General features: G+C 35.2%; 6 protein-coding genes and 1 pseudogene across 11 annotated transcripts in view; 3 read left to right on the forward strand and 4 right to left on the reverse strand.

Annotated features, from left to right (window-relative positions):
• Positions 1–3,831: 3,831 nt before the first annotated feature.
• LOC132170888 (transcription factor MYB102) lies at positions 3,832–5,343 on the forward strand. The gene is made up of 3 exons (XM_059582028.1): positions 3,832–4,081; positions 4,190–4,319; positions 4,425–5,343. Exons 1-3 carry the CDS (start codon positions 3,949–3,951, stop codon positions 5,209–5,211), a joined length of 1,050 nt encoding a protein of 349 aa, XP_059438011.1. The 5' UTR covers positions 3,832–3,948; the 3' UTR covers positions 5,212–5,343.
• A 10,717-nt stretch (positions 5,344–16,060) lies between these two features.
• Positions 16,061–16,983, forward strand: LOC132172702 (protein MOTHER of FT and TFL1-like). The gene is made up of 4 exons (XM_059584254.1): positions 16,061–16,300; positions 16,386–16,447; positions 16,527–16,567; positions 16,657–16,983. Exons 1-4 carry the CDS (start codon positions 16,097–16,099, stop codon positions 16,881–16,883), a joined length of 534 nt encoding a protein of 177 aa, XP_059440237.1. The 5' UTR covers positions 16,061–16,096; the 3' UTR covers positions 16,884–16,983.
• A 2,827-nt stretch (positions 16,984–19,810) lies between these two features.
• On the reverse strand, positions 19,811–26,567 carry LOC132170562 (lysine-specific demethylase JMJ28). 3 transcript variants are annotated; one of them, XM_059581582.1, is made up of 13 exons: positions 25,705–26,567; positions 25,476–25,621; positions 24,617–24,719; positions 24,392–24,524; positions 24,238–24,301; positions 23,398–24,139; positions 22,841–23,170; positions 21,518–22,060; positions 21,371–21,443; positions 21,206–21,291; positions 20,567–20,686; positions 20,409–20,476; positions 19,811–20,140 (listed from the first exon to the last, which is right to left on the reverse strand). In XM_059581582.1, the coding sequence occupies exons 1-13, from the start codon at positions 26,404–26,406 to the stop codon at positions 20,137–20,139; spliced, it is 3,114 nt and encodes a 1,037-aa protein (XP_059437565.1). In that variant the 5' UTR covers positions 26,407–26,567; the 3' UTR covers positions 19,811–20,136. The 3 variants fall into 3 exon arrangements, with proteins under 3 accessions (XP_059437565.1, XP_059437564.1, XP_059437563.1); XM_059581581.1 differs by having other exon boundaries at positions 19,811–20,161; XM_059581580.1 differs by lacking the exon at positions 19,811–20,140 and having other exon boundaries at positions 20,185–20,476.
• Positions 26,568–33,386: 6,819 nt separating this feature from the next.
• Positions 33,387–36,491, reverse strand: LOC132170564 (equilibrative nucleotide transporter 3-like). 3 transcript variants are annotated; one of them, XM_059581584.1, is made up of 10 exons: positions 36,450–36,491; positions 35,903–35,977; positions 35,699–35,803; positions 35,328–35,486; positions 35,094–35,237; positions 34,906–35,011; positions 34,335–34,510; positions 34,084–34,244; positions 33,715–33,973; positions 33,387–33,623 (listed from the first exon to the last, which is right to left on the reverse strand). In XM_059581584.1, the coding sequence occupies exons 2-10, from the start codon at positions 35,942–35,944 to the stop codon at positions 33,510–33,512; spliced, it is 1,266 nt and encodes a 421-aa protein (XP_059437567.1). In that variant the 5' UTR covers positions 35,945–35,977; positions 36,450–36,491; the 3' UTR covers positions 33,387–33,509. The 3 variants fall into 3 exon arrangements, with proteins under 3 accessions (XP_059437567.1, XP_059437568.1, XP_059437566.1); XM_059581585.1 differs by having other exon boundaries at positions 35,328–35,483; positions 36,371–36,480; XM_059581583.1 differs by having other exon boundaries at positions 36,371–36,480.
• A 2,974-nt stretch (positions 36,492–39,465) lies between these two features.
• LOC132169923 (equilibrative nucleotide transporter 3-like) lies at positions 39,466–41,779 on the reverse strand (annotated as a pseudogene).
• A 4,845-nt stretch (positions 41,780–46,624) lies between these two features.
• On the forward strand, positions 46,625–49,863 carry LOC132172004 (uncharacterized). Of its 2 annotated transcripts, none has more exons than XM_059583423.1 (3): positions 46,625–46,742; positions 48,201–48,458; positions 48,621–49,863. In XM_059583423.1, the coding sequence occupies exons 2-3, from the start codon at positions 48,227–48,229 to the stop codon at positions 49,643–49,645; spliced, it is 1,257 nt and encodes a 418-aa protein (XP_059439406.1). In that variant the 5' UTR covers positions 46,625–46,742; positions 48,201–48,226; the 3' UTR covers positions 49,646–49,863. The 2 variants fall into 2 exon arrangements, with proteins under 2 accessions (XP_059439406.1, XP_059439405.1); XM_059583422.1 differs by having other exon boundaries at positions 46,625–46,738.
• A 10,070-nt stretch (positions 49,864–59,933) lies between these two features.
• The window catches only part of LOC132169924 (G-type lectin S-receptor-like serine/threonine-protein kinase RKS1), a 44,231-nt gene continuing 33,246 nt past the window's right edge, over positions 59,934–70,918 (reverse strand). Inside the window, exons 2-8 of the mRNA XM_059580863.1 lie at positions 63,980–64,784; positions 62,981–63,127; positions 62,540–62,739; positions 60,948–61,158; positions 60,576–60,813; positions 60,330–60,480; positions 59,934–60,248 (exon numbers count right to left, since the gene is read on the reverse strand). Of these exons, the coding sequence (XP_059436846.1) occupies positions 59,934–60,248; positions 60,330–60,480; positions 60,576–60,813; positions 60,948–61,158; positions 62,540–62,739; positions 62,981–63,127; positions 63,980–64,784 (2,067 nt within the window). The remainder of the gene's footprint in view (positions 60,249–60,329; positions 60,481–60,575; positions 60,814–60,947; positions 61,159–62,539; positions 62,740–62,980; positions 63,128–63,979; positions 64,785–70,918) is intronic.

Raw genomic sequence — 70,918 nt, forward strand, 5'->3', positions numbered from 1 at the left:
ATGTGGCAGTAACTTCCTCACTTGATTCTTTGATGCACCTCTATTTCAAGCAAAACCCATCAAAAAATTTGTCAAAAACCAATACAAAACCCACCAGAAAAATCAAGCATAGAAATAAACATTAAAAAAAAAATCAATTATTTATTTATTTTATGAATCCTTACCTCTTTGATACACCTATTTCAAACAAAACCTACAAAAAAAAAAGTGACAAAAACCCATACAAAACCCACAAGAAAAATCAAGTACATAAATAAACATTACCAAAAAAAAAAAAAAATCAATTTTTTATTTTTATTTCTTATTTTTTATGAATCCTTACCCCATTGATATACCTGTTTCTCTCTCTCTCGCCCAGCCTCTCTCTCTCTCTCTCAAGTTCTATTTTGAGTGAAACTAAGGAAAGAGAAAAAAGAAGATAAGAGGGGAGGTTGTCGACAGTGGAGAATAAAAGAGAAAAAGAAAAATAAATGAAAGAAAGTGGATTGTTAGGTATGGTTAAAATGATCTTTCAATATCAAATAATTTCGGATGCATAAGTAGATAGGTTCTTTTCAAGTATAAAGATATTTGCTTTTCTAAGTTAATTGATCTTATTTTACCATGGATTTATTATATTGGGGCCCTATTAAATTGAAGTCTATTTTAAATTACTTACTTATCATGATTAGAGGCCTTAAATTTTGATGAAAAAAAAAAAAATTAGGCCTAATTAAAAAAAAAAAAAAGGGCCTTAAATTAAAATAATTTTTTTTTTTTTTTGGGGGCCTTATTAATCCGGAGACCCTAGGCGAGTGCCTCACTCGCCTAGTGATCTAGCCGGCCCTGGCTGCATGTGTAGAGATCGATCACTTTGAGCCGATGAGTACGGCTTACAACCAATTTGTTTCTTTTTCTTTTTTTCTTTTTTAATTATTATATAGAAATTGGGTATTTTGATAACAACGGAATTAGGTAATTTAAAGAAATTAAAAATTTGATACTTTAATTGAAAGTATTTAAACTTTGAAACAGAGTTTTCTGAAAATTTCCTTAAATTTTGTTTGTCACTAAGATGTATATTGTCATGTGAATTATAAGAGAATTGTAATAAAAGTTGTAATACCCCGAGTTTTTTTATTTGTATTTTTGTCTCTTATAATTTGGTATTAGTGATAGAAATTTTCAATTGTTTTTATGTAGGGGGTTGTCCCATTGTCAACCTCTTAAATCTCTTTCACATTGCTATTATTATTTTTAAGTCTATCTTAATGTTCACCATAGCTTTGTTGAAAAGAAATGCCAAGGTTTTGGGCCCATAAAAATATGGCTATCATTGGCCTGAGTTGAGACCAAGTTCAAGAGTCTTAAAAAGTAGGAAACTTTTCCATTTGTTTAATCTTTTCCCCCACTTCATCACCCTGCCCCCTCTGACAGAATTCATGTTACTTTTGTGGGTAGTCTTGTAATTTGGGATCAAACAAGTAAACTATTTTATTTTTCTTCCCAAGCTAGTAAAAAGAATATTTTTATGGAAAAAAAAAAAAATTCTAGATTTTACATGGTGTGTCTTACGACCAACGTTGTCCCACAGAAATAATGTATACTGCGGGCCTTCACTAGATTGGTCTAGTTAATTATGAGATCCTCTTGCTGACCACATGATATCACGTTCTTCTTATCATAAGTTATAATGTATGTGGAGATATCATAGATTAGGATCAAGTGGTTAGAATTGTTATGTCAAAGGTATGAGCCCTTTGAAATAGGGGAATATGATCCTCCCAATTTCTGTTGAAATTTTCTTTTGTTGCATTTAACATTTTAACTGTATATATGGTGATGAATAGTAAAAGGTGGTTGAGGGTAAAATTAATTTATTATGGATTTTTACGTCTGTTTGATATAGTATATGGCTGTGTTTGGCAAAGGGCCGGACTGAACTAGACTCAAAAACTCAAAAAATTCTTATCAAAATCAACACCAACATTTTTATTTTTTATATCATATCAATAATTTTTTATTACTATTTAAATAAAAAAATTACTACCAAACAAATTTTTTCATTTTTTAATACAAAACATTTTTACTTTTTTTCTCTCTTATATCAATCAAATTTGCTACAGTACCGTTTCCCTTCCTTTTTTCCATTCCATTACCAAAACCATTACGAGAAGACCTTATTTGATGGGGCAAAATTCAAAGGCAAGCCCACATATCAATAAAACTTTTCAGAAGTCAATCAAGTGGTATTATTGACATTTTTCTTGACAACAAATCAAATTTCAACTTCCAAATGTAGGTGAGAGAGAGACAGAAAACAACATGCTTTCCCGCGGCTACTTGTTGATAAACTGCTTGAACTTTTGTTCACAAAATTATGTCAGAATTGAAGGACTAATAGATTGAGTTTGGCTTGGTTCACTTTCACTTAAAACTAGATCCCTTAGGATTGTGAAACACGTTTTTCGCAACCTATAATGAGACATGCTTAAAAATCTTGCTAGCAATATATATGAAAACACAGATTTTTTTACGTTTTCAAATTGCAATGTTTTAAAATGCACTTTCTGACATATTTTATGGTTAAAATCGTATTTTTGATCTGCAGAATTACAGTGTCAAACGCACTCTCAAGAAAATAGATCACATATTTTTTCCTTGATATCATTGTTTGTTATATTAACAATTTTTATGTCAAAAGGTTAATAACAAAAAAAAAAAAAAGAAAAGAAAATACAAACCATTTTTTGTCATTTCCCTCTTCTAAAAAGCACTTTTTGAGTTCAAACATGTATAGTTACTAAAAAGCTAATAAATAGTAGAGCTTTTTGTCTATAAGCTCAATAGACAAAAACTCTGTTACCCTAAAAACTCTGTTCTAATTTACCAAATTAATGAATGAGCCTCTTGTTATTTTTATTTTTTTTATATGTCTGCACAAGAAAATCGAGAAATGAGAAATAGGAATTTGAATTAATGACGTTCACTTAATGAGACGTCGTCTCCCGCCAATTGAGTTACAGATCGAAAACAAATGGACATCCATCATCGGGGCTTAATTTTATGATAAGTAGAATGGCGTATACAAAAATATATAGCAATAAGCCTAAAACACCACATAGTAAGAACATCTAAAAATTCAAAAACCTTATCTTGAAATTTATTGGAGAGCCCATCTTTGTCGCCATTTGCATGTCTTATAGATATTCATATTTTTCGGCAAACGCTGAACTCCATTATTTGCATCTCGCATTAATGAGATTTTCTGCACGACCGTACAACTAATCATAAAGAAAATACTAAAACTGCCCTTCTTGAACAAACATAATCCCTCCCCAATATAATGGGCACTCCCGTCTTTTCACAAAACAAAAATTCAAAGAAAAAAAAAAAAAATCTAGGAGCTAGCTAGCTTGTAGCTAGCATAAAGCCATGCATGGAAGAAGGAACGCCGTGGAATCCCTGTAACATGGTCTTGGAAAGCGTCAGCTTAAGAGAGAGAGAGAGAGAGAGAGGGGGGGGGTACGTGGCACTTGTATGTTGATGACAGCTATTGTGAATCCAGAAAGATAGGAGTCACAGTCCCGCAGGAAAATGATAGTTAATAAGAGAGAGAGAGAGAGAGAGAGAGGGAGGAAAATGATAATTGATTTTTATTTTTATTTTTTTGTGTAATAATAAATAATGAAGGATTTTGATGACAAATTTTCTTCAAAGAGGGTGGACACGTTGCCATTGAGATAAACAGAGGACGGCACCGAATCCGTTTGACTTCTCTCATGATGTCCTCCCCTTTGCTATTTATACAAGTACGAGCCCATACGGACCTACATCCCTTTGTATTCGTTTTCTGCTCCTCTCTAGTTCTCTTTTGTCATTTTAAACCATCGGAAAAAGAAAAAAAGAAAGTAGCGTAAAAAAGGCTATTAAAACCTTGTTGCAGAGGACAAGTACTCGTCGGAAACCATGGGAAGAGCTCCATGTTGCGAGAAAAACGGGCTTAAGAAAGGGCCGTGGACGCCGGAGGAGGACAAGAAACTGGTCGATTATATTCAGGAGCATGGGTATGGGAATTGGAGGACTCTGCCAAAGAATGCCGGTATATATATTTATATATATATATATATATAATAATATTCAACTTCAATTTCTTTGCTGCAGCTATTGATATTTATGCTGATTAATTTTATGATTTTGAATTGTGTAGGGCTTCAAAGGTGTGGAAAGAGCTGCCGCCTTCGATGGACTAACTATTTGAGACCCGATATCAAGAGAGGCAGATTTTCTTTCGAAGAGGAGGAGACAATTATCCAGCTACATAGTATTTTGGGCAACAAGTAAGTTTTCAATATAGTTTCTGCAATTGTACTAATGCTTAGGATTTTGCCATTTTTGGGTCATCCTTATTCCTTAAACTCTATCTTTGCTTATTTTTGTCATAGGTGGTCTGCCATTGCTGCTCGCTTGCCTGGAAGGACAGACAACGAAATCAAAAACTACTGGAACACACACATTCGAAAGAGGCTCCTCCGAATGGGAATTGATCCGGTGACACACAGTCCACGCCTCGATCTCCTAGACCTCTCCTCAATTCTGTACAATTCATCTCAAATGAATTTGTCAAGGTTTCTTGGGGTCCAAAGCTTAGTAAATCCGGAGCTATTAAAGATAGCCACATCTTTCATGTCATCCCAAAGGGAAAACCAAGACTTGCTTCTGCAAAATCTTCAACAAAACCAGCTTTGCGATTCCCAAATACAAAACCAGAATATTCCACAGCTTCTCCAGCATAATGAACTTCAGGAAATTCCATTGACTACCCCTTGTGTTTCATTCCCTAGTGAAGCACAAATCGTGGAGCCCAATGTAGAGCAATTCGCACCAGATTTTACCCAACCAGCGGAGTGGCAATTAAGCAATGGGATGCCTTTGAATTTTACTGAAGAACAACACTATGTTCCTGAACTACAAGGTTATAGTTATTATGGGTCTGATCATCAAACTATGATGGATCCTTCCCCTGAAAACTCTGCTTTCTACTCCAACAACAGCAACCAGAATTTCAGCTTCGCGTCGGTTTTATCGACGCCATCATCAAGCCCGACGCCATTGAATTCAAATTCAACATATATCAACAGCAGCACCGAGGATGAGAGGGAAAGCTACTGCAGCAACAACATGTTGAAATTTGAAATCCCAGATATCCTGTGCGTTAATGAATTCATGTAATGTCAGAAACTGATTGGATGTAAGGATTTCATGATGTAATGTCAGAAACCGATTGGAAGGGTTGTTAAAATTTTCTGGGATTTGAAATTTAGTGCTGTTCATAAGTGTAAACTTCTCTTAATAATTAATTTGGTGCGGTTCTGTTAAGCTTACTTTATCAGGAATCAAAACTTAAGTCTTTTTGTTTTTTTACTCAACCAGAAGTTTCCATTATTGATATGTACAATACTCTTTTGGTTTTCTTTAATCGTATTTGGTTACATTATTCGACAAAACCCTGTCCAGCTAGCATTGAAATTAAGTCAACTGCATAAACAAACACCATTAGATTATATGAGCGACAATAATAATGTTCTTCAGCTACAATCTTAAAAGCAGAATAGTTTTTTTTTTTTTTTCCAAAAAAAAAAAAAAAAAAAAAAAAAAAACTTGAACATAATTGGGAACACAAGATCTCTATATGTTATTAGCTTTTGTTATTGCCTTTCCCCAAATGGGCTGTAATCACCTAGAAGAGAAAGGTGAAAGAAAATCTAAGTGAGTACAATATCATAGATTCATGTAAGTTAATCATAACATGCAAAAGCAAAGAACGGTTTCAATGATCCCGACAGCGAGTCCAAAATTCCGGCAACAGGACCAGGGGGAGAGGCCGGAGCTTGTGGGGGTGACACCTGTCCATGCCACCTGTAAGGCTAACTGTCTTTTCACGTACTAATAAAGTAATGTTTTGCATGGGGATTATGGTAATAGAAGTTTGACTAAAAAGGGCACGTGTCCACGTCCGATCGGTGTTGAAAAACCCCGGTGGGCACTACAAATAAAGGGCTTTGCTTTATTGACAATCATGGCGTGGTTCTTGTGCTGGTTTTTGTCACTTTTATCATCGCCATTTATTGCTTCAGTGTCAAACCAAAACCTAATATTAATTGCGTCAGCATTTGGGACACGTAGGCTCAATAATACAAAAGGTAGGTCCCGTTTATGGGCTTCGGGGATTGGTGGGGATACCGGTTGACCCGGTGGGGAGGAAGCTCTTATCCAGTTAGAAGGCATGCTGAGCTCCAACTCGCAGATAATTTTCATTGTCTCGACTCTTGAGCTCTGTGCAATGATACCTTAACAATGGAGTCAGTGCATAATTATCAGGACAATCATTGAGTGGAAGAACACTGTAGAATGAAAATGGCAGGGCTAGTGGGCCCGATTTATTGTTTTGACTCTTTCGGCTTTTTGGTACAATTCTTTAATTGCAACAATTTTCCTCGCAATCTTTGAACTTTGTTGTGTTATGGCCACTTTGTTACTCCATCGATGCCTCAAGGGACAATTACTGTAATACATTAAAGTATATATTCTAGAAATCTGAAATATATAATAGATGAATATTATGTGTAAACACACGATCTATTAAATATATAGCAATTGATCCGTATCAAAAAAAACATCTGAGAATGAGACTTGTTAAAGTTTGTGAATGAAATATTTGATTTAAAAATCTTTGGTATAAATATGAAGTTTGTAAAAAATATTTGAATATGATGCTTATAAAAATAAAAAAAAAATAAAAAAATTATTTTTTTCCTAAAAATATGCGTTTTTAGGAAGAAAAATAAGTGTTGATCATCCAAGTTGAAATCTTATTAACAGTTTTTTATTTTTATTTTTTATGTAGTTGATGTTGTTAAAAGTAACGGTTAAGTGATTAAATTTACTTTTTCCTATCAGCTTAAGCTTTTCGGATAACTGGTAATTTAACATGGTATCAGAGCCAAAGGTCATGGGATCGAACCTTGACTCCGTTAATTCACCTCTCATTTAATTAAATATTCCACCTGTTGGGCTTCACCTATTAAAAGAGAGTTTGAATCCACACGTGAGGGAGAGTGTTAAAAGTAATGGTTAAGTAATTAAATTTATCTCTTTCTATCAGTTTAAGCTTTTGGGATAACTGGTAATTTAATAGATATTATGTTCTCTTTATATATACCTTCTCAAAATTGATTTAACTATTAAAATTACCATTATATTTTCAAAATAGAGACTATATATGTTTTAAAGTTAGTTCAATGCTTGAAGAGTTTGAATATTGTGCTGTTATAAATACATGTAAGAATTCAAAATACAAGTGAAAATCATATGTATTTTGAGCATGTGTGAATTTAATAGAGAGAAAAAATCAACCAATTTGAAATAAATTAAACTTAATTTGTTAATTTCAAAATATTTGAACCCCGTGCCAGTTGAACATATATATATCACGTAAAAGCGCAGGGTGAGAAAAAAACAAATAAAAACAAAAGCTACGCTCGCTTTTGTTTCCTTAATCAGCTCTTGACAGCTCAAGCTCGGCTTTCTGACCGATCAATGGATGGCGCTCTCTCTTTCCCGTGGGCGGTTTTTTCTCCAGCTGACTGTCGACGGCTCAGGACACTACTGTCCGCGTCCCTTTGTGCAATTGGGACATATATGCATTCTCCACACGTCTCTAATATATTCCTACCACATTAAAATCGTGGTCATATATATATATATATATACAGACAAGATCATTTGTCTCTTCCTAATGATTTTTTTTGATTTTTGGACACATGGGACAACATCAATGCAACTGATGAGTTGCTCATTGAGGCACGTCTGTTACTGGGGGTCGGTTGTAAAATGCGACTCTGGCTAGTTTCTTTGATTTTCCAATGCACAGTCCCAAACACTGATCAAATTACTATTACTTCGCTAAAGTCAATTTGAGATTTGTAACTTCCTTTTCTAAATAATTTTAAAAAGCTAGCTTCAATTATAACTATGATTATTCTTTTTGAAGATAACATTGATATGATTTGGTGGGATTAAGTTATTTCAAATAATTGTCCATCTCAGTGAGAGGCCCTAATTAAGGATTTTGTCTTTATAGGATAATAATTAATACTGACAGCTGTCACAGCTCATATCAACTGTGGTGAGCAAAAACCTAAGACTGGCATATATTTTGGAGACTTTGTTTCACAAGCATTAACGCTAGCCATTCAAATATATATGATATTGATATTATTTATGTAACTCAAACCAACCAACTGAAAATCCCCACGCCATCTTAATACGCTCCATCGAATTGTGGCCTCTCAATCATGTAGGGTTTTGTGTACAAAGCAAATAGTCAACCCTACATAATATATACAATTATATAAACCCAAGAACAGCCAACTGATCTTCTTCTCTGTCTTCTACTCGTACGATTCGAAGGTATATCTCGTCACCGATTTTCTCCGTAAAAGCCCCACCATGCATGTAAGCCATACGATATCTCTACGTAAAAAAAAAAAAAAAATTGTTTATTTATTGTGTACAAATTTATATATAGTGTGTACAAATATATATATCAGGCGCCAAAACTCTCTCTCTCTCTCTTTTGTTTAAGTCTCTCTCTCTCTCTTTTGTTTAAGTCTTTTTGTAGGGTTAGGTTGTGCCATCAAGTCGAAGTAGGCCTCTCTCTCTCTCTGTGTATGTCGTATAAGTCTTTTTGTAGGGTTAGGTTGTTCCATCGTGTTGAATAAAGACCGGCTGATTTTGCCTAGTTTAACTCTTTTCGTACGGTTATTTTGTCATCATGTACAATTAGGGCCGGCTGAATGTCATCCTGTACAATTAGGGCCGGCTGAAACCCTGGGCAAATTAGGCAATTGCTTTGAGCACTAGCAGCAGTTTTCATTTGATTTTATCTAAATTTAGGGCACAAAATTACTTTTTGCTTCTATATGAAAATATATTTCACAATAGTTTTCCTTACCTTTTTCTATACCATTAAAATATTATTTCTTTACAAAATATAAATTTTCTACTTACTCACTTTTTTTTTCACAAAATTCCAATACAATTCCCAATTAAAGACAAAAAGATAAAAGAGGAAAAATAAATGTATTTATTAAAATAATGTATACGGAACCAAAAGTAGTTTCCTACACATTGAGAAACACTGTAACAACCCTTGGGGATTGGTTAAATGTAGGGAATCTGATGTTAGTAGATTTTGTGGTTTTTTAAAAATTTTTCATAAACATAAGGAAGTGATTAGCATATAGGGCATCTGCTGCTAGTGCTCGAAGACCCCCAATAAAATAAGGGGAATGTTAGGTGCTTTTATGGTGTTCTTAGTGTCCTCTTAGTTATAAAAAGTTTTCCTTATTTCTCTCATTTGAATTTTAGAAATTAATATCCACCTAAGAGTAAGAGAACACCAAAAGAATACCTAGTATTTTTTCTAAAATAATGACTCAAATAATAATAGTATATTTAAGTTACTTTTATTAAAAAAACAATTAAGGCCACAACCATGACAAAAAAGTTAGTGAATGTCAGAGCATCTACTCTTGCACGTTCTTCTCCCATCCTTTAAGTCTCCTATTTTTTTTTAAAAAAAATCTTGCATTAATGACAACCCTAAAGTAGTAACTAAACTCATAAAAATTATATGAACTTAAAATAAAACAACATGTCTAATTCATTAAAATAATTTTTAGAATAAAGTAAATTTTGTTTTCCGTGAATTAAATTCTATATAAAAATTAAGAACTATATGTAGTTTAACACATGTTATACGATGAAATTAATTTTGTTTTTCTCAAATTATATGTAGCAGAAATGAATTTTGCATCTCTTTTGGAAAAAATAAAGAAAAAAAGCGCGAGAAATGATTTTAAATTAAATATTTAAATACAAAAAAAGCCCCACCTAAATTTATCGCCTATGACTCAAAATTAATGGAGCCTTCATGTAGAACACACCAGTTTTGAGAGATTAATACATGACGTACGTGTGGAAAAATAGAGACAAGATTGTGGTATTATATATAAAAGGTACGACGGCTCGTCTTTGACTGGCCGACCATGAACAAAGAGAGAGACCCATCGTTTTGTCTTCACCGATCGATCCCTTTCCATCTACCGCCCAAAGAAAAAGCTCTTCAATGGTTTGAATAAGTAAACCCTTAAAGTGGGTTTATGTCGTCTTAGCCTGGTCGAGTTTCGATCTTTTCTTTTTGGTCTCGACTTTCTTGCAATTATGTACTGTTTTTGTTTGAGATGACAATGCACTTTCTGTATGGAAAACGTTCACAAAGAAGACATTGAGAAATGGGTGCATCATGCATGTGACAATATTTCTTTTGAGGGGTGACAGCCTCATTGACTACGAATTGTTCTTTGGAGGCTTCTGCAGATTAAGAAATGATCAATTTTTCCAAGTAATAAGAAAGCTGGACTTGTTGGTGTCTCTTTTTGGAAGCAAAATACTTAATTTGCCAGTGTTTTTGAGACAGCTGTGTGGGTGAAAGTAGGCAGGACGTATCCGAAAAGGGTAACCTTAAATTGAGATATTCCTTATTTGGTTAGACTGTAAAACTTTGAGCATCCATTATATTTATTTAACTCATGGTATATGTATATGTATATATATATATGATGCCCATTCCATTGTTTACAAGTGGCACATATTTGGTATCAAAAGGAAGATTATTTTAAACAGATTTCCTAATCAGGAAAACGACCTTAATGAGTGACAGAGCATTGATGTAAATCGATTTGAAAAATGTTTCTGAAAGGATTGTGCGTATCATATGATAATACAGGAATGACATTTTGATCAAATGGAATTGAAATCTAACAAATTGTTCAACATGGTAATCATTACCATTTCCTCTCAAACTCATACAACCACCTAAGTTTCATGATTATGATACCCCAGATCTTGTTGAATATATTTAATTTTCTAAAACTCTGTCTCTAATGACTGGATAATGCATCATACTATATTCTCATCTCACAATGGATGATCTGGGAGTTGGATTAGCTCTTAAAAACAATAAAATTCAAGGGCTTATGGACAAACTAATAAGATAGCGTTGGACAAACTATATATATATATATATATATATATATATATATATATATATATATATATATAACATTACTCTGAATAAAGTAACCCATTTTGTTTCGCGGAGCATCATCACAAAATCTGGTAATTGAACCTATTTGGGATTAACTTCATGGCTGGACGATTAATATCCCATTTATTTGCCTAGTGGAGGCAGCAAAAGTGCCGACAAAGGCGACCTCTTGCGTCAGTTTGACTTCTCTATAGGTCAAACAAAAACACTTGAAAAACATATCAGTGTTTTCACATTGCAAAATCTTCCATTGTCAACCTTCAAATATACTTAGCTAGTGGTCCAGAGGAGATCATGAACTCGATCTGTTTCAAATCGATATACTCTTCAACCTATTGACATAATTACTACAGCCTAATGATAGCTTAGGAACTCCTACTCGAAGAAAACAAGAGTCATCCCACAAAAATAGAAGAAAATAAGAGTCATTAAAGTACTAGTACCAGTGCGTATCTGATGATATTTAATAGTATGACTAATAATTTTTTATACAACTTGCGAATTTGACACCAACTCAACACAAATTAAATTAACAAATTATGGGTATAATATTCTTATATTTATAGCTCGGCATGCAAACATAAATTACTATCTCTAATTTATAAGTCTAGTGGGTCATAGATGGTGAGGCGAACGTGAGATTTTATCCAAAGTCCTCGTGTAAAAGCTATGAATAAAATTTGAATGACCATATTTTAGCATGCATATAGTATAAACAATACCTGCAGCCAGACATGTTTATCATGTTTATCTGCAGACATGTCCAATTTTTCTTGTCACCATGTTCTGCCTCTGACTCGTGCGAATTAAACCCATTGGGCCGACGGTCTGCTAGCTGTACGTCGACGAGAACACAACCAAACTTTTTTCGGCGGAAGATGAAGTTCGGTTTCTGACCATCTGTTGTCACAATCAAGCGTCACCACAAGACCAACTAAGTCAAAATATATATGATTAGAAAAAAAAAAAAAAAAAAAAAAAAAAAAGTCAAAATATAATTAGGACATAATTAAATTGATTGTAAATATTGTTTATGGTTAAACCTAAAAATAGCAGCAAGATATGTACACCTGTCAATTCACGAAATTAGCCCTGATCCTATCGATGGATTAATACGTCTGTGGTTCAATGTACATGTCTTGATATTATTATTTGGAAAATGACTTCGGTTACTCACAGCATGGCCCATTGAACAGGCAAAGCAATGAAATAAATTAATGGAACATGGAAAAATAGACCATTTTCATGTGATATTATCGTGCCCACTCTTTTTTGTTTTTTGTTTTTTTCCTGGGACCATCAATACCATGTTTGGTAGGACTGTGATTTTACGAGTCAAAAGCGTATTTTTAAACAAAATCAAGTTGTAAGTTGAAAAATAATAGTTTGAAGAAAAAAAAATTGCAGTAAAAAGATTAAATCGCAATTTTACGTCAAGCATTTTTAAAAGTTATGTTTTCATTAACTGCGGTTTGAAATCTTTATTTTCTCAAATCGCATATTTTGAAATTACTAAATTAAACGGACACTTTAGTAAATGTTAAAATTGCAATCCATCCTAATAAATTAATAATGTCCAAGACAGTAAGAAATGTCATTTTTTTTTTGAACGAAAATCATAGGATTTCATTAATTAAAGATCACGAGCATCGAGCAGAGCAAAAAACTCTTACAACACAAAGTATAAAGTTCTACAAAAATCATAGCCATATATGCTATAAGGTTACAAAGCCATAGATACAAACAAGAATTTTTACAGGTGCTATCTATAACTTCAATATTCTGCTAACCCATATACAAATACAGTTAAAGAGACAGGTCGTGAGAGATAACCCCTCACACTTAATTATTCAGGCCGTGAAAAATAACCATTCACACCTAATTATTCCTCTTTACGCATGAGGGCAGATTTATAGAAAAAAAAAAAAAACCTCTTATTCAAAACAAAAAAAACACAAACAAACAACTAGCAAACAGAAGCAGGGGCCGGAGAGGAGATGAACGACACAATACGGTGGAAGGTGGACAGACGCACAGCAGAGAGGCCGAAGTTCTTGATCTAGTTGAAGAACACCTAAAAATAAAAGAAGGGGAGGGAGGGTAAGAGCGGGGAGTAGAAGGGGAATGAGAGAGGAGGAAGGAGCAAAGATCCACTCCCTCCTCCTCTAAAAACTATTCTTTGAGGAGAAGAGCAGAGAGACGGCTTCGGTAAGAAATGTCATTTAAGTATTCTTGTGATGCTTATTGCTTTGAAAATAAAATAAAGTGCTATGATTTTACTCTCGAGAGCTCTTATTGCTAGTTGAAATCAACATCCGAAACAGGGGATTATGATGATATTACTGGGCCATTTGCAAGGTTATTTTTGAAAGTCCATTAACAAAACATTCTATATATTTAGGCCCAAAAGTGAATACTAAAGCCTGGTGATAAGACATGTAAATTTCATTCACTAATCACCAGTAGCACGAAACGTGCCTGATCACTTCAAAAAAAAAAAGGGGGGGGGGGGACATGCTTGGCACATAGAGCATTTTGAGTGATAGTTTACCACGCTACCAAAAAAAATAAATAAATAAATAATAGGTTAAATTTGTACAATAAATTGTACTTTGTTTATGGCTAAAAACGCGTGATAAGGTAGTAAAAAGCATTTATAATAAATAATAATAATAATAATAAACATACGGGCCGGGGTGACCATGAGCCATCCTTCTATTGGGGGTGATCATTGAGCCACCCCATTCCCCCCGCAAAGGAGATGGACCGTGGTTCGCAGCCACCCCTACACGACTAGTCTGTTTATTTTTTTTGAAAAAAAAAAAATAATAATGTGAATGACATATTAGTATTTTTATTTTATTTTTTATTTGGAGAAAAAAAAAATTAGGGAAATAAAGGGAAGTCTTAGATTTGAAATCTTCGAAAACTTGGATCTTAAATTTGCCAAATTACAAAATTGAGAAAAACGAATGAGGGATCTGGATTTTTTTTTTTTCAAAAAAGTAAGTCTCTTATTAAGTATATGTCACAAATTTAATTGATTAATTATATTAATAGAATCTAGTTCAAATCCATAAGGTTAAACACGTTATATTATGTTCTTAATGTTTCAATATTAGTCGTATATCCCCCCCAAGTGGTATAAAACATAAAGGTGGTGTGAGGCATGATGGATGAAAATGATCTTTTATGGATGTTATGCACGCATAGATGATAGGTCTCTTTTGTAGTTGGAAATAGGGACAATGCATGAGCGCGAAAAAAAAAAAAAAAACTTGAAAATTTTGTTTTGGATAATGAGGAGAAATTTCATATGCACCATTACCATAGGATGACATGTCATCCTATTTAATTACCCGTACATTAACCTATAATATTTGTACGGGTAAATTCAAAATATTTGAGTTGTCCCACATTCAAAACACTAGATCAATCAAAAGATTTAGAAAACCTCAATCAATAAACGTAGGAGCTTATTCTCTTGCTAGTTGAAGTGATCACGAACGCGTATTCAAGTTGTCAAGACAAAAGATAAACATATATTTTAACTAATGTCTAATGGTTCCATAAACTCTTGCCCACCCACATACATCCATACAGGAGTGGGCAGTTTTACCCTTTACTGCTTATTGACCACTACTAACTAGGGATGATTGGTAGGTAGAAGAACAATATGATTATAACGATGTCAGGTCAAAAGGCGGAAGGGGATAAGGAGTGTTGAGTTTCCGACACACGACTCAATTTTGATATAAAAAAAAAAATATAACCCTTTCAAAATGTTGTTCATTTGAATTACTAAAATGGACACCATTTTGGTAGTGACATCGCAAATTGATGCTCTTCTAGATGTAACTGTAATCCTTGAAAAACATACGTACATTTACACTTTAAAGACTCTTCGTCTATAGATTTTAGAGATAAAGACGTCTTCAACTTCGGAGACCAATAACACAAAGACGTTGTTCTTTGTCTTTGAAGAACAATGTCATCGTTGTTCATATCTAGAGAACAACATCGTTGTTGTTTTGTCTTCTGAAATTTGAAGAAAGAGTTGAAAATACCCATCGATATATATAGAACAAAGTCGACAGTATCTTAGACTCTTTCAACCAACTCGGTGGCAAAAAAAAAAAAATCTTTTTGCCACAGACTACATTGACACCCAACCCCACATATTACCACCTATCATTTTTTTAATCTTACAATATGAGAGAATTTTAAAATCAAATAAGATATAGTTTTTTAGTTGATTAGAGAGAGAGAGAGTGATCAGCATTGGCCTATCAAATAATTAACCTTAAAATGAAGCCACTTAACTTGAGTGGGAGCAGGTTAATTAAAAGAAATGAAAGAGAATGTTAGAATATATTACTTTCTTTGTTTTTATTATCCCAAGTTTCTTGCTGGAGTTTGCTAGTGGTGGAAATGACTACTTAATTTCCTCTAGTCTTATTTGATTTTACTTTTCTGTTTGTTTATTTTTCTTCTTCCCTTTAGAGCTTTCGAAGTCGTGATGAAATCAATAGAAATATATTAATTCTGAAATCGTGTTTTTTCTTACATTATCTGGCCTTGTAAAAAGCAAGAAAATAATTGGCATTACAGTTTTCAACACATGCCCCCCATTAATCTGAACATAATTAATAAGGTCATTTCGGTCCATTTACGATTCCGGCGTCGATGTTGCACATCAACGTCAAAAAGTCCACCAGATGAAGACATCCACAACCGACGGTCATTGGCAATACAAACACGTGTCTCTTTGGCACTATGATTGTGGGCAAACATTGGTGATTGGTGCCCCCATTCATCAGGAACTCTTGCTACGTGTCACGCTCCCACATTCAATTTCGAAACGCTTGGATTGACTCGAATAATCCTGAGCAAAGAGTCAAAGACACACACCAGCTCGCTCCCCACGGTCTACAGCCTGCGTTCATGGCTCGGTCGTCCATAGAGCCACTGGTGGTCGAGAAAGTGATCGGAGATGTTCTCGACATGTTCACTCCGGCTGCCAATTTTACAGTCCATTACGCGTCCAGACAGGTCGCTAATGGCTGCGAAATCAAGCCCTCTGCCGCCGTCGATAGGCCCAGCGTCCAAATTCTTGGTCCTCGAGTCTCAACCACCTTCTATACTCTTGTACGTAGCCTTTCTTTCTTCTAGTTTCTTCACTTTTGCATGTTATATACATATGAAATCTATAATGATTAATGTTTAATAATAGGTTATGGTCGATCCTGATGCTCCTAGCCCAAGTGAACCAACATTGAGAGAGTGGCTCCATTGGTGATTTTTCTTTGAACCCTTTCTTTAATAGAGCTAAATATTGCAAGGATATAATTTAAATGTTGCTTAATTCATTCAGGATCGTTGTAGATATCCCAGAAGGGTCAGATGCCACCAAAGGTTTGCTCAGTACCCCACTAGGTTTTGGATTGTAGGGAAAGATACGTCACACGTGTAATATGATCATATTGTTATGTTTTGGATTGTAGGGAAAGAGTTGGTAGCGTACATGGGGCCTCGGCCACCGACAGGAATTCATCGGTACATATTTGTGCTGTTAAAGCAGAAGCATGCTGCAATGATGGTGGGGTGTCGAGCTCCAGACGGGCGTGGGAATTTTAGCACCCGAGAGTTTGCTGCTCAGTACGAGCTTGGCCCTCCGGTTGCGGCGGTGTATTTTAATTCACAGAAGGAACCCGCTACTAAAAAACGCTGATCATTCTGTTCGGTGTTTCATGTTGTTGTTTGATCATTCTGGTTTGGTTTGTGTAAGTTTCTTATTCGTATTGAGTTCTAATTTTTGGGTTGGATTACTATAAAATAGGCTATTATGTTCGAACCTAAATCCTCTCTATTTCATTTGAACGAGATATTATCCAATTAATTATAGTGGAGAGGTATTTTTGTCTTTTCTAATTCATTATGTTCTGAGTTCTTATGGTGGTAGCAAATTAACAATTGAATTATCTGAGGCTAAAATGAGCATAAGTTTTAGTAATCTTTTGTCGGTTGTGTTTGCAATTTTAAAGTGTTATTTAAAAGTGCACGTTTTGAAATATGATTTTAAAAACGCATTTAAGGAATTTATAAAATTATAATTTAGTCTTTAAAATTACAATTTAACCTTTAAAATTATGTTTAAAAAACAAGGCGCATCCAAATTTTTTGAAAACATATTTGTAAACAGTATATTATTTATAATTTAGTCTTAAAATCACACTTTTAATATAATAAATCATAGCTGCCAAATGCAATCTCGAACATGTTGAAACTTCCTGGTTCCTGCACTAATGCTCAAGCATTATTCTTTATATTAATTGCGTAGTTGGGCTGAATTCCAAAGCTCATCAAATGGAGTTGGTGTCCAACCTTCGGCTGTGGCCTAAACTGGCGGAACCAAACTAGATCGGGTCTAAATTTTGGGCTGGGCTGAGGCTGAGCCCCATGAAGTTAGCAACCCTGGATTCGCCTAGAACTTGAAGCAATGGGCTCTTTCGTAGCTACCAATTACTAACATAAAACGTTCCAAAAAGGTAGCTCAATCGACTATGAACTATGCCTCATGTAGTTTACGTTACGAATCACACTCCTCTTGTGAGATATCACAAAAAAAAAAAAAAATTACTAACATAAAACGTGAGGAATTGATTGAAAAAAGAAAACAAGTGATCGGCAACCTTGCAACAGCGGTGGTTATTTGTGTTTGTGTGTAAGATTTGAGTCATGTTTGATTGGCAACCTTGCGATAGGGATAATTATTTGTATTTACGTGTTAGATTTGGGTTGTATTAAGACATGGATATAAGATTATATAAGTTAACCGTAATTATTTGTAGTTTGAAACCGATCAAACCCTTCGATCCTAAACAAAGCCCATTGCTTAATTCATTGGTGGTTTGAAAATACTGCTAATAAGATTGGTGAAGCATTGGGCTGGGCTTAAAGTGAGACTGAATTTGCTTGAACGAGTCCAACAGATCCTGCTCACAACCCAGTTAAAGTCCACTTGCCTAATAGTTGCATGTGGGTCCAAGCCCAGCCTTAAATGACTCTCTATGACTTGTAGTTGTAAGACAAGTATACAACCATCCAATTATAGTTTTGTACACCCCGGTTGTCTCCAACACTTTGAAGTCCATCTCTAATGTCATCTGGACGCATCTCCAACCTTGGAAAGCTTCTTCATTTGGTCAATCTAATTGGCTTCCTTCTCCTACAGGTTCTATGAAGATTAACTTTGATGTTGCTACTAATGCTTATTTTTTAGTCACTGCTGCTGTCCTAAGCAACTCTTTGGGTGATATCATCTCAGCATTCACCAAAAAATTGCTTTACACTGACGTGAATAAGGGAGAATCCATGGCTGCTCTTATAGGGATTGATCTTGCTATCTTACAACGCTGCAACAATTTGTTGAGTGAGGGTGATTCTTTGGTTTCCATCTTAACTATTAACAATCAGAATCTCTTCACCGAATGGACCATTGCTACAATTATTACCGACATTCAATTGAAACTTCAGCATTTTCAAGTTTGAAATGCTACAAAAGTTTTTAGAAGTGCAAACTTTTGTGCGCACCATCTCGCCAAGTGGGCCGCTACCAACCTTGTGTTTGATAGCATTTCCAATTCCTTTTTCATCTTATCTTCGATTAGAATTAATAGTGGGAAAGATCCCATATGTAACCCTTCCCTTTTGTTTGTCTTTGCTTAAAAAAAAAAAAAAAAAAAAAAAATTATAGTTTTGTACACAATTGGTTTTCTTTGTAGTACATCTTATCTCCTAATTGACTTGTAGTTCTCTAGTACTCTTTTATTTGAACACCATTCAGCACAACACAGTAGTAGTGGAGACGGAAAGGATAATAGGTCTCAATAATTTGCCATAAACAGCCCATCGGGTTCCAAATATAACAGATTAGGATGGGCTTTATCGGGTAATACTCAGGTCCAACCTACTAAATTTCAGACCACCCGGTCGAAACAGGTAAAACTTTCTCGAATTGAATGTTTTAAAGCATGGATTCATATCTTAGAACGAAGTTCAACTTGTGAGTAAACTCGTTGAAGGATTAGCATTTAATATTGGGCATTTCCTCCGAATTGAAAAAATTGCCATGTGTTTAACATGTAAGAAACAAGTAATTTTTTAATAGCATGTGAAAAACACTTCATATATATATATATTAGAATTAAACATACACACATATATATAATTCTATTAAGCACGTAAAAAAGGTCATGACTTTTTTTATTGATTGTGTTGGAGTTGCTTTAAAGGTCAATATTCTAGGCATGCAAGAGCGGTGTTGCCATCTCTTGCTCCATCCAAAGATGCAAGAGTGGATTCCTCAACTAACCAAGTCTCCCATTGATCGAGTTGCTTCCCAGGCATACTGGGTTTCTCGCCGTCCAATACAACTGATGACGTTTTAGTTGTATAAGCTTCTGCTCCTAGACATACCCGTATGCATGCATTGTAAGACATTCTTGATGATGGGATCAATTTGCCTACTTAACCATGTTGCGAGTCTAGGATGGCGTATATAACGAAGAAAAGAAAAAAAAAAAATGCAAAATCAGTTTGTGTTTTCATCCATTTGCAATTAACTCTATGGAGTATAATAATTAGATGAACTGGTATTGCATTTTTCTCAAATAAGAATCAAGAAGTTGCCTTCCACAATTATCCTTATTATGTTAAGCGCTAAAACTTGTATGATCACCAGGAGGACAGCCTCTGCTTCTCTTCAACAGTAGGGTTGCCTGGAGGGGTTTTTGTCTGTCCACCCATGGAGAACCACATCTAAGTTTATCTTCAAAGAGATTCTTCTGGCTCTATGTTATTTAACCCCTCTTCCAGATTTGAACCCATCCCACGATTTTATTAAGGGTTTTTACTAGAAGAGAAATTATGGATATGCTAGACCTCCGGCAGCTTCAACCTCAAGCAAATATGAAGCTCTCTCTCTACCTGTTATGTTTTCCATATTATCTACGACAAACAACACATCACAATTGTAACGCAAACCAGTAAATGGTAATTACAAATTTCAAAAAGGCACCTAAAATTCAAAGAATACCACATTTACAAACATGAAGTGGATACTCCATATTTTTATTTTATTTTGACAAATCTTGCTAATTTTGATGCGCTCGAGGCAAAATCAACCAATTGATACAAATGGATGCCGTGGAGATGAACATAGAAGCAGAGGAGGCATAATAGTAGAGGCACTTACGTGGTGCATGTAAGCTCACGGATTTCTTTGATAGCAGCACTAATACTATGAAGGGCCATTTTCTTCACCTGTTTTCAGAACAAAGTTAAGGCCATTTTTCTATCATTGATCGAGATAAAGGGAAATGTATGAGTAATTTAGATTCTAAGGAAGTCTACCTCTAGCTTGTCTACTTTTGCTTTATGGTCATCCGGAAGCAGCCGGAATTCATCACTCAACTGGATGCACTCAGCAACATTTTCAGGGGAGACAAAGTCCAATACCACATGGACGCAAGACTGCAGATGAAAATAAATGTAATATACGAGATTATGGTGGGGCATCATAAATAATCTCTCTTTCTAAATTCAACCAAGAAACTGAAAAATATTGAAGTTTCAGATCAACTAATCAGTTATCACAATATGCCAAAGGCCTAAAAGTCGAGAATCAAAATCAGAATAAACAGACATCATTTATCAATCAGATATTTACTCAAATGTGAGACTATTAATAATGTTTCTTCATTTTAGCAGGTTCCTGTTAAAAATGAAAGAACAAAATAAGCATACAGAGAAGATTTCATATTTTTGTAGCCGAAAAAATAAGGAAAAAGGAAAAGGAGTGCTAAAATCATCCTGAAGTTTTCCTCAATATTAAAAACTGATGTAATATCACACACAAGTTTGTCAATTATATGCATAAAAATGGTGATTTATGCTTAGTAAGAAGGTTTCTAGTTATTCAAACCCTAAAGAATGATCACAATTCAAAAGATAATTGTAAATAGTAGATTTCAAAATTGTAGAATATCTAACCTTAGGATTCCTTATCTGGTATGGACATCCAGCAGGAATGATGACAGCTTCCCCAACACGTTGCTCAAAAGTCCATGGTTCAATTTCTGATAGTAGTGAGAGAGGTGGTTTATTCAGCTATTCTTCATTGAAAGAAATGATGAAACCAAAGGAAATAATACTTACCAAACTCCTCCTTAAGTCTCATTTTATGGGTCGTGTCAAGAAAGACACACTGATCAAGAATTGGATGAACCACCTGCAAAAGAGCACAAGTGAATGAGCATCAACTCTGATCTGCTAATACAATATTTTTTCTTTTACTGGACTTACATGATTATGAAAGCCATACATATGGCTGAACTCAATAGAATGCCTCTGGAGATACTCTATAAGCTTTGGAACATCTTGTCTACGAAAGACATCCCATTGGGCACCAGAGGACTCAGAGAGTACTCTCTTTGCATAAGAATTGGAGCTTTGAATGTGATCCACAGAATTTCTATGATCTGATGCATGGGAGCTCGGTACAGGTCCATGGCGAGGTAAAGAGGCTTCAGAATCAGAATCATATCTCCCATCATGGGACATGTTACTATTTTTAGGACTCCTTGCAGCAGAATAGCAAGATATTCTAGCAACTCTCTTGCGTATGTGCATTTCTTCTCCTGTCACATTCCGCAATCCTGCATCTTCATTGTTTTCACCATTTAATGATGATTTTCCATTTACTTTATTTGCTGCTGTTTGATCAGTAGTAATCTTGGAAGACTCACTACTTTGGCATTGAGCCTTGTGCTTTTTCAGTAACTTTCTTATTTTTGTAAGCTGTTCTGTAGAGATAGGGGCATCTGTTGTATGTGCCAAAATATTCACCTGGGATAAACAAGTAAATGGCACAGATCACTTACACGCTGGCCTATCTCTATATACCATAATAGATGAAAGAATGACCATCAATGCATATATTCAGAAGGTGTGCTAAAAGGGTGCTGAATAAAAATTGAAGGGACAAGAGATGAAGATGCTTCCATTCTAGAATAACACCAGCCGATTGCTAAAGAGTTTGATGCCTTTGTTTCAAAAGAACACATACTAACAGAAATTTGGATGCTTTTATGAAGGATTGGCTAAGTGGGTTTTAATGAGTACCCTTCTAAGAACTTTAGGGATTACACATGAATAAAAAATTTAGGGATTCTTGAACAATTGATTACATGTCCTTTAGGATAATGATAATGCCATCACTGAACACTTCATGGCTTGATTACATAACGCATTGGGCATGGTTGCATATACATATCGCGGGGAGCATACAGAAGGAATAAGGGAGTTCATAACAAGGAGCATGCATGTTTTAGATGATGCTTTTTCTCAAAAGGATGAGAATTTTGAACTAAAATACTTTGATCACCATCTACATACCACACATTCATATATTTGCTAAATTGCATCATTCTACCTGATATCACCAAAATGTGATTATCAAAAAATTACTTTTTTCTTTTGGGGGAAGGGTCGTAAGTGTTGATTTAGTTATAACAAAGCATTTCTTTTTTCAAATAGGTAATAGGATGTTTTTGACAAAAAACAAAGTGCTTGAATACGAACTTTAAGAGATATTCAAATTGAAATGGGAGAAAGAACTAGGCATACCACATCATAGGAGTCATAACATAGTTTTGTCACAGAATCAGCCCATACAAGTTCATCCTTACAGCCGTATGATATATAGACACAAGGACCTAGGTCAGGCTTCGGGATTTCCTCTGGCAACTTTGCAGCTAAATTTAGAAGACCAGACCTGGGATTCATGTATTCTTGAAGTGGTAGAGAGTGGATTAGTTCAGCATAATGAGCCGGAAACTGTTCTTGGAACAATTGGGAAGACAGCCAACCCTTCAATTTAAACATCTCATTACACGTATTTGTTTGTGTCCGCCCATTCAGAGAACCCATAAAATACTGCCTGATACCAATTTCTACCTGACATAGTAGAATCAGGATACGCAAAGCATAAGATTACAAAAACCGTGGATAAGAGTTAAGAGAAATGGACTGTGATATGATACTATAATATTAAAGTAATTCAAAACAACACTTTGAACAAGAGTGAACAGAAAATGACTGTTATGAACCTATAACATTAAAATAAATGCAAGAAAGCATATCACATGGTAACTTGGCACATGTTATAGTGGAAATAGACCAACCTCACACCAATCCAAGCAATTGGTAGCTTCAAGTAAATCCTTTTTATTCTCATATCTTGCAATGCTCCTCTCAAGATAAGTGCAGAACATGACTACTGGATCCCAACTCAAATTTGGTGTAGTCTGAAGCACACTTCGAACTACTACAGGATGGCCTTTACCCCAATGCTTCTGAAAGTGTTCAAGCTTATCACCATGAACATCCCAAAGTTTGGGGTAGTACAAATAGTTATCATTTGAATCTTCTCTTATGGCCGCTTCTTGCAAATGCTCAATTCCATCAGCTTTATGATCCAGGTCAAGGCATAGTGAGCAGCATGAAGATGTATCAAAAACTTCTGGAAACTCATAGCTGCAAACTATTTCTTCTGCACTTACTTCCAACTCTTTAATCCAACTCAAGGGAAAAACACATCTCAAATCAAGGAGACTATCACCACACCCACCAAATTCCGAGGGTGGACAATATATCCTGCCAATATCATTACAAGCTTTCCAGTCAGATAGTGATGCAGGTGAGGCAAGGTATGTGCCAGAATTTTTCTTAGGCAACTTCTTTTGTAAACGTTGCTTGTCACCAGATTTACAAGGTTTCCTCCTATTTGAGTACTTTGAGATAGATGTGTCAGTACTTCCAGGGAAGCTCCCTGGACAAAAATCCCGACAGCAACTTAAGCAAAGAATATATGAACAATGTGGACAGCTTCTATGGAGATCCACAATTGAAGTTCTGCAGTTATTGCTGTGCCAAGAGTCATGTCATGCAAAAGACAGGCAACAAAAGACAATTAATTAAATATTATTAATGTCACCAAAAGTTACAAGCAGAACATAACATACCAGCAATGTTTCTCATTGCAACCAAATTCAGCCTGCTTGATGTGAACTTCAGATGGTTTCTTCCCTGTTACACAGAGAGACATCAAAAACTCGCCCACTATAAACCACAGGGTGATGCACAAACCAACAATAAGAGGAGAATCATCACCACTACCTTTTGTTATTGCCTCTGTTTCAAGTTCCACACTTTGGTCTTGGTTTATTCTCTTTAATACAGGAAGAAGCATACAGATCATATAATGGAAACGTAATATTTTTTCAACTTTATTGTTCTCGCCCAAAGAATCCTGAAACAAGGCACATGCATAAATTGAAGCATCAGATTCAATATTATGTCAAGCGTGCTTAATAGAAATATCATTCAACTTTGATGTCAGACCTTACTTTCACTGTCTTTAGATTGATTAGCCGAACAGTCCTTACAGGTGCAAGTTCCACGACAGACTGGACAGTCCATCTTAACTTCTTGCGTATCAAAATACCTAAGTGAAATCAAAAGGTTCAATACTCTAAAAATAAGTTTAGATAATGGAGCTAAGGAGCAGAAAGATGTTTCACTCTTGTATCAACGAAGAACTATAGTAGTTTGAAAGAAAGCACAGGAGGAACTCCGGTGCATGGATGGTAAATGAAATTGCCACTCCATTTTGTTATTAGTCTAGGTTATTATGTTCTGTACAACAGATTTTTAGATATTCACTCCTCTTAGCTTAGTTTTGAATAGGGGGCTGTTCTAAAAAGTTCTTCCTCTTGGCTTATGAGTTGGTATAGGCTGATGTCTCATGCTGCATTCACAAGCGAAAATGCATCATGACTTTCCTTGAGAAACAATGTTATGAGAAAATCGTTTCAAGCTTCATAGGGAAAAGAAATAAAAGAGAAGTTTCATCTATAGGAAACAAAATTATCTCACAAAACCATGTTTGTTAGAACTGTGACATATACCAGTGGATAAGGAAATAGGAGACTGTTTTTTTCAGTGAGTGATAGGATGATGTATTACTCTAGTGGCTAGCATAAATTCTTTATGCCTTATCATTAGAACATGCTTCTCAATTCTGATCTCAACACTGCACTACTTATTAAACTTTCGTTTTCAACATACACTAGCAAAATTGACTTGCTTCTGAAAAGGTATTCAATAAACATGCACATTATTCAACACACAATCATATTGACGGAAGGAGACAGCAATGTAGCAAGAAATTCAACATTAAAAAAGAGTGAATCGAACAAACCGTTCTTTGACACAATCCGAGCAGAAAAACTCTTTCTGACAACTTGAACACTTGATAAGACTCAAAGAACCACTTCTTTGACACCAATGGCATCTCTTCCTCCTTCCCCTCCTCAATTTAGTCACATTCCGCCCGCACGGCACAAGCTATATCACACAAGCAATAAATCAAACAGAAACAAATCAATCGTTCAATAAAGCGTCAAAACACACAGAACCGCATTTAGCACCTGCATTGTGCCAATTGGTAGTGGCTCGATGTTCTTTGACCGAAAACGCCGCCGCCTAACCATGCCTGCATCTACCCCGACTTTCACATGGCAATTAGCACCTACATTGCCGAAATTCCGTGGTGAAGGTGACTGTGCCGGTGATATCGCCATCACACCATTAGGCAACTGTCTCGTCAACTCCTCTTCTTCACTATTCTCCTCCTCCTCCTCTTCCTCCATATCCATCTCATCGTTCCTGGTCTTCCTTTTCTTCTTCTTCGCTGCCGAAGCCGAATCGCTCGTCTTCTTTTTTGTCTCCTTCTTCTTCTTCTCCAAGTCTCTCGTGAGCACCATTCTGATCAGCTCCAACTGTAAATTCCCTTTCTTCAGCTTCATCTTCCGCAATGCATCGTCCACCGCTTCCGTGGAAAACCTCGTCGATTTCTTCCGCTTCATCGGCTTCGACAACAGATTCTTCTTCGTACCTGCTTTCTGTGCCCTAATTTCGAGCTCCGCCTCTTTGTTCAGCGCTTTCTTGCTCGGCTTCCTCTGGAGTTTCAGCGATTCCGGGACCTTCTCCTTGAACTGCCGGTGACGGCCCTGGAGATAGTGAATCTCGCAAAGCTTCATGTCGTCCATGACTCTCCGCTTGCACCGCCATTGCCGACCGTCCGTACGGCTGCACCGTAGATGGTCCGGCAGAGCCTCCTCTGCCTCCATTGCGAAAATTCCCCTTCCCTTAATTTCCCGGAAAATTGAATTTTCCCCAGAAAATTTGCTGAGAGTGAGACCCGAGACGTGGCTGTGATGTTTAGACAAAGAAAAAGGGTTTTTCTTTTTTCCTTTATTTTCCCCCTTTTCCTCTGTTTCTTCAGAGAGTATTTATTGGGAGTAAGTAGATGGCATATTCCGTAATTAAAGGGAAAGGGAGAGTCCAATTAGGTCTCGAACTCTTCGATTTGGTCACAAGTGGGATCAAGATAATTGCCAAGAATCAGTGACTGTTCGATTTTGTAGCAGATTTTTAATTCTGACAGCAATTGGATTGGTCTCTTGAATGAAAGCACACCTTTGTGTGCAGACAATTCTATCAAATTTCATTGGTGACTTGTAATCACAGCAATTATACGGCAAATTTTTCTTCATTATTGTTTATATTTGATGGTCCCCTTTCGGTTCATTTTCATGTGGGGAATGAAAGCAAATGGCGTATGCACTAAATTTTTTTTGACAATTCTTCTTCACATTGCTCACTGTTTATCTGCATTATTGTACTAAAGTTATTTGTGCAGAATTTCCAATAAGAGGAAGAGGATTTTGCTGCATATTTCTTGCCAAAGCCATTAGAAGTACTGTCCAACTTTAGTGTTCTGAAAGCTTGTCATTTCCATGTATTGTGCATGGTGAAAGAAAATTATTCGTCAATGGGTGCATGCTACCCTACCCGAGATTTGTTGTATCGGGTTGTTACGATCTTAAGGGTTAAGGGTTTGCTGCTCGTTTGAGCGTAGCCAAATTAATTGTGATGTTGGGCTGTATTGTTATAAAATTTACTCAATTTAGTAGATTACTTTTGCAGGCCTGTGAACATAGTAAAGGGCTTGGCTAGTTGGCTGCAATGCAGCAGTCCATGAATAGTAGTTCTTCTGTGAGATCCCTTATCAGTTGACCTTTTAACAATTTGTTTTCTTGTTTGTCCAACTGACATTACACGTAAACTGACATTTTTAAGGTGTACAGTTTAATGTTGGACCTGTTGTTTGAACATTTTTCTACTTGACACGAAAGTTATCTAGATAAAAGGCCCATGAGTTGCATGCGGCTGTCGATAATAGGGTTGGCTTTGAATGAGATGTGCTGCATTGGGTTCAAAGTTTTGTGTCAATCTCAATTGAATATTACTGCTGCTTAATAATTTATTGCAAATTAAAGTTATGATATTATATATGTTTATGAGTGAAATGCTATAGATTTCTTCCAATTCCATTTATTTAAAAGAAAAAAAAATCATTAATTGTAGTATATTTTGATAATATGAAATTACTGCTTTGACACAAAACAAAGTGACAGTGAGCAGAGCAATAAATAGAAAGGATTGTACTGTGTTTTAGCAAATCTGTTTCTCGAGAAGCTCAATCAACTCATATAGCATTGTAAATATCATTTATTTCTCATGATAAATTCAATATGGTCAAACACCCGTTCCTTAATTTAGGGGAATAAGATTCTCATCTCATAGATGAGATTTTATTTTGTTGCATTTAATGGTATATATGATGCCACGTCGTGTTCGAATGAGGACAATTTTGTAGCTCCAGACTTCTTGGTTCATGACCAATTCATCATCTTCTGAGAAATGAATAGACATTCTTGAAAACTTGCTTGTTTGTGTCTATTTCCTGCAAAATGGGATATTGAAAATGCTACAAGGAAGCCAATCAACAACTTAATTCTTCAAGATTTGTTCTTCCCAAACAAGTAATGGGGCATCAAAAACCAAACAATTAGTGAAAGAAACAGATCTAGAAAGAACCTGTCTTGTTACGTTCTGTTCTCCGGTGGCAATGTCCCATATAGAAACATGATTGGGTGCAGCGCTAACGAAGCTGTCCCATAAACGACACTAGGATTGACAGGACCTTTCATCAACGCTGCACTCAATGATGTTTCTCAATCTGGGAGTCTCCCATACTTCCTCCAGGCTCCAATTGCATTGGATCCAAGCATCTTGGCCCAATATATATATGTAAATAAGCCGGTAGATCGTGTTTATAGTACACGGAGTTGTCTCGATTTGTACTACCATTTTACTTTTGCCAGATTCAGAGCTTGTGATGCTGTCCATAAAGGCTGCTGGACGAAAATATATTAAAATGCTTTATTGAGATGAGATTTGTACTTGTTAATTGTACTGGAAAATATATATATCTTGTACTACCTTTCTTCCCAAACCCTCCAAAGTCCAACCATCTCTTTCTTTTCTGGTATACCAAAATATTTTATTCCTTTTCTTTTTCTTTTTTTTTTTTCCTGTCAATTTGCCTAGCTAGCTAGTCTTCTCCATCCTCAAGTCTTTACCTCCCACATTGATTTCGGCGTTGACAGTTTCATGTGACAGTTGCTTAGAAGGGGACCCTTTGATTGGTGGGTGGATCCCTACAATTAAATGCATAATTTTCAATTATACCTTATTATGTAATCTTTACTTGTCACCCTCAGTTGATCCGGTTTCTTCCTCAATAGTATATATAAGAGTTAACATGTCATAGATTACAAAAGAATAATGTTATTTTTTACTCTCATTACGCATCCTATAATACGATGTGTTTTAAGTAACTTTCTTTTTATTTTTTTAAGTAATTGACATAAAAAATCATTCTAAAAACACGTTATGTTAACTGATATGAAATGAATGTGAAAAGTAGCATTGCTCATTACAAAAGCAAAGTCAAAATAGAAAGAGTGGTAACCTTTACATATAGAGAGGGAACGAGAAGAAACCTATAGATAGTGAGAGATCTCTTGATCTCTTGCCTTGCGTTAATGGCACTGGTTTTGTTCTTTGTAATTTTTTTTAGACACGGGATGCTTTTTGTTTTTTATTTTACAGAAACAAAAACCTTGCAATCCATTGAAGCCCCAAAATGTAATCAAGTACTTTTTGGAAAACGTTTAAAGCAAAATTATATGAAAAGGGCATGATCTAAACTCACTTTTACTTTACAGAAAGTCCAAAGAGACCCTTATTTCCTTTAGCTACACGTCTTAATTACTACCAAATTATTGTCAAAACTAGTTTGGTTGTAAGTTTAAGTTAATTTGCCAAGTTGATTCTTAAGTTAGAGTCCAAATCTTGCTGAAAGCTGAAGATCAAAAGCCACGGTTGGGCGAATTTCAATTACCATAAGTCATAACTTACATATGTGCCATAACTTTGATAACCTGTATGAGAAATACGCTTTGTATAATTGTATTAATTTCAAGAACTTCTTAAACTTTATACATTTTCAATATCCAGATCTGCATATATATGCACAAGATAATTATGTTGAAAGATGCCTGGAAGTGTTCATCATCTTCCACATAAAAAGTAAAGAATATTATCGCCCTAGCAATACATACACTAACAAATAAAATAAAATAAAAAAATGCCTATAAATCTGCTTATCTTCTACGAAGAACAATCTTTCCCTGTGCATCTTCATGCACAATGTCTAAAACTTCATCAGGAGGATTGTGCCACCAGACTCTAGGCTTCTCCATATGATGCCCAATTTGAGCAAATTTATCAGCGGCTCTATTGCCTTCCCTATATACATGACTTACAATGCAATTGTCAAGCTCTAGTATAATCAAATTTATATCACTAACATGCCTTTGCACTTCTGCACATTTAACCTGTCTCCTTTTTACAATAACATCAATCACTGTCTTGGCATCTCCTTCAAGCCATACATCATTCCAACCATTTTCCCGCACCAACTCAAGGCCTCTATGGAGTGCAGACACTTCTGCAATGGTGCTATTGGCTCTTCCTATAGATTCAGCATAACCCAGTAAGAATTCTGCCTTATGATTTCTAAACACCCCTCCAATGCTAGCCTTTCCTGCTATACCTTTTGAAGATCCATCGAAGTTCAATTTAGTCCACCCAATTCCAGGTTTCTTCCATACCACAGGAATCGCTTCCTTATGCAATTTATTGCTAAGAAGCAGGCGAGCTGGGCTTTGCATTACCCTTTGGCATCTCAAAATATTGGTGATGGCTAACATAATTTCTGTAGTATATATCTCTTTGCTACCCGTTGAAGATGATGGGAAGTCAAAAACCAGAATAAGGAATTCAGAATCCAGCAATATGTTGCAGGAAAAGGTGATTTTATAATTCTGAAACAAAACATGTCCATAATTCTAACGATCACAAGGAGCTGTTGCTTCACGTAATTAAGTTCCTATTATTTATGTTTGAGTAGGGGAAAAGCAAGGGAGATTCTGAAAATTTTCATACAAAAAGAGACAGGAATTTGATACACGGATAATGAAGATGGCCAGAGAGATTACTTCAAAAACTCTCAAGCATATTCTGTAAATGGCGTTTTTAAGAAAGGATTACGTGCATGAAAAGTATCTGTCTATCATGGAAAGAAGGATTTGCATGAGAAAGAAGAGAAGAAGGCATGCTAGTTAATTTCAATCCATGTTGACAGTTAAAGTACTGTAAATGTAACAGTTATTACCCTTCGGAGGAAAGATTAAAGACGTCTTGTAGAAAATATATATAGGCGCCCATTGTCGCTTCCCTACATGTTTGTTAGGGAATAATGCTTGGCATTAGTACTCCACATGCGTTGGGCTTTGAACGAACGTGTCTCCACTCATAATTACAATGTGCAAATTAGTTTTGCATGTAAGTGTGAAAATGAGATCATTGTAGATATTCGAAATGTTGTGCGAGAATGTTTTTTGTTTTTTTGGCAAAAATGGCAACAAAAGATCTCTGTCTGGTTTTCTGAAAATGTGAGTATATATTGCTCTAGCAGTATACTCTACTGTTGAGAGAAGAAAATACTCTAGATTCAAGAACAAAGTATGTATAACAACTACATCAGATTTTGCATTCGGTATATAAGAGGTGCCAAATAATTTATTTTGTTGTGTATTATATCTCTAACACAGAATATATATATATATATATATATATTCTAACACCGTTCATTTGCCCTTCATAGTGGCACAGTTACATTTGCCCACCAGGGTACCATTTCTATTCCTGAAGACATTTGCCTATCATTATGGCACAATTCAATCATTATTGCTACAATTACTCATTTGTTTGCCGACACTACAGTTCTGCTACAGTTTTTGCCGACACTATAGTTCTTTACTTTTACTGTTAACTTTCTCAATGTAATTTTTATTTACCGATTGGAATTTGTCTATAAAAATGATGAATCCTCCTCATTATAGAGCAGAAGCTTTCACAACTTAAACACTGAACTCATTTTGTAACTACCCTACTTACTACTTGTAATCTGTTCCGCAAACTTCATTTAAATCTGTAAGTACTCCTGTTAATCAGATTTTTTAATATCTTTTCATTATCAATCTTTTCCATTTCTCTTTTATATGCTTCAATGTCGCGCTTACTTTGAAAAATTCTTGCATCATGTTTATTTTACTTGCAATTTTCACCTACATGAATGGTTCTAATGCTTTATTTTCATCTTTATTTTCGTCATTAAACTAAGCACTTTCAAATTAATGCTTACTCTCAATTACATGTTTAAATGAAATACAACAAATTAATTGTTAAAAATTTAAAATACACCTTAATGAAGTTATCTAAAAACTCTAAAGATTCTTTTAAGAAAAAGAATATTATTTTTTGCATAAATCATGCGTACAAGATATGTTACAACATCTAACTATGCACCATATATATGGTCATGTGAAAGGCTGCAATATTTTGACTTTCCTTAAAATATTCATACGTAATGGAAGAATAGCATTTTCAGAAAACCAAGAAAATAGAAAAAGGAAATTGTTGACCCTGGGATAATCATTCGACCCATATTGGTAACATAAATTGACGCCACGTGGCATGAGCACTAGGCTTTCACAGTCGTGTGGGTTTTATTATGTTTGCGTGCCAACGGCGGTCATAGGTTGTCCGTCTACTTTCGAAAGACATTTGAGTTACGCGTACGAGATCACCGTTGCACCTTTTAGGCACGTTTTGAAAAAGAGAATAAGGATCTTGGTTTAACATTTTTAAAATATGCACAATGAATTTACGTTTATATTTTTCTTTTTTCATTATATATATATATATAAAATGCTAGGTATTCTTATAGTGTTATTCTAGTGTTCCGGAGAGAAATAAGGGAATTTTTTTTTTTAAAAAAAAATATTTACCTATGACTTGGAATTAAGAAATGTTAGGTATTCTTATAGTGTTATTCTAGTATTCCGGAGATAAATAAGGGAATTTTTTAAAAAAAATATTTACCTATTACTTGGAGAATACTACAAAAGCGATTTGGATTAAGATTTCATAGAATTTTTAGAGTAAATTTCTTTAAATCTTAACCATTATTTTTAAATTAAATGGTAAGAATTTTGTTATATCAGCATTTATTACTTCATTATTTTAATATGTTAGAGCATCGATCTCCTCTGATTCTTTTCCATTATTCCTTTTTTAAAATCAACAATAGCATTCATCTTTATTTAGGTGGGTCTTAAAAATTTAATGGTTAGTTTTTTAAAAAAATGTATTGAAAATGACAAGAGTAAATGCGGTAACATTTCTCTTTAAAGAAATAGAATATTTTTAAGAATTTTAAGACATCTTGATCCGTATTTACAATAACCATAACTATGAAGTGTCAAGCTTTTCAGGTTTTTGATAATTCAACCAAATCTAAGAAGGCAATGGATAAATATTTACCAAAATAAGTCATATAATGAAGATGGGCATTTTTTTTTATGAGTGAAGATTGGCATTTGGGTGTTCATCTAATGACTTTCATTCTGTAATGTGATTAATGTCACTCTGTTACAAACAGTAAAGCACCATAGCAAGAAGAGGATCTGACTTTGCTTCACTTCTTTTTTTTTTTTTTTTTCAATTCAATGAAGGGAACGGAGAAAAAGAGAGAATTACAAAAACATAAAAGACAAAGGGGGCAGTGCCATCCTAATTAGAACAATTGAAAATGAGTCAAATAAATGATCTGAACTATCAAAGAAACTGATACCACCAAAAAGGCGGTTTTTCGGACTAGCAGGTGCTTGACTAATTCCAATAAAGACTTGGATCTTTAAAACCCCTCTTTTTTACCAATAAGCCACAACCAATCAAGAGCAACCCCTGCAAATATACCTGATATAAGACACAGCACAAGCAAATTTCCCAATGCATTCTGCTCAGGTCCCTACAAAGCAACAAACCCAACAGATATTCATGAGGAATCACTGGAAAACCCATATTTGCTGCACATTATGAAGCAGAGTATGTCAACTAACCCTGTAACCTTTGGGTGCCACTGTAATGACACAGACAGTGAGGTAGCCGTTGGATACTCCCAGCAAGGATGTAAGCAGGATCATCCAGCCCTTGTCACCATATTTTGCCGTGAAGTAGAATGCTGGTATGACTAAGAAACGAGCAAGAATTGCAATCATCAGGCCTTTCCTGGACTCCATCTTCAGGCTTTCAACTAGAGGTATGTATCTTGATATCAGATCCCACACATTGTAAGTCGCGATCAGCACAGGCGCATACCTGAACGATCATGACGATAGAATATTAATTAAATAGTTAAATTCACAGTTTTTGATGGGCTTACGAGAGTAATTTAACATGGTATTTGAGCAATGATGTTGAGAACGTACCATGATCCGAGCCCATGTGAGCCAGTGTTTTCATACAAGAATCCGGGGAAAATCGACAGTGTTAAGACATATATCAGAAAGAGGTCAATTGCATAATCTATATTCTCAAGGAACAGTTGTTTATTGCTCAAGCGCTCCTGGGGTTTCACGTCATCTTCATCCTGTGAAAATTCATAAAGCATTTAGGATATCATAATCTCAAAACTTGGCTAGACATGATGTAGAATGAGGTTTAAGAAAAGTTGCAGTACTCCATTGTTTGCTGCTGTCTGGATGCCAGCAGCAGCAAGGTCAGCTGATACTGTTTTTGATCCTTCCGAGGCTGCCTTTGAGCGATAGTACTTCACTATTGGCAATTTAGGGAAGACAAATGCATAGAGAAGGATACACAGAAACTCAAAGAACGTGGACATCGCCAGGAATAACACTGAAAAAGAAGATCTTTTTATCATCAGAAGAGCTTCAGCAAAATTTACACTTAAATTCAACTCCATATTTGTTTGCCTTCTCAATTCTAATAACAACAGACTACAGTGCATGAGCAAAGATTAACCATATAGGATAAACATATTCTAATAAAACAAAGCTTAATTAACATGATGATTTAATATAATATCAAAGTAGCGGTTCTGAGTTTGAATCTTGTCTTTGCAATTTACTTCTTATTTCAATTAAGTGTTCTACGTATTGTGTCTCATTTATTAAGAGAGAGTTTAAGGAGTGTTAAAATATTAGTTCAATGATTAAATTTGTCATTTCATGGCAGTGAAATTGTGAAAAAAAAGATAAAGTTGTCAATAAGTAAAAAGAGGAGCAACATACTAGCCCCCTTGCGAAGACCATTATGAGATTTCTCAAAGGCTGCTTTTGTGACAATCCTCAAAGCAGAGGCCAGAGCCCCTGATGCAGCCAGACCAGCAAAGAAGGACTGCAGAGCAACAAAATGGAAACGGATTAAGTTAGTTTGAATAGATGAAAACAGAGACGAGAAAGGTCTTGAGAATACCAACCTGAAGGAATTCAGGGCACATGAAAGACAGATCTCCAACCATCCCACCTTGAACATGAGCATCTGCAACTCCGAAACATGCAGAAAGCACACACAAACCAATAAAAGCTCCAAGCCCACCTTTCCCTGATGTGGCTACATCCAACTGTCACCAAAAATTACAGCTGATTCAATATGAATTACAAGGATTTTGATGGTAAAACTTAAGAATATTTCTGGTAAAAGCTGTACTTACAATTAAGACAAGAAAAGTACTTGCAAAGAAAAGGGTGTATCCAAATAAGTTCCTCTTCCTAGTATTACTCTTGGATTCTTTGTATGCTAGTATTGCCATTGTTCCAAGCGCAAATGGTTGGTAAACGAGAGTAAGTACCCTTGAAGGATGGTATTTCTTCTGAAGAGGGAAAACTTCATTAGTCTAATTAATACTGAAACACACATCTTATAATAAAACAAACAGTATCTAAAGAGAACACTCATGTTTAGCTTCAAAAAGATGTTGAAAGTAAGTATTGTTAGAATATAAATTAAATGATTAAGTTCATCATTTTCTATCGAGTTAAGCTTTCGAGACAATCGTTGATTTAACTAGTTTGAGATACTTACCGGGAACAATTGATAGTAGTAATCTCCAATTGTCAGCATACTATTCCATGCAACAAGGGACCCGAGCCCAAGAACAAAACAAACCATCATTGCTTTAAACTTTCCCTGCTTATTACAGATATATATTGACATTAGCTGTGAATTATTTTTAATTGTAATTAATGAACTCAATTCAGTCTGTTTTTCTTTTGAAGAAATACAAACCTCAAGCCTCACTGGAGCCCTGATTTCATCAGCAGTAGTCATGGCTATTCCCCCCCAAGTCAAGACTCTAGGACTCTGCAATAGTTTATACTATAGGAAGTAAATACAACATAGAAAGAAGAAATATAAACCAAAAAATTATCATAGCATGATTATGCAAAATATGAAACCTTGATAAAATAGGTGAATGCTTAAGTACTTGATTATATTATAGGTTCTGCCTTGGTTATAGGCTTTTATAGTATCAGCAACTACCTGCTTCAAAGAATGACAGCTTCAAAGAAGATTCAAAAAGTGATAGGATGGTTTTAAAAATGCAAAAGGAGGAGCAACCATGAATAAATGTCCCCACTCTCTAATGGATGAAAACTGTATACTTGAATTGATTCTGTAAGAAAATATCAAAGCATTGAGGCATTAAGAAAACATGGCAAAAAATGAAATATTATTTTAGTATCAGCAAACCACCTGCTCCAATGAACGACAACTTCAAAGATGATTTCAAAAAGTGATAGGATGGTTTTAAGATTGCAAAAGGAGGAGCAACCTTGAATAAATGTCCCCACTCTCTAATGGATGGAAACTGTATACTTGAATTGATTCTGTAAGAAAATATCAAAGGATTGAGGCATTAAGAAAACATGGCAAAATGAAATATTATGTTATATTGTACGGATGAGAAAAATATAGAAACCTTATCAAGAGTAGAGAAGCAAAGCAAGGGAATTTAATTTTATACAAGATGGGGGTGGGCTGAAAAGTTTGAAAGCAATTGCTGATTCCAAGAACAATAACTTCAACGAAGATTCAAAAAGTGATAGGAATGGGGGGGTGGGCTGCAAAGAAACCTTATCAATAGTACAGAAGCAGAGGAGGAGCTGTAAGTTTAATAGTTGTATACAAGGATCGAGGTGGACTGCAAAGTTTTAGAGGAAAAATGGGTGTCGGCCAGGGAATTTAAAAGAGAAAAAGAATGAAGATTCTTTGTTCTTTATAGAAAGAAAAATAATGGAAAAGTCGTTGTGATTGATGATGAATGACTAATGCTTTGTGATTCTTTAGATTTTAAAGGGTGCATTTTGTTTTTGGATTGTGATGTGTCATAAAAATAAAAGTAGTTTTGAGTAATTTGTGTGTTGAATTATTTGTTAATACTTTTACTTTTCTGCTATAAAGTAAAAAAAATTGTCCTAAAAAACAAACATTGCCAAACGAGTCCTTAGTTATGAGTTATCTTTGTAAACAAAGGAGGTGATATTGCTGGAATAACATAAGTGCTTTGAAAATTTGGGTAATTTAAAATAGATAGAAGTTATTTTTTAGTTAAAATAGAGAATAAAATTGCTGAATACTCTAAAGTCAGAATCCAATTGGAGGGAAGATGGAAGAAAACAAAGGAATCTGCTAAAGTAGGAGTTGCTTTGTTTTTTCTGACAGCACTGCAATTGCTTTATACAATTAGATTCGACCTAAACAATCTTCATATTGGACCAGGCCACTAGTTTGATTGCAAATTTGGCAAAACATTTATAGACCTTTGAATCATATACGAAGAAAAATCAAAAGATAAAACAAAGAAAGAAACCCATGATACACTTGGACATCAAAAGTAAACGAATAAGAAGAGCAGTACAGAACCTCCTATTTTGGATGTCTTTTTCGTTAAAGGCTGTGTCTTTGGATCAACTGTGCCTATTTCTTTGGAGTATAGGCCAGTCTGTATGACTTGTTTAGGCCACACCGGAACTTAACAGAACAGGTCTGCAAAAACACTTTGCTTTGACAGTACTTTTGTTGTGACAGTTCGTCTCACTGCATCCAAATATGGGAATACCGAAAACATTACAATGAAAAGCATTTGATACGCGATGGGCCGAGGTATACTAGACCTATAGAATCCATAAAAACATCATTTTTTGCCCATTAAAGTCTTACATGACAAGAGGTCATAGGCTCTATCCGTAGTTGTTGTGGCCCTACCCACTGATGGGCCTGTGATCTCTTGCCATTTAAGACTTTTATGAGTCAAAAATTGTATTTTAATTGCACTATAACATATCTCTAATATTAAAGTACCAAATTATAATATGTTTTTATGATAGACTCCATCTGTAGTTGCTGTGACCCTACCTACCGATGGGCCTATGGTCTCTTGCCACCTAAGACTTTTATGAGTCAAAAATGATATTTTAATTGCACTATAGCATATCTCTAATATTAAAGTACCAAATTATGATATGCTTATGTGGCGCGGGCCGTGGCTACCAAGGCGATTGGGTGGCAGTGGCAGCCGTGGTAGAACGGACAGAACCTTGTGGCAGCGTGTGGGGGAATGTGCCATATCAATTGGTGATGGATCTTTCACATATCAATAGATTTATACCTTGCAAACCTGATTTTGAATTTCAATTTCTAGAATCTGGTATGAGGAAGATTGGGAAGAAATTGATAATGTAGGCGGAGGTGCGTGGACATTTGGAACAACTTGAAATCATTGCAGAACACACCAATGAGAAGTTTTCCTCAAAGATGTTTGTTGAATGCCAAAATAAAATGGCTCTAAACCATATTGATATATGTTACACATATTTTTGGGGTTCGGGCCCACGGGTCCCAAACATGGCAACACAAGGAAGGAAGCACAAAATCCCATGACAGGCCCATCATATAATTAAGAGACCCAAAGTCCTTGCAAAAGGCCAGCTCATCTACAGTTCAGGTCATCCCAGGGATCCACATTCGAGAATAGCATAGTCGGGAATGCTTGACCCATTTATCTGCAAGTAACGGATGTGCTTTAAACCATTCTGTCAGTTATGCACCATTCCTGGGCACACACTTATGGCTCAGGCAGTTACACATCAATTAAGGGATATGCGTTAAACATACATAGCGGTTACGGATCACTCATAACGGCTATGGGACAGAGTTGTCAATGCCTCCACCCGTTAAGCCCGGATCCTAGATCCTTTGCTCGTTTATCATCATCGCATCCACAAGTCTACCTATAAAAGAACTAGAGCATCAAGAAGATAGGTACATGATTCATTCTCGTTATATATTATACAAAACTCATAAAGAAGCTAACTTTAGCATTAGAGGAAGGAGCAGCATCTAGAATTACAATCCTACCCCTTGAGTTCACCAAACCGGAAATTGTGTTAACAAAATATATGATGAGAAAATAAAATGAAAGAAAAAGGGAGTGAAAGTGGAGAGAAAAACGATGAAGGGTTAAAGCCACATCTTATCTATATTGAAGTATCTAAAAAAGAATTACAATAGTCCCAGTGGTTTAGAGTTTTGACAAATCATTCTCTTAGTCTTAAAAAGTAATTAATCGCTCTCTGAGATAAGAAAAAAGAACAAATGGCCATGACTTTCCTCCATTTTTTTTTTTTTTTTTGCCTAATTCTGAGGGTGCTTAATTACTTTTTAAAACTTCGTAGTGCTATTTGTCAAAACCACAACCTAAGTGGACAAAAAATGCATTAATTCCTAAAATATTCTAACAACATGCAAGTGAGGCAACTGGCTTTCTTCAGTAATAAGACTTCTCGATTTTAAAAGCTGCCCTTGCCTATTAGCCACAACCAATCAAGAGCAACTCCTGCAATTAAATATGCCGCCTAGAAGACACAACACAAGCAAATTACCCTAGGCATTTTGCTCAGGTCCCTGCAAAACAAAAAACCAAAGAAATATTTGTCAGGATCCTGTGGCAAATGTTAAATGTGCTACATATTTTGAACAATATTGATATCAACTAATCTTGTAACCTATGGGTGCTACTGTGAAAACACAGACAGTGAGATATCCATTGGATACTCCCAAGAAGGATGTGAGCATGATCATCCATCCTTGGTCACCATACTTTGCTGTAAAGTAGAATGCGGGGTGTAAAAGAAATAGGAGAGATACAGAAAACAAAATTGTTCCTAAGATGTGTTACGATGTTACTTTCCTTAAGACATTAGAAAGATGTCACTTTCCTTAAGGAATTAGAAAAACTGCTCAGATATTAGATCACTCCATCGATGATTTGTGCCAAGTGCGCTACTAGTGCACTATAGCCCACACACAGGTGTGCGTTTGGTGCTTTGCACCGTACTAGTGTGTATAGTGTATACACCCAAGCTTTTTTAATGCTTAAAGTATGTTGGCCCTTATAAATACTAACTTCACTTTCTCTCTTTCTAATGTGAGACTCTCTTCATTAAATGCTTTTTAAAACCTTTCATTTAAAAACATTCCCAAGATACAAAATAGTATTTATTAACTATTAATTTTGAAAATATTTCTACACGGGATGAGTAAGAAACGAGAAAGAATTGCAATCATAAGGTTTCTAGATTCCAACTTCTCCAATCCCACACATTATACATTGCGATCAGAACAAGTGGGTGCCTAAAAAGACCATCAGCCTTGTGAAAATTCTCAAGTTGAATGCACCAAAAGGTTAAGAAATATGTTAAACTATTGAGAAATGTTTCAAATAGCAAGCAAACGTGACACTGTTGTTCTGGGAACATAGAAATTATGAAATTAAAGCTTTTCCTTAATTTGCAGCCTCACTTGAATGCCTTGGAAATCAAGAGTCTACCCTTTTGTAACTAATCTCGCCTTGTGATTTATAAACACTTACCATGAACCCAACTGGTGACTTCCTGAACTTTCATACAAGAAGCCAGGGAAAATTGATAATGTCAGTACATGTATCAGGAACATGTCAAATGCATACTCAATGTTCTGAAACAGTAATTGTTTATTGCTCAATGGTTCTTGGTGTATAGGCTGTATAGCATCCTCTTCTGTCTCTGAAAATTTTAAAGCTGGTTATTAATTTGGAATCTTGAATGTCATTGAACATCATGAATTATCAGATCAAAGAAATGTTGCAATACTTCTTTGTCTGCTTGTACTTGGATTCCAGCAGCAGCAAGGTCAGCTGATAGTTGATACCGTTTTTGATCCTTCTGAGGCTGCCTTTGATCGGTAGTACTTCACTATTGGCAGTTTAGGGAAGAAAAAAGCATAGAGAGAATGACACAGAGAAACTCTAGGAACGTTGAGATTGCTAGGAATAACACTGCAAATGACAGTCACAAAATAAATTATGGTTGATGGAAGTTCTTAAATTAAATTCAAAATCTCTGATCAATTGTAAATATTATAATGTAAATTTTTTTCTTTGCAAGCACTACCTGAACCTCAGTGGTACTTGTTTACTGGTCCAGTTTATATGAAAAGCTAAAAAGGCCCTAGTTTTATATCCTTCGGATCTTCAGTGCTGGCCTATCCCCTTATGAGCACTATAGCATGTGAGAAAAGACATATCTTTATGAGCCACAAGTATAGGATCCAATCCTTATATAAAAATATTGGGTTCATTTGCTAAAACGTTTTAGATGATGCTATTTGTTTTTTTGGTTGTGATGCGATATAAAGGTAAAAGTAGTTGTATATTTTGCATGTCAAGTTGTTTGTTAATGCGAAAATATACAACTACTTTTACTGGGAGATAATGGGCTCCTTGATGAGGAAGCATTCAAAAAATGTTTCTTATTCAACCTCCTAATTAGCTCTTCCTTGAGTCTCCTCAATTGGAGCATAGAGGGTACATAGGAGTACCCTCCATTTCCTTATTCCACACCCTTGCTACAATATTCAGGAAATCCTGGTGATCCGTCCTAAAATCAAAAAAACAATTGAATGGCCTTTTGTCTTTAAGCAAATTTGCTCCTCAAGGGAATCCCGTGGGGCAGAGACATCCCTTTGAATGTCATTAATATATATTTTCTCACAGAGTGGTGGAGGAAGACCCCTCCACTGGACAGTAAGGATGGTTTCCAGCCGAGCCACCCTCCATGATTCCATCTCTGGCTCTGATACGAACTGTCACAAGGCTAATTTTTCACACTAAAACCAGCCACGTGATGGCCATAAGCAAAGCACACAATAGTGCCTAGGCAGACTTCCGCTTGAAAGGAAGTTAGGAGAAGGGGAAATCACAGCACGTACGCAACACAAGCACACCAAGTATTTTACGAGAGCAGCACCTCCCAACTTTTAGACCCAAGAAAAATGCTAACCATATTTGCCCTATCACCCTAAAATGTCTAATTAATTTGGAATTTTTAAAAATTTCTTATAAAACCCAATTTCACTTAATAACTAAGCAACATGATACTTAACACTTATGACCATATACTTTATAAATCACCTATACTCTGTGGGTTATTCTTTATCTTCCCAATATGAGACTAGCTAGAGTATTACGTACATTTACACTCAACCAATTGAATATACAAGGCGTGACATACTAGGGTCCTTACAACTCAAATAATGGAGCCCTTAGACTCAAGCCACCAAGGCTTTACAAGAGCAAAGTACACTAGATCATACAACCCTCAACAGCACTCTAATGTTCCCTCACAAGAAGATACTTCAATTGGTGTTACATGGGTTTCATCCTCGCTACGTGCAATTTCACCAGAATTCAACTTCTTATCTTTCTTTGTTTTTTTTTTAAAAAAAAAAAAAAAAAAAAAAAATTTCCATCAGGAGCTTTCTCACCTTGTTGCCCATCTTCTCCTTTAATTAAGTTTCTTCTTCGGCTGATCGAGGGCTGTCAAATTTGATTCTTGCCTTCTGCCGACTGACTGACACTCTCAGTGTTTCTTTTGCTCTTCTTTCTTTATCTCTCTATGTGACTCTAGACTTCTTTCTTTATCTCTCAACTTGTAATTTTATTTCTTATCTGCGAAAGTCATATCAGTCTAAAACTTTGGTTAGGCCAAAAGTGGCCCCAGCAAGTTCAATAAGTTTGGAGAAAAAGGGCCAAATGTAAGAAACAAAGAAATAGCTATCTTTGTGATAGTAGCTTTTTCAGAAGACAAAATTTCATAATCAGTATTGCTTTACCCTTTGAAGCATAGATTAATAATGCAATATGCCATTCTTTTTATATCCTTAAAGTTAATGTGCCTTTTAAAATCACCATTAAATTTTAGTTGTTCTTACCGTAGGATATATATATATATATTATCTATACTCAAATCCGTTTGGACGCCAAAAAAAACAAAAAAAAAATTGAATCAATACTATTGCTTTACCCTTTGAAGCAGAGATCTAGTATTAATGCTATATACCATTTTTTTATCCTCAAAGTTAATGTGACTTTTAAAATCTCCATTAAATCTCGATTGTTCCTACTTCCTACTGTCTTACTTACGTATTATCTATATCCGAATCCGCTCGGACCCAAAAAACATAAACAAAAAATCGGATACTATCCTTATTTGTTTCCTAGACAGATAAGTTTGACTGCAAAATTGGCAACCCAATCCTGATATTATAACTTAAAACAGTCAGATGATATTATTATTAAAGCCGACCTTTGCTTTAGAAAAACAACAAACTCACCTGGTGGAGAGATCGTCACCAACACCTTTAGAATTAGAAGTAGACTTATTGAGTGGTGGCTAAGCGTGCACGGTGTTTCTCAACATATATATATATACACCACTTGATCGATGGGGAGTCACGCTCACCAACTTAGTTGTTCCATGGACTTTTCTGCATCGTAATGTTGCTTTAGGCGATTCGGAAGATATATATGGATCTTCACCTCCACTTTAGTGTCCTTATATTGAATGCTCCCACATACAATAACCCATCTATAGTTGGCTGACTTGCTCAACGACTGAGACTGGTGGCTTGGTTGGACATGACATGCCATTACTTTAACTCCTATTGGCCGAGCCGGATTCAAAGCAATTTAGACGGTTTATGTGAGATAACTCATTTAAAAGAGTTATTTGGTCAGATAGATATATAGTTGAATAGTCCAAAATTTATCTGAATCGGGAGATCACATATGTGGGCTCGTTTGGCAATGGACTTCCGATTTTTTTTTTCAACTCTTCAGCCCAGTTTGGCAACCATTTTCCTCCCCTCCTTCCCTTTTCCTCACTTTTCTCAAAAAAAAAAAAAAAAAAAAAAAAATCAACTTTAAAACATTTGAATTTTTTATTAGTATTAAAAAAAAAATCATTACAAAAAAAAACATTTTCACTTTATCATACAAAAAATTTAAAACTTTATATCACATCAATCACTTTCTACTACAGTAAAAAAAAAATTAAAAAAACAAAAAAGCTTTTACTAAACAAGGCCTTCAACATTCTTATTTTTAATATCATTTTAATTACTTTTTATTATTATTCAAATAAAAAATTCACTATAAAACAAATTTTTTTTCAATTTTTCATACAAAAAATTCAAAACTTTTATCTACTTTATGTCACATCAATCACTTCCAAATAAAAAATCACCAACCAAATCTATTTTATTCCCAAACAAGATGAATTATCTCCTATTAACTGCCCAAATTTCTAGTAATTTGAGCATTAAATTGCTGTAAATCCTTATTCCCATGACAAAGGAATATGAAACTTTATACTTTTGGTATTACAGCATCGAAGACAAATTCAATTTGCAGCTGTTGGATTGATTATGCATTTGTCCACTATTTAAGTATTCTAGATGGGGACGTATTATTATTCAGTAAAAATGTTGCTTTGTAGGGATATTTTCATTGTTCAAACGTCAATAATTTTTATTATAGTCACTATACGTAAGGACATTTGCAAAATATCACTATTCAAACGTCCCGAATTAAATAGAGAGACTTTTTATGCTTAAAATGTTACCTTTATGTCACTATTTTGCCTAATTTTTATACTAAGTTAGGTAGGTTGCTTATCTTTAGGAGTAATTTCTCCCACAATTCTTGTAAGTCCTTGTCAACGAAACCAGCCACCGACCAACATAGACCTGACACAATACGTCCTTTCGAATCCCAACTTGCATTACAAACTTGTATAATTATATGTGTTCCACATCAATCTATTTTAGCATCAATGATTTCCTCTTACCAAAGAAGCCATACTCAACTGCTTAATTAATATGGACCCCATCCTTGATATTTCCTGCACAAAGAATGGAGGTAAAAATAATAACAAGATTGACTCAAATGAGTAATTTAATCGGCTGTGGACCACGCTTAATGTAGTGAAGATCACTAGTTTGAATTTTCTCTCCCCCTTCCCTTATGTGGACATGTCAAAAAAAGTAATAATAATAACAAGAGATTAAGAAGGGCTCTTAAAAAAAAAAAAAAAAAAAAAAAATCTAACATTGGCTTCATATACATTTTTAAATGCATCAATTTTAAATTTTAATCGTAAAATAGATCTATTTATTTCATTTGAAATAAATAAGACCATCGTATTTCACTTTTTGATTAAACCTTATTCTAAATCCAATCTAGATCCTAGAAAGAGAGCAATACAAAAAGAGTATAGCAGAGTGGGGGAGAGAGTTACGACTTCCTCCTCCCCGCCTCCTTTCTCTTTCCCCTTTCACCCACCCTTTTTCCGCCTCCACCATAGATCGATCAAGGTGCGTGTGTCAATGGTCGTTGGGGTGCTTTTTAGCAGCGCGTGGCTGGCCAGTGGTAGCAAGTGGAACGCATGAGGGTGTGTTAGGTTTTAGTTATTGTATTTTCGTTGTTTCTAAATAAAAATGTAGTCTCTCTAGATCTTCTTTTAGTAGCGATTTATGGGGTGAATTTTATTCGTTTTCTTAAGTTTTGTTTTCACAAATCCTTAAAAAATAATTGAATTGGTTTCCGTTCGGTCTTTTTTTTTTCTTATAGTTCATTTTCTGAGAGCAAACCATAGATCGGTGGCGGAGGAGTTATCAAGCATAAAGAAGAATTGTCATTATGCTAAAAACAATGAAGGAGATTGCAATTGATAAAGCACTAGTAGCAGAGATAAAAATAAAAAAAGCAAGGGAATCAAGGACCTGGCAGCGGATAGAAACGTGATTCGCCGAAATTTGCAAACTGATTGAGACTGACTTTTCATAGATATTGTCTTATAATAGCTCGATGGGCTATTGTGTATGTCATAAATAATGTTTGAATTGTGAAGATTCTAAATTATATATTTAACATTATACGGAGTATTCGGCCCAATTTGATTGTTATATCAATCAACAGATAATTCATTAAAAAAAAAAAAAAATCCAATCTGGATCAAGCTTATGTTGTAATTGTTTTAAGGGTCAGATCTAACTTCCATTGTTTTTTCCCGACCCTTAAAAAACTACGTAAGTGTCGTAGTTTATTTTTACGGCTCCTAAATCAAATCCAAACTTGCATGAATGTCAGCTTTACCACACCTTCTGTGCCTGTGCATGGGTGTCACCTGGTACCATGAATTTGGCACGTGTATGTGCTGTACATAAAGTTCCTCGATCTATTCGTGAAGATTATGAAATTCTAACGGGCCTTGCGATTCGCCGGTACTTGATATTTTCACGTGAAGAATTCACTGGTAACGTTCCTCCACCACCGGTGCCGTTCTGTTTTAAGTGTAAGCTCCCCCCACAGCACCAATTGGATGGACCCATTTTATAAAGCATGCGGGACCGACACACTGTCAGGAAAAAATAATTGGACAGTGAGATAGTAACTAAAACAGTACAGTGGTGATAGCATTATCCTTGGACAAAAACACAGTGACATACGGCCACGTTGCACCCCCACAAAAAGACTAGAACACGTAGACCCCACGTGGGTCCCACGTCAGCCTGTAACCCAAAGCAAGTTTTCCCTCAAAAGGACTAGCTACAGGCTACAACAACCCATGAGCTTGATCAAGCTTCTTCCACTCCCATGGCAGGCAGACGGCGGCAGTCCTCCTGAGGCAGACATTTTTCTACAGGAATTTATAGGCCAAAGCGATCTCTAGCTACTCTCTACTAGTAAGTAATGATCTGCTATTTTTCTCCGTCCTTCACATTTTATATTATTTTACCCAAAGGGTGGTTTCGATTTCTTTGATGCATATTGGCACTTTGATATTCGTTGACCTTGTTTTTCTTTCTGGGTTGGTATAGATTATAGAATAGAGATTTGGTGCTATTTTAAGGATGAAGAAGGAGAATTTTTCCTCCATGAACGGTAGCTAGGAGTGAGGTTAATTCCTTGCATCTAACTGCAGAGATGGGAACAAAAAACTTTTTACTCTTTTCATATTTATTACGAATTGTAGCTGCCAGAACAGTGACCGTTCTTTTATTGAAACGTAGCAGTCGTTACTGCCGTGGTTTTATTTCTGAACTCTGAACCACTTGCTGGAGATGCTACAGTATAATACATAGTTATATTATATACTAGCTAGATAGGGAATCGATTCTCTATATATTCATAATTAAGGTTTCGTTTTTCCCTTTCCCCTTTTTACTTAAAAGTATATAGAATAAAACAAAATCAAGCTCTTATATATAAAATGGAACAGCAAATCTTGCAAGTTATATGACAATTCATATACTTTCTTTAACTAAATTGATATTGCAAGTGTCGCTAAACTTTGGTTGTTGTTAGTGACAACAATTTTCTTCATTCAATTTTTCCTCGGCGCTATATTATGACATTTATCCATATCTTAGGGCTTACAAAAAATGATAATAATAATAATATCAAAATGGGCCATTTATGGAGTTAATCGAAATTTCATAATCATTATTATTATTTGTTGTTAAAGTAATTGCTTTTTGTCCTGTCAACCCTGGGAGGGAGGTAAGAATTAATGAAGCAATGATTACATCACCCACATGTGGAGCCAGTAGCCGACCTTTGAAAAATGTTATTCTAGTGACAGGGGAACAGGTAAGCTCTGATCAGTTTCTCATTATTTCTCAAATAAATCCGTTGCTTTCTTTAATTAATTCCATAATCTTAACTTCATCATCATATACAGCTGAGATGGAAGGAATAATACTTATTATAATGAAATTATTCATCATTTTTAAAAAAAAAAAAATTCAAATAAGAAACAATTAAGATTATTTGAGAAATGATGAGTCTCCTGTTCCTCCCACTTGCACTTTTCTATCCCAACTCTAGCTAATCTTCATCGCTGACATGATCAGTTTCGAACAAATTAATCCCAAAGAAACAATTCCACTTTACCGCCGTCCGTCGCGAAAACATGCATTTCACGTAGGAAATTTTAATGCCTTCAAAGTCATATAGTCGGTGCAGACATCATATTATATTCTCAATTTTTTACGTCAAGTGGGTGGGACCGTTTATATTTGACGTTCACGTACATCTACCCAACACAGTCGCACGCACACAGACAATCTATACCGTCCAGAACTCCAGCGGAGATTCCGACACAAACATACCACGCTGGAATCTAACTCAATTACTGTTCTGCAGAAATTTTAATTAATTCTTTCCGGGAAATGACGTCGCACCACCCATCCGAAGTGGACTCTGTCGCGTCCTCGCCGCGCTCGGACCACTCATCGTTTGATCAGCATACACGTGTACGGTTCATGTGCAGTTTCGGTGGCAAGATCTTGCCCCGGCCCCACGACAACCAGCTCCGCTACGTTGGCGGAGACACGCGCATAGTCGCCGTGCACCGCTCCACCAACTTCTCAATCCTCCTCGCCAAGCTCTCCAAGCTCTCAGGCACAGTACTCCCAAAACCTCAAATTTTTATTATTTATTTCAAATTATCCAAAAAAGATTATTGCACAAGTGGGATTACTTGACAAATTTAATTCAGCGTTTGTATTAATTCTTTTACATTTTAGTTTGTTTTTTCCTTCTTCTTTTTTACGTCGTGAACAGGTGTGGCCAATGTAACTGTCAAGTACCAACTTCCGAACGAAGATCTCGATGCTTTGATTTCCGTGACAACGGACGAGGACGTGGAGAACATGATGGAAGAGTACGACCGCGTAGCACAGAGTCAGAACCCGAGGTCGGCTCGGCTTCGGCTATTTCTCTTTCAGACAGGCGACAGCTCCAGAGCCAGCAGTATCAGCTCGCTACTCGGCGGCTCGGCTAACCGTGACCACTGGTTCCTTGACGCTCTCAACGCCGGCGGCTCGGCGCTCGAGCGAGGCCGGTCCGAAGCCTCCTCGATTCTCTCCGAGTTACCCGACTATCTCTTCGGGCTGGATAATTCGGACGACCCGAAAATGAAGACCCGGAACCTCCTAGCCGATAATGTGTCGAATTCCGATCCGGGTTCTCCTGCTCCGGCTTTGTCTTCGCCGTTTTGTTCAGCTTCATCGGTTTCGTGTGTACCGCCGATACCGAATCTTCCACCTGTAAAGACCAAGCCAGATAATCCGGAACCAGTGGTGCAAGCAAAGGAGAATCAAATAGAGGGATTCGCAGAGGCCGGTGGCCAGCCCACATCGCAACCAACTGGGTGCCCAGGAAACCCGGTAATGCAATACATCCAGGATTCTCGTTACCAGGGTCATGCCGTACAGCCAATACAAGTTTACTATGTTCCGGGTCCTGTTCCACCCGGGAATGTTTCTGTTCAACCCGTGGCTATTCCGGCCCCATATTCTCAGCAATATCACGCAGTTTCTGGTCAACTGCCACTCGGGTACCACCATGCTGTACCGGGAATGAGTCCATTATATGGAGGAGGGATGAGACCGGGTGTGGCTCAGCCAGTACCGTTTGACCCGTATGATGTGCAGTCAAGAGTGGTTCAAGATGGGGTAAATCAGCAAGTGTTTTACGGGGTTAGAAACTCGGGCATGGTTCCGGTTTATCCAAATATGGCGGTGCCGGGTGGGGAAGATTCACTGAGCATCGGGTCGGAGATAAAAACGGGTCGGGCTTCCCAATAGTCTTTACCATGAGCCAGGGTCCAATGTAATGCATGTATGTATGTAATGTTTAGTGAATTTTCATTTTGTTATATGCTTGTGTGAGGTTTGTGTTCTTTTTTTTGTTGATGTGTGATGATTGGCCTGTAACTACTACTTCTATATGCTTTGCTTTTTTAAGTTTGTTTTGTGTGACGAAATCAATTAAAGCATAGATTGGTTTTCAAAGCAAACATGTATATATAGGGTACATTATTTTTCACTTATTTTGCTCCTTGATGATACAAAATAATGATGCAATTGATTACGTGGTCCTACTCCTATACAACCAATGAACCCCCCTACAACGGGGGTGAAACATTTTAAAGGCTTGTTGGAATTTGTCGGTGAAGAGATTCTTTTATATTTAAGTTGACATAAAGATATTTGGTGAAGTTCTTGGATGTCCTGAGCAATAGATCTGTGAGGAAATTCTTCAATGATCTTTGCACACTTGAATAAGTACCAGTTTGATCTCCTTATCTTCTACTGTGGACTATATACAAAAATAAGTTGTTTAAATTACCCGCCAATCGAACAATTTTCACAGAAGAAGGGTTGTGGTAACAAGTTGATTCAAGCAATTTGAAGTGCGGAACCAATTCCTATACAAGGACCCAATCTTGTCATTTTGCCTTAAAAAATATGACACGTCACATAAATAATGCTTGGGCTCAACCCGTTCATGCAAACAGGCACTGACCTTTTGTTGGCAAGCTCCACTCAGTCGCCCATATGGCTAATAATTCATTGGCACATATTGGGCATTGGAATGAGTCCATTTAAAATTATACAAATATCTAACGTTTTAATTTTTCTCTATTTATCATACTTATTTAATAGTGGCTGACATAACGTGTTTTAAGTAATTTATCATATTAACTACTTATAAATAAACAAATAAAAAATTATTTAAAATACGTCACATCAACTGGTATAAAATGAGTATGAAAAGTAACATTACTTTTATATTAATATGTAAATAAGAGTATAATGCTAAAAACTACGGTTCGTTTGATAAATTGTTTTTTAATATACTTTTTTTAAAAAAAAAGGAAAAATGTTTTGGTGTGATATAAACTTCAAAGTAGTTTTAAGTGTTTTGTGAGTGTTTTATATTTAGAGTTGTTAATTAATGGTCTTTTTTTTCTTCCAAAAAAGGTTATAATATTATAAAATAAAGGGTAAAGTCCATTTAATCCCTTCAAATTACCACCACAATGACAATCTATTCTTCAAACTATCAATTGTGACAATTTACTCCCTAAACTACCAAAACAATGATAATGTACCCCCAATTTTTTAAAAAATAATGAAATTATCCTTATTAAAATAAAAATAAAATTAATAAATTTTAATTTTTTTTCAAATTTTTAAGGGTACTTATTGAAAATTCTATAGGGGTAATTTCGTTATTTTGTTAGCATTGGGGGTACATTGTTATTGTTTTGGTAGTTTGGAGGGTAAATTGTCGCAATTGATAGTTTGGAGGGTAAATTGTCATTAAAGTGGTAATTTAAGGGGGTTAAGTGAATTTTACCCTAAAATAAAAATGTGGTATGTATACTTAGGCAATGTTTCTGCCGTCAACCATTTGTGTACGTGGTCTTTTAAAGTAGTAATGTAAAGGGGCAACATGACGGCCCATTAGGCATTGAAGTTTTTAATACCAAGCCCATCAGTTTTGGTTGTTCATCTACACGGTATAAAACCCTCTTCCCTCCCAAACGATTGAGTTTCGCACTTTGTTCGTTCGTGTCATAACGATGTTGCGGGCCCAAACAACAAATCCGAATGGCTTAGTGGACTTGTAATTATTAGGTTCCGTTCGATTTGTGAAATAAAATCTTGGAATGAATCAATTAATTTTAGGTATAGTTATTCCTTTGTTTGGTAACATACTATTACTGAGAATAGTTTATTCTCATAAAACTACTAATCTCATACACATTTGAGTGTCTTAGCTAATCCTTAAGAAATAGAATACATTTTTCAAAAATACGCTTATAATTTTTTTAAAAAAAATTATAAACTTAAAACAAAATAATAAAAATATATATGAAAAATAAAGTGGGTGGCCAATGGGATGGTCGGCCACCTAAACAAAAGGTCGGGGGTGGTCGCACCACCCCTAGACGGCTCGGAGTATGTAGTCACCCTAGATTTGCTTCAGGGGTGGCTTGACCACCCATTAGGGTGGTCGGCCACCTACAAAAGAGGTCAGGGGTGGTCGCACCACCCCCTAGACGCCTCGAGGGACCCATCGCATTTTATTTCAGTTTTTTTATTTTTATTTATTTTTTATATATATATGAGTTTCAAAAAATAATAATATGAGGTTTTTCGTCATTTTGATTTAATTCCAATTTTTGCATGTGTGTTATCACCAAACTAAGGAATATGAATAGCTGTTTTATTCCACTCTTATATTCATAGTAATAACTAATCGTTTTTCAATAGATTAAACATTCTGCGAACCAAACGAAGCTTCCATTAGGCCTAACAAGGAATTAGGTAACGTCCTTAACCTGTTGGCGTAAATTACATGTGACGCTATATGACAATGGTGAACAGTTGTAGCATGCCTGGCGGTAAGGAATTCGACGTCACTACTCGGTCCGAGCCTTACCTTATCTGCGAGTGACACATGTGTCTTACTAAAAACATGAATTAAATGCCACAGCTGGCTAGGGTCATGCCTTATTAAAGGACAGCCCGTGACTAACGGCCGTATAAAGAAAAAAACACTATGCTTAAGAGAAGGCAACCATTCCGAGTACACACACCTTTATTACCTCGAATATTCCCTTTTTTCCTAGCTAGCAAGCATTCTCTTTACTAACTTAAACATGGAAGACATCTCTCACGGGCACTTCCAATAAGTTTCCAAGGGTATTTACTGTCTAAGGTTTTATTTTTATTTATTTATTTTTCAATATTCACTGTCTGAGGTTGATGGTGCACACTCAAGTAAGAAGCATAAATGAGCTTGAAGCAATAATTTGGCTTGTGTAGTACATGATGAGTTATTCGGTCTCATTGGCTATAGATCTGTAGTACACTGTCATGCCTTACCAAAAAACATAAATGGTTGATGCAAGAGTATCATTTTGTCCCAAGTAGAGAACCGGCCCACTTAATTGTCTTGCTCATAAACCATAATGTCTCTGCTATCTGCATGGAGTGAAAGCAAGCACGCATGCATTGATTCTATCACGTGAATGTTCCCTCTCTCTCTCTAAAAGAACAATGTGAACATTAAAGTTCAAACCTATGATATTTTCATTTAGAATAGTGATAAATTAATTACAATTTGATATAAATACATTAAAATATGAATATATGAATATATATGTGGAGAATAAGGAGAGAGACATGAAAGTAAAAGCAAAGTTTGTTGGTCTCCCCAGTGAGTGGAAATGGAATTTCTATGATTCCAAGCTTTAGGCTTTCTCTTGGACCAATGTCAAACAGAGAATCCATCTCATTGTCTAAGAAAATAGTCACTATAAAAGAAGGTAAAGAACAAGGAAAGGAGATAAGGGTCCTACAATTAGAGACATTCTCCAGGGGCAAAGGGAAGGGAGTAGTCAAGATTAAAGCTATTTTGGCTCCTGCTCTCTGCTTTTCCTGTAATGCTTCCCTCATAAAGTCTTACATTATGTCATTATATGTTCTAAAAAATTCTAACAAATTTGGGGTTAACGACATGACATTCTCAATCACTGTTTATGTTTGATAAGAAAAAAATAGTGTACTAATTAGTATAGAAAAGTGAAAATGTAGTATTGAAAAGTGGAAAAGTTTTGTTTTTTAGTGATTTTTTATTTATTTAAATAATAATAAAAAGTGAATGTTGTGTTATAAAAAATGAGAATGTTTTTATGCTAATTTTTTTTTTGACAAAAAGAGATGAATAGTATTTAGGGTGGGAGAGTGTTCCTCTTAGTCTCTAAAAATGACATATGTTTCTCACATGTTATAAACACGTATCATTTTTAGAGGCCAACTTGTAAATTAATTTTTTTGTAAAAATTAATTTAATAACATCTTAGCTAAGTACTAATTGAATCATCTAATTTAATAACATCAGCTATTAGAATCATCTAATTTCATGTTCGAATTTCTTGTAATTCGAGCAGAAAATTCTAAGAGATCACATTAATCCATCAACATATTTCCTACATCTCTTAAAAAAGGACCAAGGTAATTTGACAAAGCATTATATCACCTATTTACACTTTTTATATTGTTCTAGAAGATTAGGCATGTTCCACGTGGATCACTGTAGCTCTCTCAGAGTGATGCATGGTTGTTTGGCTTTTATAGGGTGTGAACTTATCTGCATGTCCCCCATTAACATATCTACTTATAAATTATTATGCAAAAAGTTTAGAAGATGTATTTATTGATTAAAAAACAAAATGACACTGAAGAATAGTGGCATTATTTATTTTGGAAGTTTTGGGGAAGTCTTTTCTGTCTCCAAACTAGTTACTATTCAATAAATGAGAGCCCAATCTTTCAAATCTCAGAGGGGCAAGGAATTACAAGATTTATTAGAATATTTAACAAAAGATAAATACTATGGGTACCAAATCTAGCTTTTACCAAGATAGTTTTACCAAACATTGATATCAGTTATATTTCTCTTGATTAATTTTTTTGTTCATCTCCAATAAATGAGTTACACATCAGTTTAGTAAGGTTCTTTTGGTAGAAGATTTGATACCCCTAGCATTTCTCTTATCGAAATGCATAGTAATTGAAATAAGGACAGAAATTTCCTCCAAACTGAAGGAAATATCCTTCAAACTATTTAAAATAGTATCAAGTGTCTATAAACATTTAAAATACACATTAAATTCTTAACTTCATTAATAGCAGTTTACTGACTTAGACTAAATTTAATATGCATTTTAAATGTTTACAGACACTTGACACTATTTTACATGGGTTGGTGGATATTTCTTTCAAGGTGGTTTGAAGGAAATTTATGTCCTTAAAATAATGTCAAATTGAGAACTTTAATAAATGCAGACGTGTTAGGTCTAAAGTGCTTCCAAATGCCAAAATACTTATTAATTATTCATGACCTAACTGGCCGGGGCGTTACACATATGTATTGTATGTATTGTTGTTTGAATTAACTCCTTTATTTGTACCAACTCTATGGTTGGACCGTGAGTTTGCATTTTATCTAAAATGAATTAGTGTTAGAGGAATGTTAGGCTTACAAATAAATTTTACAGAAAAATTTTTACAAATTGATGTAGCGCAATATGATTGGACATAAGATAAGTTCAAATTATAAAAACTTAATCATTGTGCCACATCAATTTGTAAAAGTTTTTCTGTAAAATTTGTTTGTAAGCCTAGCACTCTTGATCTTAGTGTCAAGGCCAAGGAGACAAACTCAAGTCTTTTACTGACCTCAATATCGTGCTCAATGAGCCTATTTTTAGAGCGGTCGCATGGAACGGTATTGTATCCCAACACCTTCTAAAATTCAAAGATAGTTATTTTCATTTTATTACTCTATTTAATTTAAGCTAATTATGTTTTGGTTATGTTGTTACTTCGTTTGAAACAGTTTTCTGGCTCTGTCATGGTGCACTTTACTGGGACCTTGCTTATCAAACACCAACCAATTACAACATCTTTATATCAACACCTCGGATCCCTTCGGATATGGTACCAAATATGGGCAAGAAAAACAAATTTCCCCCATTATTTTCAAAATCAACATTTTTTTTTCTTAAAAGTCCCTACCCACTTCTCTTCTTTTTTGTGTATATTGATTCATTGTATGAATCCTTTATTGAAATTGATCTATATCTTGATAAATTAAAAATAATTAGCAATCTAAAAGTTGCTCTTAAGCACGGGCGAAGCAAGGTGATCGGAGGCCATGACCGCCAGCCCGTTTTAAAGTTTTCTCATAAAGTATATACACACACATTTTTGGCCTAAAAAATAGGCATGATTCTTCATTCATATTTTAGCTTTTGAAGAAAAATCTTGAGGTTAAAGAAAGAATCTTGATGATCAATCATGATAGTCAACTGGTCCATTAAAGAATTCAATTTTTGTAAGATAAAAATCTTTTGGCATGCAAAGAACCTAAAAATGTCTTTGAACTCACTCGGCGACGAAGAAGATGCATTTGAAAAGAAGTGTTGCATCGATCATTGCATGGTATGTGGAAAATGGAGCCCATGCATGCCATCATTTTTAAAAACATACAGGGACACACATGCACCCTAGCTAGCTGTATGTCACCCGCCATGAGTAGTCATGACAGGGAAAGAGTTGCAGCACATCTTGTATCTTCTCAATTAATGGATTGTGTGGTGTTCTGTTTGATTTGTTTATGTGGTCTCTTCTGCCATAGAAATATATCATACTTGTCTTTTTTATCCTACACCAAAGGGTCGACATGACTCATGGGACACCCACTTTTTGTATCCTGATTTGTAGCTTGTTTGATTTGCTTTGAAATTGTCTATAAAAAAGTCTTTTAACCCTTCTAACACACAAAACTCACAAAATTAAAACGAACAGTTCACTAGTTTAGACTCGCGATTATTTTACATTTGGACCAGAAATGCAATATGGAACCATGCAGAAACTCCGGTTTGGACGAGTTTCGACTGAACACCTCGAGACTTAGTAGTCGGCTGAATAGAATCCAATTGTGATACAAATTGGATGCTATGGGTCTCAGCGACCCTCATTCAAATGTAGATTGACAAACACTCTGACCAAGGCTTTTGAGAATTCCCCCCAAAGCTCATCTATTGTTCGGACAAGTGCTAAACATCATTCAAATTTAGACATCTTCTTATTTCTTTAGAAATTGGAATGCAATTTAGTCTATGTCACAACTTACTGTAAACAATTTTTTTTTTTTTTTTTTTTGTCTAAATCGAGTTTATTAAATTGATATTTATCTTTAAACGTACCTGTGATTTTATTTAAATTTTTAGTCGGATTAATAAATGTCAATAATTAACAGTATTTGATAATCTAGCTAAGAGGCCTATAGATGTTGACAAATTATGATTGGTATCTGAAACCAGGTCGGTGGTAGGCTTCCATCAGGAGATTTCTGCGAATCTGTGAATGGTGGGACTCTGCCACCTTGATTTGTGTGTTTATAATAAAGTATTCTTGACGATAGGATGCAACTCAATCAAAGCAAAAACCACAAAACAATCATGGGCCATCGATCACACACACACACACGTGACTCACATGAATAATCAATGCTTTAAAAGTGGCAGCCGATTTCCTACATGATGGGACTCAATTGAACGGTGCCTTGACATCTAACTAACTTGCCCTATCTGTTACTCATGTGAACTCCAGCTCCATTTTTTTCTTGCCCATTCTGTTAATACTCTTGAAGTAATGATGAGGTTCTAAACACGTATTGAAGTTTGTGGAAAAATTAAATTAGGAAATAATAACGGAAGCCGGTGAAGACAGACAACGAACACTGTTAAAGGAACAAAGGCGGGTGGGTGGGCCAACGACGACGGTAGGTGACAACTATGAATGCAAGGTAAACTAATGCAAATTTTTGCTCTTACATTTTAAAGTGTATACTTTAAACATAATAGTAAAAATTATCATTAAATTTAGAATATAGAAATAAGAATGTGTGTAGAATTACTTAACCTCAAATTTGTGATTAATAGGTAATAAAATAGATTGTCACATGGAAGCATATGCTATCTATGCTTGATGTCTTTATGCACCCAAGTTAACTCTATTTGATATTGCAAAAAGAAAAGCAGATTTTTCCTTGACTACTCAAGTTGCCTATGATGAAAGGAAAACAAAGACTACCCAAGTCATTGTAAATGTCATGGAAAGATGTGATTAGTTTGTATTTTATGGGGGTTAACTTCAACTTTGTTGAAAGGAAAAAGTGTGTTGTTTAATTTATATTTGGGTTAAATTCACTTTACCCCTGAAGTTTTAAGGGTTTTTCAATTCAAATCTCAATGTTTAAAAATTGGCAATATACCCCTCTAATATTTTAAAAAAGTTCAATTCAGACCCTCCATTACTAATTTTCGTCTAATTTGACAGAAATCATCACACGTGAGTCTTGTGCGGAATTTGTATGCCTTCTATTCTAATTTTTCCCTTATCAAAACCTATGAAATTACGTAATTACCTCAATTAAAACTTATGAAATTAAGGGTAATTACGTAATTTCATATCTTTTAATGAGGTCAAAATTGGAATAGAGGGCATCAAAATCCCACGTGAAACACACATGGGATGATTTCCATCCAATTAGACGGAAATTAATAACAGAGGATTTCAATTGAAAATTTTTGAAACATTAGAGGGGTATATTGTCAATTTTTAAACATTGTGGTTCGAATTGAAAAACTCCTGAAACTTTAGGAATAAAGTGAGTTTTCCCCTTTATATTTTTAACAACAAATGCATTTGGCATAGTGGTTTCGCGGACTAAAACTACAATTTTAAAGGTTAAACTATGATTTTATCAACTACTTATTTGTGTTTTTAAAAATTGTGTTTTCAAAATTGCACGTCTTAAACTTCAATTTTTAAATCAAACGTTTTGAAATCACAAACTCAAACCAACTCAAAGCGTAAAAATCTTGCCCTAGAGGGTTTTTTTTTTTCTTAAAAAAAAAAAAAAAAATCTTGGGTGGACTTAAACTTGGAAAACAGAAAACATGAAAGAAGACCCAATAGCTGAAACCAGCTAAGCTATGAGCCTATGATAAAAATGCAATTAAAATATTGGCCACAAGGAAGAATGAGAAGGTGGCAGTACTAAAAGCCGGCGTGCCAGCTACTGCCTCACTGCAAAATGTGCAGTGTGCACCTTGTGATGGATTTTATCGGCATTCCTCTAAATCTAGCAGCGCTTATCTCGGACCAAAGGGATACCATGTACAACTGTCTCTATATGTAGCCTGTGTCTTAAGGGACCACTTTCTTTGTATTTATGAGTATTTTACAAAATTATATCAAATAATTTTATATATTTTATAAGTCTTTTGTAATTTAGATTGTTTTTACTTTGAAAACAAACAACCAGAGTGAAGAAAATAATTGTCTGACAACCAAAACAATAGTCATCTAAAAATAAAAATAGCAAGAAATTTTTTTTTTTTAAAAAAAGTATAAAAGCCAGAGCCATGGGCCAACAGCCCAATTCGATGCTTAAATCGTGGGGCCATTAACTAATGGTTTACTTAAGGGTTGTTTCATGGTAGAACACTCATCGGCTAGTGTGGAACTTGAGAGGTCACTCAATCTTCCCTATGGATCAAGGCTTGTGGGCCGAAGGTTAAAGGGGCCCGCTGGCCCATGGGCCTAGAAGGCACTTGGTCGCCTTTTAGAAAGTCGATGGTGTTACCCATCACCAGTTGCTGATGCTATAAATATGAGTTTCTTTGGACTTGATCATAGTGATTTAATGGTGCAATTTAATTTGGACTAATTTACATTAAAAAAAAAAAAAATCCCATTTGCTGAAATGTGTTGTGGTGAGAACAAAAACTTGCAAATAACTTACTTTTCTATAAATCCTAACTTTTTTTTAAGAATTATGGGGAATAAGGGAAAAATTCTCTCAAGAATGTTTCATATTGAATAATACCGATTGGGAGGTCACACCATTATTATTGGGAGGCCATGCTGTCTATAAAGCTATGGGCAATCTGGTCTACATTTAGGGGTGAAACTTAAATATCAATAAGGTGGGCAAAACTAATGCAAAAACTTTTGAAGGGGTAAAAATAAAATTTTAGAGGATTTATTTGATAAGAACTTATAATTTTTGAAGAGATTTTTAAAATTATGGGGTCAATAGGGTTGTAGTTCTCTCCTGGTCTACATCACCACCCAATTTCTGTATCCTTTAATTTTCTTCCGGGAAAAATATCCGCCATATCATTTCATGACGATGCATTTGTATCCTCATTTGTACAGGGGATAAAATTATTTAAGTACATGGATGGTATTAATGAGTGTGAATCATTTTTATTGTTTCTACATTTACTGAATATAAAACTCACAGTGTCTGAAAATAAATTCTGAGCTTTTAAGGAAACTGAATAGTTGACTCGTTATCGACTGCCAATGTCGGTCTTTAAACCAACAAAAGAAATAAGGTTGACTTGAAGGATAAAACTCAGAAGCATCATGTTACTTAACATTCATAGTTTTACAGACAACTTTTACAAATGTAGAGATCAAATAGTTGTACACAAGTTTAACGACCTTCAGGCATGGTGATGGTCAGCTCATTTAAGGAAGCAGGTGGTCCTTTAGAGCCTGAGCAATCCAGACCAGAATTAATGGTTCTATAACTTCTGTTGATAAATGCTGGCTTGTTAGGAGATGGAACAATTCCTTCATTTCCAAGCATGAAGACAATTTCAAGCATGGTTGGCCGATCTGTGGCTTGTTCTTGCACACATAAGAGCCCAATTTGAATGCATCTCAGAACTTCATGAGTGGGATATTCCTGACCCAGTGATGGATCAACTATGTCCAAGGCTTTGCCATCCATCCATAGGTTCCATACCTGCAATAAATTGAACAGTTTTTATCTTTAGAGTAATTGCCACCTGGGGTGAAATTCAATCAAATTTAGGCTTTTGCTTACATATCCAATCAAATTTAGGGAAGGACTTTCAATGTGATAATAATTGTTTCTCTTGCCACTGATTATCTCTAGTGTCAAGACGCCATAGCTAAAGACATCTGATTTTATAGAATATAACCCTTCCATTGCATACTCTGGAGACATGTATCCACTGCAATTGCACCAAAAAACAAAATATGATGGTCGTCTAGGTTTTGCTTTTAGTAGCATTGTAGGTCCATGTGAGAGAGAGAGAGAGAGACATACTATGTGCCAACAACTTTTCTTGTAGTTGCTTCATCTTGATCATCATCAAACAATCTAGCTAGCCCAAAATCTGAAATTTTTGGATTCATTGCCGCATCCAGTAAAATGTTACTTACTTTTAGGTCTCTGTGGATGATTTTTAGCCTTGAATCTTGGTGAAGATATAAGACTCCTCGAGCAATTCCAGAAATAACGTCAAATCGCTTTCTCCAATCTAACAATTTGCTTCTTATTTTGTCTAATCCAAAACATGAAATTAAGATTCCATCAATAATACATAGTGAAAACAATACTTACATGCCAAAAAAATATAAAATTTTACTCTCACATTTATATAATTGAAAATGAGTGGTGATTGAAGAGAATGCATACCGAAGATGAAAAAGTCAAGACTTTTGTTTGGCATGTATTCATAGATCAACATCTTCTCTCCATTGTGAATGCAACAACCCAAAAGCTTCACAAGATTCCTATGCTGGAGTTTTACTATCAGCTTAGCTTCGTTCTTAAATTCTTCAATGCCCTGCTTTGAACTTCTTGAGCGTGTTTTCACCGCTATTTCTTGTCCATTGGCTAGTTGACCCTGCAATTATAATGGGGACTTAAAACAATTAATTAACATATATTATCTTTTTTTTTTTTTTTTTTTACATTATATATAGTATGCATGTATGATGTTAGCCATGCATGTAAACCACCATGTAAATCCCTCCATCAAATATTGCTCTAGGTGCATGTTAAAGTATTATTTAAATTCAGGTAGTGGCTCATTCGAACCTAACTTCAGACGAGACTTCAACAGAGTGCTTCTATAAAATCCTTGTTCAAACCTACCAAACACTTGTTCGAACCGGCTTCCAACCAAGTAACTCGTTCAAATGTAACTTCAAATGAGAAACACTCTCCAGAGTTTTAATCTTCTCTTTAGATCTCGTTTTGACCCAATAAACATCATTTGAATTAGCTTTTTAATGCCACCAAGCATGCCTACATCCCATGTTAGAAACTTGAGATATGATTTTTTTATAAGGCTGGTTTGATTGAAAACCGCCCTACTTGAAATATGATGATTCGACAAATTTCTTTAAAAAATGTCAGCTTTAATTGCGGTTCAAGCATTGAAATTTGTGAGTATGAACGTCTACAACAAGAAATCCTTCGTGGGTTTGAACAAAAAAATTGTTATTAAAACTTCAGGATTCGTTGTCAACACATATATCCATCCTTCGTGGGTTTGAACAAGAAATCCTTTTTGTAGAAAATTCATTGTCATTGAGCATTTGTCTCTTTGGCTCCTTTTCTTTGTTCCTCATTAGAGCTTTATCCCTCTTTGACTCTGTTTTCTTCTGGTTCTTCTCTTTACTCTTTGAAATAGTCTCTGATTAGTTTTGCTTTTTAATTCTTGAATTCAAAAGAGGGGAAAATCATTTTTCTTATAAATTTTTTAGACGTTCAAGCACCCGTTGATCACTTTCTTCAAACGGGTGCTTGTCACGTTTCACAGACATTACGAGGACGAGTTTAATAGAGGCATGCTACACAATCATTTTTCAACCATCTCTTTTTGCAAATCCAATAAATTAATAACTGGATTTGTGAACTTATTATGTGGGTCTCACACAAATTAAATAGTAAATTCATCAATTCACTATATGAAGATGATTGAAAGAATAAATTTTTATTATTTCTTAATCGAATATGAGCGTGAATTTTTTTTAACTGACATAGCTTTTGCCACGTCAACGTGTAAGCTTCAATCCCTTTGTAATTCTATGTGTACCCATAAATATCTCATATATCTTACAAATCTAATGATTGATTTTTTTTTTAAAAAAAAAAAAAATGTATGAAAAAAAATAAAAGAAGGATGGGACAGACGCTCTACCATTTCTCAACTTGAACTGAAATAGGAATAGTAATATTGGTTAATATTTACATCTAATGTGTACGTGCAAGAAACTAACCTTATAGACCGGGCCAAAACCACCTTGTCCAAGCCTTTTAGACGGGGAGAAATTGTCCGTAGCAGCAACTATGGTGCTCATATCGAAAAATTGCAGATCTGGCCGTTTTCTTCTAATTTCATCAAGCTTCGCAGAATCTCGAAGAAAGGATTGTGCGCCATTTGTACCGTCGTTAAACAATGCGACTTGTCTTCTGCTCCCTGTCCAATCATGCAAGCACATCATTACAAATGATCGTTGTAAAAAATTTTAAGCAATTTAATGCAAGAGTAATGACTTTTAAAATTATCATTAAATTTGTAATTTTTATGTGGTAATTTTAAAAGTTATCTATAAGTATGTTTGCCACCACCTATAAGCTATAGGAGAAGGATAAGGAAGATATTCCTTCTCTTAAATAAATAAAAAAGAAAAAGAAAAATAATTATAAAATTTGCTTACCTTTTCTCTTCCTCTTTATCAACCAGCTTGCAAATAGGAGAAGAAGAAATGAAGTAAAAAGTATGGCCACCACCACACCTGCCAGCCTCCTCTTATTTGCAAAGAACCTCTTTGATATCTTTACTGTAGAGGCGGAAACTACTTCCCCTTTCATGCAACAATATATAGACGCACGTAAACTATACAAATAATCATGCAATATTACTTATGGCCTATTTGGAATTGTGTTTGAAGAGCTTAAAAGTGCTTTGAACACTTAAAAAAAAATTCTGTTTGAAAAAAAAAAAAAAAAAAAACTCATTTAGTAAAAAAATTAAAAATGCTTTTGATGGTCCAAAAAGCCTAAAAATGGATAAAAAACCACTTGCCAATAGCTGAAAAATGAAGCTTTTATCCAAAATTTCTTTTTGACTTAAAAGCTCTATTTCTCAAATGTAATCTCAAACATGCTCTTAATTTTTTTGGTTTATTTTATTCTATAATTTGATTGATTTTATATGTTATATTATAAGGCATATTTTACTATATAATAAAAAAAAAATGGTAACTTTATTTAGACCCTTGAATTCCTATATGATTTGACAAGTTCTCAAACTTCAAAACCTCTAAATTTGAACTCTTGAACTCTTTAATAAAATTACAAATTTACCCTTAATTTCAAATTAATTTTTTTTTAAAAAATAAATTATATATATATATATGTATATATATGTAATCACAAGGTGATGACCCACGGTGGGGCCACCTTGTGACAATTTTTTTTTTTTCAAATTTTTCAATTTTTTTTTTATTAAAAAGAAAATTGAAGGGTAATTTTGTCTTTTTAGGATTTGAACGGCAAAAATTACCGGATGGGAGTAAATTGACTGCAATTGAAAGTTTGAGAGTTCAAATTAAGATGTTTTAAAATTTGGAGGCTTGTCAAATCGCGTGGTAATTCAAAAATGTAAAGTGAAGTTACCCTTAAAAAAAATATTAAGAAAATTATTGCTCTTGTACCTAACTCGAGTGCATCCACACGCACGTACAAGTCTTGGCCCCCATCCTTAAACGTGTGTGTATCTACCAAATGACCGTGCCACGTAATGCACCCACCTTCCTCTTTCACATCCACGCTGGCATAAGCCAAGCAAGAACAATTCTTCAAGCACAATTCTCCACACTCTCCAAAACTTACACTCGCGTTTACTCTTGCCACTGAAGTATCCGGAACCTTCACGCCGACCACCTTCTTGAAACCTTCACCGCTCCGACAAAGGGATGCCTCTCCCTGCTTCCTCGCACACTCGCCTGACGCATTTCTCAAGAATCCTGGTAGACACGAGCACTTGGAATCATTAGCAGCGTTGATATCACAGTTGCCAAATGCACCGCACTCACCGTATGTGTCGCACCCATCCGCATAAGGTAATGAGCCAAGAATTGTCCATTTATTCTCTCCCTGCACAAACACATACCGCTGGATCGACCCGGACTCATTTAAGACTGACGTTGCTAAGACTACTTGATAGCGCGCATTGAAACTCCAGGTCGTGGTAGTCTCGTTCTGGTTGTCCACCAAACTAGAATTGAAGAGTTGAGAACTTTGCAAGTTGGGTATGCCGCTCCATCCAACGCCAGTCCAGTGACCGGAGCGCCACTGCAGAACGTCGCCGTTGTGCAAGAACAACTGAGGGGAGCCATTGGTGTGGATCTTGTAAGACCAATTCCCGGTTCCCGGGTCATCTCTGGACTTCCAAGATGTTAGGAACCGGTTCAAGCCCGTCTTTCGGTCAATCCCAATTTTCATTTCTGGAAGCTGGATGTAACATCCCCAGCCCGTTAAGGCTGAGTTTGCCACTTTTCTTCTTTTACAACAAAAGTTCTTGCAAAGATCTATAAGGTCTATCAGAGTACTTGATTTTAAAGGATACGAAAAATGTATAAAACATTATTCAAGAGATTTTATTACAAGCGAAATTAGAAAACATTAAACTTTAGTTGCGGAATATCATATCATTACAATAACTTATATGAAAAGACTTTGAAAATTAATAATTATTCCCGTCCCCATTCCGGCCTCCTATTCCAGCATCCTTTCTACCTGAAAACAAGAAATAAAACTGAATGAGTCCAAAGGGGGCCCAGCAAGTAAAAATCCACAACCATAAATAGTTTTACTCCTTGTTCTCAGTTTTGAAAATCATTTTCGCAAATAAATATAATTTTAGCCATAATAATATCTGTATGTACGGTTGCATCTCCCGTAACATATACATACTATTACATCTAGTAATAGATCATCGTTGTAAATCATCTTTATAAATCATCATCATAATGCATCATTATAAATAATCTTTGTAAATCATCATAGCATATCATCGTTGAAAATATGGTATCATTTTCTCATAATAGGCCCATGTACACTATTACCCCTGTGTACGAGGGTTGCGGGTCCTTGTGACCATGGCACTGAACTGTGGCCACAGCCATGCCCGACCGTCAATTAACTCTTTCTTGGTGCACTCAACGGTCTAGTTGATGGAATACCACCTTCTGGCATAGCCTTCTTCAGTGGTTTCGCCTCCATCCGAGTATCGGTACCGAACTCTCATCTTATCTTATCTTGGGACCAAAAATACTCTCCTCCATACATGTGCCCTCATTTCATAAACATTTATCTCATCTCTTGTACTTTTCTTTGTACTTCTTTTGATGCATCTTAGGGCAACATGTAGGAGGGTTTATCATCATTTTTCTTTCTTATAATCATCATCATTTCTCAAATTTCTTTTCTTAAAATGGAAACTTTTCCAAATATAAACTTGTTGTGCTTAAAAAGCCTTTAAAGAAATATAAACTTTCTAAATAATTCTTTTAGAAATCCTTCATGCATGCAACAGAACTTCATAATACGTAAATAAAATAATCATTTACAATTTACTAAAGAATGAATAAATAGCATGACATGAAGTAACTTTAGAAGGGGTAGTGAATTTACTTACCTCTAGACTGAAGCTAAAAGTGGTATGAAGGAATCCAGTTACTCCAATATGACTAACACCACTAGTATATCTTTTGAAACTAATTTCTAAAGTCCGCTATCTCTTGTGTTCTTTCTTTCTTGTAGCGCTTGGTCTCGCCCTTTCTCTCTCTGTTCTGAGTAAACACTCTTAGAAAGAAGAAAGACCGAGTAAAAAGCGGAAGAATGAAGAATATGTGCAAGAGATGGGATAGGAGTAGTGAAATTGTGAAGGAGAAGAGCTCTATTTATAGGAGAAAATCAAATACTATTCTACCTTCAATTTACAATTATACTCTCATTTTACTATTCCACCTACCCACTTAGTATACCTACAATTGACTATTCTACATTCTTATTTAAAATTCTACCATCCTTATACCTACCATTGACTATTTTACATTCTTATTCAAAATTCTACCCTCTTTATACCTATCATTAACTATTCTACCTTTACTATTCTACCTACCCATACAATTTTTCCTACCATTTACTATCCTATTATTTCACCAATTATCATTATTTAATTACCACTCTCTGTAACACCATAAATTTCCCAAGAATTAAAATCTTTAGCTACAATGGATATTAAAATAACATCATTATCGAAATAATCTATTTAAATAGCTTTGAAAATTCTGGGGCGCTACAATCTTCCCTCCTTATTGGAATTTCGTCCTCGAAATTAAAGCCTATAAATTATCGTCCAATCTTCAAATTGAGTGTCTCAGATTTAAAATATTCTTTTCAATCCTTCATCAGAGCCTACTCTCTTTTATCATATTGAAATTCCATCTCCTTCTTCTAGGAGTAAATCTTATTCACAGTCTAAAGTTTCGATTTCTGCAATCATTCACCAGTTCACACTAAAATCTTACTTCAAAATCTTTTCCATTTTTTTTTTCCAACCTCAATAACAACAAACAAATTATTCATCAACAGTCTACAGTCAAGGTTTAAACATCAAATTAATAAATCATGTGATCAATAGTCTATACCTCCAAACATCATAGTCCTCCTTGCGAGCCTGCAATAATTTTCTCAATCTAATTTAATCAATCTAATCAAAAAGGTGTAAAAATCATCCATGCCTATATTTTCTTTAGTATCTCTGTATTCCAACTCATGCATACGGAATTTTAATATGATGCTCTAATAATTATTAACTTCTCACCATCATAAACCTGTAAAAGTAAATAGCACCAACATTCTACAGTTTATATTTTCCAAAAACATCATTACATGAATATACCTCAGAAGTGACATCATAATTCGATTCATTCTAAATACACAACCGTTTCTATTTTCTCATCCCAACTTTTGTGTTGATGCTACAATATCAGCGAAAATCTTTCAGTACTACATCTTTACTTGATAAATCATAACTCAACAATAGAAGCTCGTAATTATGATTTCAACTCAAACGAAATACACGATTACATCAAATGTAAGATTCTCATCCATTCTTGACTAATACATATTGTGCTTTGCTGCGTTCTAGAGATGAAATTGATAAGCAAGCAAAGTAGGATATGGGTAAGTTTCCAGGCTGGAAAGTTCCAAAGTACACATGCTATAATTTCTCTCCCTTGGGTCTTGCAAGGTCAAGAAGAGAAAGAGAGAAAGATAGTCCTGTTGCTTTCTAGAAATGAAGATTTGAAAAGTATTTCAGGACATGGCATGTATGTGAGACTTTCAATATACCCACATCGGATGCTCTCTCTCTTCTGTCATTTACGAAGACTGAGAAGAAAAGAGAGATATTTAGCCTGAGAAGCATGATCAAGGATAATCTTGCTTCCGCAGGACATGATCAACGATAATCTTGCTTCAATGGTTTACTACTGAGAGTATAAGGTGTTGGGTTTGTGAATCAAATCGTGAGGTTGCATTTTTTTCTCTTTTGAGGATATGCTCAACTGGAAGAAAAGTCGAGCTTTCATTGTATGGAAGGCTATTAACAGAAGATTTCAGGCGAAGGGGTATGATCAGAAGGCATGTGTTGCAATGGAGAAAGAGGTGGGAATTTATAGGAAAGATTTCTGGTAATGAACGAGCGCGTGGTGCGCGTTGGCATGACAATTCATTCAGTTGCCCACGCATGGTATTTGAAGTCGTTGATTGAACAGTGGGTTTGAAAAATGAGCTCAGTCGAATTTATGACAGGAGACAAGATCCTACTTCCACGGGATCTTTTGACAAAATTTCCATGGCGGCCCGAGGTCGCCTAACGCTTTGTTGTTTACTGTTTATTTCACCTGAAGTGAAAAATTCCTTTAAAGCCACTCGTCGGCTGCTTCCAGAAACTTCAAAAAAATCTCTTCAGTTTCTGACGCTCAGTCTCTTTTCAATACTTCATCTCTCCCAATTTCTTCGTATTCTCAACTATTTTTCCTTACTCTCCTAAATATGAGAGTATCATCATCATCCGTTAACAACCTCGATTTGAATATTGCTCCTGCAGCACAACCCATTGTTATGCCTGACGTGCAACCGGATGTGCCTGTTGTTCCCCTTGAAGTGTCTGCTATTCATCCCGTCGTACCTGTTACACACCCTAACGAACCTGCTGCATATCCTAACGTATGGCAGCCAACTTTTGTCTTTGACAATCGTCCTATCACTATTCACGATTCTGTCATGCTCCATGATTCTACTGCTGTAGCAGTGGCCAAAGGTTTTGTAATTCCACGGGATCAAACATTCTTAGCGGATAGGTCGGATACTAATGCTATTAATAACTCATTGGCATTCAGTATCCAAGGTGCTGCTTCAGTTTCTGACATGGCACAACGTTTGAGTGCCAGAAATGTTGAGCTGAAAGTCTCAAGAAACCAAATCGGGGTCTTACAGCGACTGCTCAAATACTACAAACGAAAACACGCGGATTTGAAGCAGGAGAATACTCAGCTGAAAAAGATGATGTTATCTTACGCAGAATACTTGGGACCAAAGATGCTAGAAATGGAGAAGAATACCGAGCGTCTCCAGCGACAGCACGAAAAACTCCGGGTCGATGTTCAGGGGTGTTGCAAGTCTCTCCGCACACGCTCTACTCAGGTACCTCATTAGAAATAAATATTCTCTTTGATAATTCAATTATATAAATATATACGATTCTGCTCATACTAGGTTTTCTCTATGCAGAAATAATTTTTCTGGAGCAGCTCTGAGGAATCATCTGCTCATCATTACCACGTGTCTCTTTATGCAACAAATTCTCTTCTTTCTTTTTTTTTTTTTTTTTTTTTTTTTTTTTTTTTTTTTTTTTTTTTTTTATGGACACTGGTATGTAATATTATAAGGAGCTTGTTCTCCAAACATTTCTTTTCGTAATCATTCAGTGCTCATTCAATATTCATTATGAAATCATTCTGTCATTGTAATAACTTCCTTTAAACAAACAATCTGTTTAAAAAGTTAATCACTCAATAAAACATCTAAGTATGCATCATCACATGTTTTCAACCTCTAAAATACCTTAATATCATTGAACATATATCTTATAAGAGAAATTTAGATCATGTCACTATATTATATCACTGTATCATATTGTCTTTCAACTCTTACCTTTATGCTTCAATTTATCTCAAGAATAATAATCCATTATCTTTACTTAGTAAAAGAAAATTATATCAAAAGCTTTGGCATGTAACTAAAATTTCTCATAATTTCATATCCACTAATGCCTCAAAATTTAAATATTATCCACAACCTAGGAGCATTAGGAGCATCAATTCATCCTCAAAACTTTAAGCATCACTTCAATATAATTTACCTCCATTACAGAAAACCTAGCACCTCAAATTCTAAGAATCACCTCAAAGATTTCATGAATTGTACCTTAAAGTCATCACAATCATTTGAAAATATCAAAATCCTTAAACCACAACTTTATATATCAAAATATCTTATAGATTTTAGGGTATACCTCATTTGCATTTATCCCTGCAATACTTAGGCATTCACTTCATGCCACCACGTAATCCTTATTCATCAATCCATATATTATAACATCAATCATAGTATCATTATTGTCATCGACCAAACCTTAGCCATTACCAAAAACTCATATAAACTCTTATATCATTAATTCAGTTCAAGAATCATTTCACAACCGACATCCATAAGACCATTCATTACCAAATCACTTACACAATTTGTCTCACAACCTAAATCCATAAAACCATTTTGTCACCAAATTAATTTCACAAATCATCTCGCAACCTAAATCTATAAAATCATCATACGATTTTTAAATCATGATCAATAATCTTTTCTAAATCCTCGAGACACCTTAAAATATACCCTTATCAATCGATACTCTAGAAAACTGCCGCAAATCCAAATAGGCAGATACTATAGATCACAACCTATCTATAAAATAAAAATTCATCTCCATCATTAACATGATCACAATAATAAAATCCTCCAAATTAATCACACTAGGATGATTTTTTTTTTTTTTTTAACAAAAAATTAACCATTAGAAAAATGATCATGCATCATTTATTAGAGACCACACAACAATGCACACTCTACTTGGCCGGAATGTGGCTTCTCATTAACCCCCCAATTTTTTTTTTTTTTTTTTTTTTTGAAAAGTCTGCCAGAACCTTATAACCTTTGCTCTGATACCAAAATTGTAACATCCCCAGCCCGTTAAGGCTGAGTTTGCCACTTTTCTTCTTTTACAACAAAAGTTTTTGCAAAGATCTATAAGGTCTATCAGAGTACTTGATTTTAGAGGATACGAAAAATGTATAAAACATTATTCAAGAGATTTTATTACAAGCGAAATTAGAAAACATTAAACTTTAGTTGCGGAATATCATATCATTACAATAACTTATATGAAAAGACTTTGAAAATTAATAATTATTCCCACCCCATTACGGCCTCCTATTCCAGCATCCTTTCTACCTGAAAACAAGAAA

The sequence above is a fragment of the Corylus avellana genome, chromosome ca2 (assembly GCF_901000735.1).
Source record: "Corylus avellana chromosome ca2, CavTom2PMs-1.0".
Taxonomy (NCBI): domain Eukaryota; kingdom Viridiplantae; phylum Streptophyta; class Magnoliopsida; order Fagales; family Betulaceae; genus Corylus; species Corylus avellana.

Excerpts from the sequence above, each read along its gene's own strand:
- LOC132170888 (XM_059582028.1), top strand. The coding sequence starts at position 3,949 with ATGGGAAGAGCTCCATGTTGCGAGAAAAACGGGCTTAAGAAAGGGCCG. Across the intron at positions 4,082-4,189 it reads GACTCTGCCAAAGAATGCCG|GGCTTCAAAGGTGTGGAAAG; the intron begins GTATATATATTT and ends TGAATTGTGTAG. Across the intron at positions 4,320-4,424 it reads CATAGTATTTTGGGCAACAA|GTGGTCTGCCATTGCTGCTC; the intron begins GTAAGTTTTCAA and ends TTTTTGTCATAG.
- LOC132170564 (XM_059581584.1), bottom strand. The coding sequence starts at position 35,944 with ATGACTACTGCTGATGAAATCAGGGCTCCAGTGAGGCTTGAG. Across the intron at positions 35,487-35,698 it reads ACTACTATCAATTGTTCCCG|AAGAAATACCATCCTTCAAG; the intron begins GTAAGTATCTCA and ends TTCCCTCTTCAG. Across the intron at positions 33,624-33,714 it reads TGGCACCCAAAGGTTACAGG|GGACCTGAGCAGAATGCATT; the intron begins GTTAGTTGACAT and ends GTTGCTTTGTAG.
- LOC132172702 (XM_059584254.1), top strand. The coding sequence starts at position 16,097 with ATGGCTCGGTCGTCCATAGAGCCACTGGTGGTCGAGAAAGTGATCGGA. Across the intron at positions 16,448-16,526 it reads TTGAGAGAGTGGCTCCATTG|GATCGTTGTAGATATCCCAG; the intron begins GTGATTTTTCTT and ends TAATTCATTCAG. Across the intron at positions 16,568-16,656 it reads AGGGTCAGATGCCACCAAAG|GGAAAGAGTTGGTAGCGTAC; the intron begins GTTTGCTCAGTA and ends TTTGGATTGTAG.
- LOC132172004 (XM_059583423.1), top strand. The coding sequence starts at position 48,227 with ATGACGTCGCACCACCCATCCGAAGTGGACTCTGTCGCGTCCTCGCCG. Across the intron at positions 48,459-48,620 it reads CAAGCTCTCCAAGCTCTCAG|GTGTGGCCAATGTAACTGTC; the intron begins GCACAGTACTCC and ends CGTCGTGAACAG.
- LOC132170562 (XM_059581582.1), bottom strand. The coding sequence starts at position 26,406 with ATGGAGGCAGAGGAGGCTCTGCCGGACCATCTACGGTGCAGCCGTACG. Across the intron at positions 24,525-24,616 it reads CTAAAGACAGTGAAAGTAAG|GATTCTTTGGGCGAGAACAA; the intron begins GTCTGACATCAA and ends GCCTTGTTTCAG. Across the intron at positions 22,061-22,840 it reads GTTATGACTCCTATGATGTG|GTGAATATTTTGGCACATAC; the intron begins GTATGCCTAGTT and ends TGTTTATCCCAG.